This window comes from Gracilinanus agilis, chromosome 6 (assembly GCF_016433145.1).
Source record: "Gracilinanus agilis isolate LMUSP501 chromosome 6, AgileGrace, whole genome shotgun sequence".
Lineage (NCBI taxonomy): Eukaryota > Metazoa > Chordata > Mammalia > Didelphimorphia > Didelphidae > Gracilinanus > Gracilinanus agilis.
This window is the reverse complement of record NC_058135.1, coordinates 103299505-103358622: the sequence shown is the minus strand read 5'-3', so window position 1 is coordinate 103358622 and position 59118 is coordinate 103299505. Positions and strand designations below refer to the sequence as shown.

The 59118-nt window shown below is 38.8% G+C and overlaps 1 protein-coding gene and 1 non-coding gene across 2 annotated transcripts; one reads left to right on the top strand and one right to left on the bottom strand.

Annotated features, from left to right (window-relative positions):
• Positions 1-21650: 21650 nt before the first annotated feature.
• Positions 21651-53533, bottom strand: TMEM192 (transmembrane protein 192). Its single transcript, XM_044682395.1, has 7 exons — positions 53455-53533; positions 49999-50145; positions 45893-46157; positions 38408-38542; positions 29072-29174; positions 23066-23353; positions 21651-21953 (listed from the first exon to the last, which is right to left on the bottom strand). Exons 1-6 carry the CDS (start codon positions 53479-53481, stop codon positions 23215-23217), a joined length of 816 nt encoding a protein of 271 aa, XP_044538330.1. The 5' UTR covers positions 53482-53533; the 3' UTR covers positions 21651-21953; positions 23066-23214.
• On the top strand, positions 29484-29623 carry LOC123253187. The gene has a single exon (XR_006506568.1). It is a non-coding gene; the product is annotated as a U4 spliceosomal RNA (small nuclear RNA).
• Positions 53534-59118: the final 5585 nt, after the last annotated feature.

Here is a 59118-nt window from a genome sequence, read left to right as displayed (position 1 = left end):
AAATGGGAAAAAGTAAAAGGAAAGAAAAGAAAAGGATAAAATCAAATGCCTTATAGTAGAGATAAAATTAAAATGAACAATGAAAAATTTTAGACTGATGGCTCACATTCCATGTGGAAATGTTTTTTAGTCAACCAAAAGTTTCTCACTCAAAATGAGATCAGTTTCCTTATCCAAATTCACAGTGTACAAGATTTTTCACCAGGTAAAAGCTTTTCAACAAAGGAAAGTACAACTGATGCATATACAAAAGTACAAATATTCCCAAATTATAACATGCTATTTGGTTACTAAATCATTATATCTCCCTTTCAATTAAAAGGTAGATTTTTTTTAGCAATTTCAATCCAAATTGGTTTTCATATAAGCCTAATTCTAGCAAAGACATATATATATATATATGTACACATATAAATATATATATTTTTTGCAAATATAGTGAACAGGTAAAGAGAATTAGCACATATATATATTTTGGGCAATAGAAACACTTTCTTTTGCAAGTGAACAGTATCCAATGTACTGTTATGACATTTCTAATTATAAAAATAGTTTTCAGGTCAACCTTGAGTAACATGGAATAATTCCAACAAAAATAATTGCAAGATCTACATTATACAATACAATTTAAATTTTTTGGGTACATGGAAAGAGTTGATCTTCAATAAATACCCATATACTTTTAGAATAAAATGTCTCTAAGCAAGTTAATAAGTCTTTTGCAGGTAAACTGTCTCTTAGTACAAAGTTCATCTGTGTGGATAGTTCCTTAGACCTCTTCTCAAATCAGTGGCTGTGCCTTGTCTGTTCTTCTGCTGTTTTTCTGGGATCTGGTGGCTGTGCTATCCTATGGTTGGTGCTGGACAGACATCTGCTTTCTCTACTCTCTGGGTTGGTCTTTTCTGTGAATGCTTGATGACTCTGGTTTTCTTCCATGCATTCCTGATATCTGTGAAAATAGAAGCAAAATGTTGACCCCAAATGAAAAACTCATTGGGTCTTTTTCTTGGAACTGGTTTGTTAGAAAGTGTCTGATAACATCCTTTTGGGTTTTGAATTTGGGTTTTTAAATTTCTTTTAGCTCTTTTTCCAATTGGTTGTCTTTTAGGATTTTCTGGGATACCAGCCTTAAGAGAAATGTTCCATGATTTGTCCAATTTTGTCCATCTCTTGCTGGTATAAACATTGTCATTCCGGTTTTTTAACTGTTTTAGAATGGCCAAATGTGCAAGATTATCTAAAAGATGTGCAATACAGCCACTTCCCAGCTGTGTGACCCTGGGCAAGTCACTTGACCCCCCATTGCCCACCCTTACCAATCTTCGACCTATGAGACAATACACCGAAGTACAAGGGTAAAAAAAAAAAAAAAAGATGTGCAATAGCATTGCATACTTCTTCATTTTGAGCTTTAGCCCATACAGCAATCACATATGCATTTTTTTATTTTTACAAAAGAGGCATATTGTAATGCATCCCTTTGCCACAATTGTGCAGGTCTTACAACTCTGCAGTCACCTCATTGAGGAGTGTCAGAATAAGGAACACAAGATTTGCCTTGCCAATCAATTTCATTGACTTATATAGAAAACTGAGGTTCACAAAATTTTGCACTCTGTTGTATTAGTTGTAGTAGTGAGTACAAATTACCCGCTTCCTGAAAAGCAGTGGCTACTAGGCCATTTACCTTTTTTTTTTAAACCCTTAATTTCTGTGTATTGTCTCATAGGTGGAAGAGTGGTAAGGGTAGGCAATGGGGGTCAAGTGACTTGCCCAGGGTCACACAGCTGGGAAGTGTCTGAGGCCGGGTTTGAACCTAGGACCTCCAGTCTCTAGGCCTGGCTCTCAATCCACTGAGCTACCTAGCTGCCCCTAGGCCATTTACCTTTGACATTCTCTCAGACCAGGGTCTAGGGAGATTGTGAGAGCAAATAAAATTTTCCTTTTGACTTTGCAAGATTGCATTCTGCGTAGTGTGAAACCACAGGACAATTTCTGTTTTTGCAGCCTTTAAACAAACAACCAGATAAACAACATATAAGTCGCATATGATATTACAAGTCTGTGCTATGATCTTACGAATGTGTCTAATTGCAGTCAATTCTGCTTTCTGAAAAAAACTATACTGTGTCTGCATTAACATGACATGTTTGTCTAATATAGCTTCTGATTTCTACTGATTTGATGTAGCAATGAAAGTATTCACAGCATCAGCAATAAGGTGTAATGATGTTATTTTTGAAAAACTGATCAGAGTTAAATCCATAATTTGCAAGATTTTGGTACTAGAAATATTAACAAAGTGCCTCTGCCAACATAGATACTGTACAAGTAACATTTGAGCTTGTTTTTGTGCCATTTTGATAGGAATAATATCAGTATCAGAACCAATTTTTGTAATCTGATTAAGCAATAACTCTGCCAGTTTTAAACAACTACTAAGTGACTTTGTCTGTTGGTTAAAAATTTGAATCCATCCAATAATGTGGTCCCTCTGATGCAATGCATCAATGAGAATGTGTCTCTTCTTTAACATTGAGTCTACAAAAGTTTGAACATGTTCAATTCTAAAGAATTTGCTTTTGGATAAAGCTGTTTCGGGTGTCTGCAATTTTTTCTCATCCTCAGGTGAAATTTCTCTCATTGAGGTGTAATGGAGCAGAGAAGACTAAAAAGTAACAGAGCCCCTCATGAGCCCCTCATGGGAGCCCAGCTGGGTTTTCACCCAACCTCTTATCTTACTTCCCTTCTGTCCACTTGCCTGACCCTCCCTTGTTGCTAACAGCACCACATTTTGCTTCTGAGAAACTGCTTGCTACCTTAAAGAATGTATATTTTTGTTTATTTTTTGTTTATTTTTTTAATTAGACATTTATTAATATTCGTTTTTAATCTGTTTACATACTTTATGCCCCTACTTTCCCCTTCACCCCCCCGCTCTCCCCCCACCCATGGCCGATGCATATTTCCACTGGTTGTAACATGTGTCCTTGTTCAGGGTCTATTTCCCATTCATGTCCGCCTCAGTCCATGCATTCAAGCAATTGTTTATCTTATATGTTTCCTCTACTGCAGTCCTTCCTCTGAATGTGGGTAGCATCTTTACCATAAATCCCTCAGAGCTGTCTTGTGTCATTGCAGTGCTGCTGGTACAGGAGCCCATTACATTGGATTTTACCACAGTATATCAGTCTCTGTGTACAATGTTCTTCTGGCTCTGCTCCTTTCGCTCTCCATCACTTCCTGGAGGTCTTTCCAGTTCACATGGAATTCCTCCAGTTTATTATTCCTTTGAGCACAATAGTATTCCATCACCAGCATATACCACAATTTGTTCAGCCATTCCCCAATTGAAGGACATACCCTCATTTTCCAGTTTTTTGCCACTACAAAAAGCACAGCTATAAATATTTTCGTACAAGTCTGTTTATCTATGATCTCTTTGGGGTACAAACCCAGCAATGGTATGGCTGGATCAAAGGGCAGGCAGTCTTTTATAGCCCTTTGGGCATAGTTCCAAATTGCCAGCCAGAATGGCCGGATCATTTCACAACTCCACCAGCAATGCATCAATGTCCCGATTTTGCCACATCCCCTCCAACATTCATTACTCTCCCCTTCTTTCATTTTAGCCAATCTGCTAGGTGTGAGGTGATACCTCAGAGTTGTTTTGATTTGCATTTCTCTAATTATTAGAGATTTAGAACATTTTCTCATGTGCTTTTTGATACTTTTGATTTCTTTATCTGAAAATTGCCTATTCATGTCTCTTGCCCATTTATCAATTGGGGAATGGCTTGATTTTTTATACAATTGCTTTAACTCCTTGTATATTTGAGTGATTAGACCCCTGTCAAGAGTTTTTCGTTATAAAGATTTTTTCCCAATTTGTTGTTTCCCTTCTGATTTTGACTACATTGTTTTTGTTTGTACAAAAGCTTTTTAGCTTAATATAATCAAAACCATTAAATTTGCATTTTGTAATTTTCTCTAACTCTTGCTTGGTTTTAAAATCTTTCCTTTCCCAGAGATCTGACAAGTATACTATTCTGTGTTCACTTAACTTCTTTATAGTTTCCCTCTTTATATTCAAGTCATTGACCCATTCTGAATTTATCTTGGTGTAGGGTGTGAGATGTTGATCTAAACCTAATCTCTCCCATATTGTTTTCCAAATTTCCCAGCAGTTTTTGTCAAATAGTGGGTTCATGTCCCAAAAGTTGGGCTCTTTGGGTTTATCATACACTGTCTTGCTGACATCATTAACCCCGAGTCTATTCCACTGATCCTCCCTTCTATCTCTTAGCCAGTACCATATTGATTTAATGACTGCTGCTTTATAGTATAGTTTGATATCTGGTACTGCTAGGCCCCCTTCCTTCACATTTTTTCCCATTATTTCCTTTGATATTCTTGATCTTTTGTTATTCCAAATGAAATTTGTTATAGTTTTTCCTAATTCAGTAAAGAAGTTTTTTGGTAATTTGATAGGTATGGCACTAAATAGGTAAATTAATTTGGGTAGGATGGTCATTTTTATTATGTTAGCTCGTCCTACCCATGAACAGTTAATGGCTTTCCAATTGTTGAGGTCCAGTTTTATTTGTTTGGAAAGTGTTTTGTAGTTGTTTTCGTATAATAGCTGTGTTTGTTTTGTTAGATTGATTCCCAAGTATTTTATATTGTCTAGGGTGATTTTAAATGGTGTTTCTCTTTCTACCTCTTGCTGTTCTAATGTGTTGGAAATGTATAGAAATGCTGATGATTTATGTGCATTTATTTTGTATCCTGCCACTTTGCTGAAGTTGTTGATTATTTCTACCAGCCTCTTAGTTGATTCTCTAGGATTTTTTAAGTAGACCATCATATCATCTGCAAAGAGTGATAGCTTAGTCTCCTCATTGCCTATTTTGATACCTTAAATTTCTTTTTCTTCTCTAATTGCTATTGCTAGTGTTTCTAGTACTATGTTGAATAATAGAGGTGATAATGGGCATCCTTGTTTCACTCCTGATCTTATTTGGAAGGCTTCTAATTTATCCCCTCTAAGCTATAGCTCTCTATCATTGCCCAGAGTAGGGAGGAGTCAGAAGGGAGGGCTGAAACTTATTCTAGAATTTAAATTTGGGATTTTTCAAATGAGATGTTCTTTTAATGTATGTGCTGTCAGAACTACCAACAAGTAATCATATGGCACACAAGAAGTTTTTAAAGTAGTTAATCTATGCATGGGTTTTAATAATACAGGTACTAAAACTTTGGTATTGTGCAAAAGATGGAATTTCTAAACTGCGTAGTATTTGATTAGGGTTGTATGAATTGTTTTCAAAAATGTGTACAATGTGTAAGAAGGAAGTCATGATCTAGAGATTAAAATGTATTCAGACACAAATTGCTAGAAAGTAATGATGAATGCATACAAAATATGTATGCATTTAGACTATAAAGAGAATTAAGTTTTCCACCTGAATAAATTAAGGATATATGATATGCAAACTGTATGAAATTACCAAGGAAAATTTAATCAGCCCAGGAATCTAATAAGCTTAGACCTGAGGATTACATGCAATTAAATATAGCACCTTTCCTCTTTTTGCAATAATGGTAAAGGGGAAGAAGCCAGAGGAAATAAGAGTAATGGATTAAAAAAATAATAATAATAGGTGTGAATTCTAGTGCAAAATAGATACAATAAATGGTAAATCAGAATAATATTGATGGAATTTAATCAGTTATGTAGCAATGTTTTGAGGCAAAAGGAAACTAAACTGGAGGTTCTATTCTGTTTTTGAACAGAGTTTTGAAAGGAATAAGAGTAAATGCTTTGAAATTCAGTTTGTTTACATACTGAAAGATTACTAAAGGACTTAAAGTTATTTGGGAGTTCAAACTAAAATCTGTTGAGAATAATTTATTGTGAAGATTGATACATGCAAAATTTTAAATTGTGGTGATCTCACTTGTTAAAGAGGGATAAGAGATAAGGTTGTTCAGTAAAAACCTAAATCAAGCCAGGCAGCCTTAGGATAAATTGCTCACAAGCTAAATTGTTCCACATTGATACTTAGGGACTGATATAGCAGCATAGTACATCAGTTTGACCTATATTTTAAAAGTTGATAGAAAAGCCACAGATCAGTTTTGTAAAACGGATTTTTTAGCAGTATAGTCTCAAGAAGACTGCTTTCCATCTTTATCTTTCCATCATAAGAATTTATCATAAATGGTTTTCATCTCAGTGTATTAAAAGTTGACTAACTTTACTATTACATTTGATTTCCCGGTCGAAAATAGATAAGCAGGCTGCTTGTCAAAAGGCTTGCTTTAAGGTTTACAGGACTTAAAAAGTTTCATCTCATAATTTTAAAATAGATCCTATAATACTACATGCTTTATGATATTCCTTTTAAATATGACTTTTATGTGAATTGCTGCTAAAACATGTATTTTAAGAATTGTTTGAATGTAAGCAGAAGCTCATTGTAAACCTGACTGTATCATAGATTCTGTTCAATCCTCAGTGTTTACCTCAGTTTACCAATTTGTACTATGAACTGAGACTTATAATTGATAAGTCCTATGATAAAGGTACAGTGTCTCAGGAGTTATTGCTTAACATTTGCAAGGATAACAAATGATATGTTCATTTTTAGGATGGTAACAGTGAATCAGAGAAAGGCGAAGAGGTATGTTGTATTTAAATACTGAAGAAAAAGAGACTTGATCTAATGTCCATAAAGCTTGAGTATGCAGATTTGTGACAGGTGAATGGAAGTAGTGTTCTGCTTTTTTTTTTAAGCAGAGGGTTTTGAGAGAAAAAGAGAGAGGGAGAGGGAGAGAGAAGGGGAGTTGGAAGAGAATAGATACGTGTTCTACTCATATACGTGTTCTACTCATATAATTTATAATTGGATCCTTGTCCTAGGGATAATTTCTAAAATTAATGTATATGGTGTTGGAAAAATCACAAATGATTCTTGAGTTTCTCTGGACAGTTATCCTGAAGTGATTCCTGTATAGCTTTGTCTTATTCCTTTATTCCTAGGTCCCGGAGATAATACAGCACTGATTTATATTTACTATGTAGCTATTCAATCCAGCGCTCCTGTTCCTTAATTCAGGTTTTGTGACTAAAGTGTAATATATTAATTATTACCAAAATATGTAAGAATAACTGAGTGATCTGCCTTGTAGGAATGTGAAAGGCTTGTTTGAGGGTATGGAAAATTGTTTTTAGACTGCTGCTTAGCAGAATTTCTCTGAGCTATAATGGGTAAGACTTGTCTTTTAAGGAAGGCTTCTGGGATCTAATGGTGATATAGAGAATGTTCTGTGATGGTTAGAGAGGCAATTCTAGGGCTCAACCTGGACTGGACCTCTTGTGACCATCTAAGCTACTAATCCTTGAGTGGCACAGTGATGGCATGAGCCAGTGACAACTTTGGCCTGTACATGGAGCCCCCTCACTATGTGTCCCTTGGGACGTGAGGAAATGTTTTCCTGTCTGCCTTTTCTTTTGTGACAAGTTCCCATAATCAGCACATGATACAAATTGGAAAATTAAAGTTTCCATTTCCCCAAACAACCTATTAAGTTAATAATTAAAAATTATCAAATTGTTAGGGAACATACTTGGAGAAGTAGGTGAAGTTTAGTAATAGATGACTTGTAGTTTGCAGTCTTAATTTACCATAACTGAAGTTTGGATCTTGAGCTTGGAAATATAACCCAAAGCTTTCTGGATTTCCTCCAGAAACTGGGATAAAGAAATTCATCTATAAAATATTGTTATTCAAGTATTTATTGATGCCATATTAATGTGAGCTTTGCAAAAGGATATTCTGTAGCAGAAACATCACATGTCAACTCTGCAAACAACTTAGGACTCAAACTTCCTAAAAGGATCAATTCCTGTCAGAGGATGACTTCTGGAGATAAAGGTAAGGTTTAATATCAGTTTCTATTGTACTAATTTTCTCTCTTTATATCCCACGTTCTAGTTTTTTGCCCCAGTCCTGGGTTCTATATTTCTGCCTTAGGGACTGACTCTCCACCTCGTGACCTGTCTGCCAGTCCAGCGAAAAAGTCTCTGGATACATCCTTCAAGTCTCCCAGCCTTCAGGCCCCTGACATTTGCTGCAGACACGCCCCTGAAGACCCTATGCCCACAGCTCCTCCTCCTCCTCTCAGGGATTCTGCACCCCTTATCAGTTATGAAGAAGCTACAGAAGATTGAAACTATCAGCCCTGTTCCCTTAGATTTTTGGAGGAGGGGGGAGACGGCATGGGACATTGTACCCCCATAGTGGAGAAGATTTTTAGGCAAACTATAGGCAGAAAAATTCCTTTGCTCCCACTATGTACCCTTACCTGACATCGAGTCAAAGGTTTGACTCAGTTACTAGAAGAGGGGGGAATTGAGGTGGGACAATGAGCCTCCTGGGAATGGGCTGGAGGGATCCTGCAGGCTCATACGGGGGCTGGTTGGTGGCACAAATTGGGGATTAATGTTGGTTGAAGTTCATTTCTATGCTTGTCTATAGGCAGGGCTGACCCCTTGTAATGTGCCTGATAAAGCTTGTCTTGCAGGACAAAACTGCTCAGCCCTGAAGGGGGCTGCATGGCCAGAGCAACTGTCCCACCTCCGAGCCTCTCCCCTTTGCCTGGTGCTCACCATCTCCAGCTTACCCAGCTCTGAGATTCAGCTCGGCCCCTCTGCCCTCAGCACAGGCCTCAAGAAAGCCAAAACCCCAGCAAGGAACTCAGCTGATGTAGGTTGGTTGCAGTGCAGGAGAAATGACCACCCTCGCCTGTTGGACCTAACAGAGACATTGTTGCTGGATGTAGAGATCTCTTTATCATCTCTGATAATCTGATAAGGACAGTTTAGTTGATAAGGAAATAACGGGACAGGAAGATCTTTTGCCTCATGCTTCCAGCTCTGTCTCCAGAAGCATGGAGTTTATTATATATATTTCAAGACTCATTTCACACAAAAGAACCCCCCTGAAACTTTGCAGATGCATAGAAGTTACAAATTATGTCACATCAAAACACAAAACATTGGCTTCAGAACAGACCAAGGCCAAGGCTGAATTTTGACTGGGTTCTTATCAGAAAGTCAAGTCAGGGAATATTTTTCTCAGGGTTGAATTGCCCCTGCTAAAGTTTTGGCCTTGGCTATAGCTGCATTCCTGGCCAAAGGGGAACAGTGTTAACCCTTTAAATTCAGGTTTGCTAGGAACTTAAATAAGGCCACAATACTTTTCAACAAGAAATCACAAGGATCACAAAAAGGGTCAAAAGAAGAGTCTCAGATTTTTATCTATTCTCTTATTAGCTTCCCATAGCTGGACCCAAACTGACTACTCCTACCCTGGCAATCCACTCCTGAGTACCTGAATGCCATAGCAGGGAGAGTGATCCCTTCTCAGTCTTCACTTCTTGAATGCCAGCAACCTCCAGACAATACCTGACTGTGGGCTCTGCTTGAACTCTCACTCTCCTTATTCCTTTGGTATTGGGGTCCCCCGGATTATGGGGAACCCAAACCCTACAAATGCTCTGTAGGTCCCCTCAATCACAGATGATGAGGCCAAAACCCAATGCAAATGGGGACATGATTTGATTCTTGCCCTGGGGGACCTACAGGCTAATGGCACTTGTTTTTCTGGAGTCTGAGGCAAATCTCAGCAGCTCATTTCTTGCTCCTCACTCTGTGTTTGGTACTGGAAAGCCCCTCCTCAGACATGGTTGGCCTGTACCAGGGCCTCAAGCCTTGTCTGTCCTCCCATACCTTAAGAACAAAGGATGCTGCATATGACCCTGTAATTTGCATCTGGTTCATATTATTCCCCAGGTTTGCTACTCTTCAGGGGAGGGCAGTAGAGAGCATTTGGATGGGATGCAGACTGGTAAACACCCGGCAGGCCTTGTCTGGCATCATAGAGTGCCCATCCTCGTCCCAATTTTGGTAGAGCTGGGTATAGGAGGAACTTCAGCCCTAAGCACTGCTGCCCTAGTTTAGGGAAACCAGAATTTGCAGTCTCTCTTACCAGACTGATTTAGACCATAGTGAACTAGAAACCTCTGTTAATTTCTTGGAAAAAATCACTGTCCTCTCTGGCAGAAATGGTTCTCCAAAATAGGCGAGGACTGGCCCACCTTTTCTTTAAGCAAGGAGGTCTCTAGGTGGCCCTGGGAGGAACCTGTTATGTCTATGCTAATCACTCCAGGGTTATCTGAGGGAGTCTGTCTCTTATTAGGAATAGATTAAAAAGAAAAGGAGGACCTGAGAAACAGTGGCCATAACTGGTATGAGAATTTGTTCTCTCTGTCTCCCTGATTACTAACTGCAATAGCTGGCCGCTCCTACTCCTACTCCTTGGGCTCTCATTGGGAACTTGTTATATGACCATCATAAATGACAGTGAGTCAAAGGTTTGACTTAGCCCCAACAGGAGTGGGGAATGGAATGGAGCAGAGAAGACTCAAAAGTAACAGAGCCCCTCATGGGCCCCTCACGGGAGCCTCACTGGGTTTTCCCCAAACTCTGTTATAAAAGGAATAATAATAATTTGCTTTTGCAAATGCAAGGGATTCTTGCAGCAACCCTGCATTACACCTCTTATCTCACTTCCCTTCTGTCCACTTGCCTGACCCTCCCTGGTTGCTAACAGCACCACATTTGATTCTGAGAAACTGCTTGCTTGCTTAAGGAATGTATATTTTTGAACACACCAATCCTATCCTTTGAAATGTGCGCCAAGGAAAGTTCCTGCCGACTTATTTTCCTACATATGTTCTGTGCTTACTTATGGGTGTTGCGATTCTCTCTCATGTGAGGAGGACGCCCTGGTCGGCCAGTTATTAAAGGTCCCTAAAACCTCTAAACCTGAGTATTTGGCATTTTTCAGTAGGTGTCCCACTTCAGAGGAGATTGCCCAATTTTTTCTTAAAGTATCAAATGAATTTGTCAGCTCTCTTGAGTATATTTTTAAAAAATGATTACGCCAATTGATCTCATCTGAAAGTTTCTGAGAGTCATTCAAGATTTTTAAACGGGGGCAGCTGGGTAGCTCAGTGGATTGAGAGTCAGGCCTGGAGATGGGAGGTCCTGGGTTCAAATCCAGCCTCAGACGCTTCCGAGCTGTGTGACCCTGGGCAAGTCACTTGACCCCCATTGCCCACCCTTACCACTCTTCCACTAAGGAGCCAATACACAGAAGTTAAGGGTTTAAAAAAATGTAAAAAAAAAAAAAAGATTTTTAAACATTTTCTACTAATTTCTAATTTTTGTGGCCTAATGGCCTATTGAAACATATTGTTCCTAAATATTTAAAAGTTGGATCAATTTGAATTTTCTCTGAAGTATTGACCAATTTAGGTTTTCTATGCAGACAGCTATACTGAGTTTTAAATTTTCTGTTGATTAATTCCAGCACTTGTACAAGCTTTTGACACAAGGAAAACATGCTATGCCATCCTGGTGGCAGGATTAATTTATCAGTCTGCTGGAGTAACTTTTCTTTTAAGATCCAAATAGATTTAAAAGCAAGCCACGTGGCTGGATCAGTGACTTTAGCTTTCTATGTCATTAAAAGCCCTAAAAAGTCTTTTTGTGCTGTAGTACTAGTAGTTAGACTAAAATTCACTTCAGGTAAAATATCTCTTTCCCAAAGAGACCGGGATATATGAAAAATACCAGAAAATGTCTTACTTTTCACATAGAACATAATCAATTTTTTCTTAGTCATTTGCTGTATCCAATATAAATGTGAAATGTTTGATTTTAAATTTGACTTCCCACTAACTTCTGCATTTAGCAAAGATTTGTTTGGAGATAGAATTGGTTGTGCAAGTTTTTTGTCATTTCCAATTGAAAAATTGTGAAATGCTTTGGTTCTGATTAGTATCTCTCCCTTACTATTTATACCAATGACCTCAGGGCAGGTTTTTAGGCCCTGAGAAGTGAGGCTTCTACTTTTAAAAAATAGATGGGTCCAATTCTTAGAATCTGGATCTGGGTGGTATGAATTTACAGCAGTCACCCACATCCCCTTTTCACATGCAATAATTTCCAATGATAACAGGAAGCCATTTGCCTTTTGTGTCAGAGTAAAATTTCTGCCTGGTTTAAATTTGGGGGGAATCAAAGACTTTTCTCTGGTGCCCTGAATTTTTAAGGGGCTCAAGGCTGGCCCCCCAAACAGTCTAAATGCTGTTCAGTTATGGCTGTCCTAGTCTGTGTTCTCGGGAGACATGGTGAGGCCTGATGCTGTACTTTGGGACACTCTGAAAAATTTACAAGACCACTTCAACTTTAATTTGGGACAGGGTCGTGTAAAATGTCCAGCTTTGTGCCAGGCAAAGCAGACATGTTTTGTCTTTTTAAATCGATCTGCCATCAGATTCTTGTGGTCTAAAGTTTTTATGTCTTGGCATGCTTTTATAGCCTCTTGGTGAGGAATTGTCTCCTCAAAGAAATCTGTAACCTTGCTTTTTGTAGTTACAATCTGCCATGCTCTTTGAGCAGCTAGTCCAATTGGATTAAAGGTTTGTTCTGAATATAACAATTGCCTATTAAGGCTTCTAAATTTACCTGTGCCAGTTCATTCATCATAGGCCATATTTACATGGTGGTTTTTGTTGATTCTAGCTTGTTCCTCTCATAATTCCTGAAACAATAACTTCCATATTGTGAAATCTTTGGCATTAAGCACAGATCCAGCTAATTCATACCAAAAATCTGGTGGTAGAGATTGCTGGCTAATCTCATCTATCAGCCACATGGTGTCATGAGCTGCATTACCATACTGAATTACAGGAATATTCCTGAGAGCTCTAAGAGTTTGGAATTCAACATCTTTTTGCTTTTCTAAGTTTGCTTCTGCATTCTCAGGATTATCTCTCATTTCTGTTGGAGAAGCTGATTTCTCTGCTTTCTCTTCTAGGGTTAGGCTGGTTGTAACCCTGCAGTTAGTACCAAGTGGAGGAGGAGGAGTGGGATGAGCACTAATCAGCTCATCAGAGTCAGGAGAAGTTGGGTAAGGTGGGGGAAGAATAAGCAAAGTGTCATTGAGCCTATGGGCTCTAAGAGACTCTGAGTAAGATGGTGGAGGGATAGAGTCAGCAGGAACAAATGAAAGTGGAGTGGTTAGAGTAGCTAGAGGATCAGTAAGCCTAAGTGTGGAAGCAGTAAGTGAAACTGGAGAATCAGCCTTTGAAGGCTGGAGCTCAGGAGATGGCTTGAGGGGAAGGTCAAGCTGAGAGTCAGCTTGATTCTGTGAAGGAAAAGAAGTCATCAGAGGGATGGGTGGAGCAAGATAGACAGAATTCAGGTTAGAAGGAAAGTCTAAGAGTGAGGCAGGTTGGAACAGTGAATCCTGAATGGTTTCTGCCTCTAATGCTGTCCTAATGAGCTTCCAAGTTAACCAAACTGATCTTGTGACTAAGTCCCTTTTCTTGCTCTTTTCTTAAAGTCTGTCCAATTTGGTCCCACTGTTGTAAATTGAGTACTTCTATTTCTGGGAACTCAGGATCACACCTCAAAATGACCTTAATCAAAGCCTGGAGTTTAGCTTCTGGTACTCTGTATCCTTGCCTGTGCACTAAAGATTTTAGCGATCATATATAACCAGTGTAAGAAGAAAGTTTCTGACCCATTTTCTAGTGGTCAGTGACTTACCCCAAAGGCCACTTGAGGTCCATTGACCACCCTGGGTCCTGCACTGCAGTCTTCCTCTCAGGTGCCAATCCACGTTGGGCGCCAAATGAGGCCATCCAGCAGCTCCATGAAAATTCCTAGTGGATAGGACACTCAGAAAGGGGAACCAAGGACTGAGTGAAAATGGGTTATGGGTTAAGGACTAATGGAGAGAGAACATAAGGGGAGAATGAAGACACACAGACAAAGAAAGTTCTGGCATAAAGTAGTCAGACAGTGAGTGAGCTCTGGTGGGCAAGAGCTTCCATGGTTAGGAGCTCTGATGGTCAAGAGCTTCCATGGTTCAGAGCTTCTTCCTCAACTGCCATAGAGTTACTTTTATTGGGGTTACAGCAGTATAGGGGGAAGGGGAGAGCCAAGTGGTCTGATACATTCACATTATGAGGTAATCATCAGGAGATACAAACTGCCTGATACTAAGACAATACCCAGATTAGGAGTTTGATATGGCCTAAGGAGTCTCTGGTTGTTTGATATGTATGTTCATTGATCCTTGTAGGTAAAATAAGGAGCTGAGATAGCTGACTTGTCTTGGGGATTGTAGTCTTAGGGAAGGGCTAGGAATTTGGCAAGGTTGAGGTTCAATTTAACTCAGGGTTACAGAAATCAATCATTAGCCATTCAAGAGTCAGTTTTTGAGCACTCTTAAAATAATATCACAATTGATGTATGCCTGGATTGCTACAATTGGGAATGTAGACTCTAAAGGATCTCCCTAGTGCAAATATCAATAGTATGGAAATAGGTCTTCATCAATGAGACATGTAAAACCCAGTGGAATTGTGCCTCAGCTACAGGAGGGGGTGGGAGGAGGGAAGGGAAAGAACATGATTCATGTAACCATGGGAGAATATTCCAAATAAACAAACAAAGAAACACACAAATAAATAAATTAACTTAATTTTAAAAAAAATCCTCTATTTCTAGGCTCAGGTTAAATGTCCCTTTCCCTTCCCCAGCACCCAAAAGTGATTTTCCCTCTCCTGAACTCAAGTATAATTCTATACCTGACCCTTGGGTGGGATCAGGAGTCTAGTTCTATTAGATCCCAGTTCTATTAGACTCCATGCTATGCTGTTATTTTGAAAGCTGAGTTTTCATGCAAAGTATTCAGGGTAGTTTAGTCCAACCCCAAGGGAATTTAGGGAGACTCATTTTTATAGAAAGAATAATAAAAAACACATGCTTGTTGGAAAGGTTACCTGAAGTCTTATGTGTTCCCCACCAAAGTTTACAAAATGCTTTTATATTCTTACTCAAAGAATTCACAGCTGTTTTCCAGATAAATAGTGGGGAGAGGGGCAAACCTAATCCCAAATGCTCCACATCTGCCTCACAGCTTCCTTAAGGCAAGGATTTATTATGCCCTTACTGTATGCCAGCAAGTTTAAATCTGGTCTCAGATCCTTCCTGACTGTGTTACTCTGGGCAAGTCACTTAATTCCTGTTTGCCTCAGTTTCTCCAAATGTAATAGTTGCTTTTATCTCCTAGGGTTGTGAATGTACAACGAGATAATAATTTTTAAGAGCTTAGCACAGTAACTAGCACATAGTAAATGCTATATAAATGCTAGCTATTATTATTATAATTATTATTTCTTTTGCTGATCACATATAAGTACAGAGAAAATATCCCCTGAGATTCCAAAAATGAGTTTCAGTATCTTTCACATAGGTGAGGAAAACAAGGTGCCTTTGATTTATAGGAAAAGCATGCTAAAAATAAATAAAAATTAATTATAGACATATATTATACAAATAAGTGAATATATTAATAAATATATGTATTATCTTTACAACATATATGCGAGGAGGTAGATTTTAGTGGAAGGAGAATGAAAGCCTCGAACTTGGAGAGGCTAATATAGCTCTAGAGCTATTCATATAATTGCTATTCAAAGCAGACTACTTAAAGCCAACAGGATCATAAAGAAAGTAAGCGATTAACAGATAATCAGAATTACACAGCAAAGCAAACACCAGTTTGAGGTTTGTGTGTTTCCCTTCTTTAAAATTCCTGGCTGCCACTTTCGGAGGAAGAACTGTGGGAGGAGAAACACAGAAGAAAAACAACTGCTTGAACACATGGGTTGATGAGGATATTAGTGGGGATGTAGACACTAAATGATAACTCCAGTCCAGCTCTCAATAATATGGAATTAGGTCTTAATCAATGATACGTGTAAAACCCAGTGGAATTGTATGTTGGCTAAGTGGGGCTAGGGGGGCTTGGGGGAGATGGAAAGAACATGAAACATGTAAATATGGGAAAATATTCTAAATAAACAAACAAATGAAATAAAACAAATTTCAAAAAAAAAAGTAAAAATAAAAATTATGGCTGCAATATCAAGTAACATGAGAATTTCTGCAACATAGAGCAGAAGAGCACTGTATATGAAATTGCAAATCCCTATTACATATAACTTTTTTTTAAGGGTATAATTCAACATGTTCCTTTTTAAAAGCTGTCGTATTTGTATGCATTTTCTACTGACTACTTGGAGACATGAGAGACGCACGAGTTAGCCTTCCATGCTCCCCAGTTCCAGCTGGGGATGTTTGTACCTAGTGTATAGTATTTGTTGTTCAGCCATTTTTCAATTCTGCCCAACTCTTCCTGACCCCATTTGGGATTTTCTTGGCAGACACTGGAGAGGTTTGCCATTTCTTTCTCCAGCTCATTTGACAGGGTGTTATAAAAATAAAGAGGAAGATCGTCTCTATACTGCTACTAATATTAATAAGGCTAGTTATTATAGTTGTTATTAATCTGTATATAATCTGAGGAAGCTTTGTTTGGTTCCCTAATGGCTGGTGCAGGGACACCTGAGTCCTGCCACTCAGCTATTTGTTATAATAATTGCCCTTCTTTATAACAGTGCCCAGGCAGGATCCCTAAATGTCAGTAGATGGTTTAACCCTTTCAGCTCCCACCTGGGTTGATTGATTATTGGTATTGGGCTCTATCAGCCTTGGATAACGTTCTTCTGACTGCGTTGCTCCCTCCCCAGAGTGGTGATGGAATAACTACTCCAGGAAGGTACTTAGTAACTTTTATTTATATTGTTAATAAGGGAAAGGAATGATCAGGAACAGGTTGGGGAATAGGTGACCCTATCGCTAAATCTATGACAATAATCCCTCAGGACTGTAGGCTGTTCAGTAATGCTGGGCTTGTTCTTCACCTCCTCTGGCTCAGCCTGGCCACAGCCAAACCAGAGTAAGCAAACTGTTTGGATGATGTAAATATCGATGATGGTTTCTCTCAGCTTCTTACTGCTAGTTGTTTTGCCAGTCCTATAGCCTTCAGGAAATTCCACCCTTTACCACCCTCTTCTTCTCCTATCCACTTCCCGGATTCCCTCCCCCCAGGCTCCGAGATACCTAAATATCTAGAGATGGTTTAGGTGCCTAAATATCTAGGGATTCAGAGAGAATCAGAGGATCCACGGTCTGACCACAGGTCAATCAATGCTCAAGATCAAATGTCCAAGGCAAGAGTTTAGGCAAAGCTCAGCCAAGGCAAAGTCAAAGCCAAGGGTCCCCAAAGGCCAAGGGCCCTTCTCAGGGGGCTGCCAGGGTATTTCTATCCTTTCTGGCCAACTGCCTTTCCTCCTGTCCTCATGGCCTCTGGGAACATTCTGATGTCTCCATCTTCACCCGTCAATCAAGGTGTGACTCTCAGTTCCCAGAGTCTAATTATGACAAGGGTCACAGCTCCTTAAGTGTCTGAGGCCAGATTTGAATATGCTTTGGCTATGCCAATAGCCAAGGATCACTAGTTATTCCATTAATACTTGCTGTATTCCTTTTTTTTTTCCCTAACCCTTAACTTCTGTCTTAGATTCAATACTGGGTATTGGTTCCAAGGCAGAAGAGCAATAAGGGGTAGGCAATTGGGTTTAAGTGACTTGCCCAGAGTCACACAGCTAGGAAGTATCTGAGGTCAAATTTGAACCTAGGACCTCTCATCTCTGGGCCTGGCTCTCAGTCCACTGAGCTACCCAGGTGCCCTCTGATTAAATTTCTTTTTTAGGGATTATGATCCATGAAGACACCAAAGAGGACTTTCCATGACTTAATAGACTCTTTGTATCTTGCTGAGGCAAAACAAAACAAAAACAGTTCAATTCCTTTACCACCCAGTGGCTGGCTTTTTTTCAGTGATGAGCATCTCCAGCTTTAGCTAGGATGACAACCATTCAATGATGGCTTACGAGAGTGACCCCAGTGCACTCCTGGCAGCACCCAGGGCACCTCACAGGACACTGGGCATCTCACTCACTGCAGGCAGCGTGTCCGGTAACTAACTGAAATCCAGGAAGAGGAGCTAAAGAAAGGGGGGGACAGTGGAGGGAGTCTTCCACAAAAGAACTTATTACAAGATAAAAAAACGAGTCCTACAGTAAGGAAGGTAAGTAGAGGCTGGCTGAAGTTGGCTCTGTCGAAGGAATAATTATTACAAAAGTGTCCCTTACAGTAGGAGCTGAAGATTTTAGAGACTGTCTTTTTATTTAAAAAACAAAAAACAAGTCTTTTTCCTTATGATCTCTTTGGGGTATAAATCCAGCAGTAGTATGGCTGGATCAAAGGGTAGGCACTCATTTAAAGCACTTTGGGCATAGTTCCAAATTGCCATCCTGAATGGTTGGATCAGTTCACAACTCCACCAGTAATGCATTAATGTCCCAATTTGGCCACATCCCCTCCAACATTCATTACTCTCCCATTGTCATTTTAGCCAATCTGCTAGGTGTGAGGTGGTACCTCAAAGTTGTTTTAATTTGCATTTCTCTAATAATTAGAGATTTGGAACACTTTTTCATGTGCTTATTGATAGTTTTGATTTCTTTATCTGAAAATTGCCTATTCATGTCCCTTGCCCATTTATCGATTGGAGAATGGCTTAATTTTTTGTACAATTGATCTGGCTCCTTATAAATTTGTACAAAAATATTTATAGCTGTGCTCTTTGTGGTGGCAAAAAACTGGAAAACAAAGGTATACCCTTCAATTGGGGAATGGCTGAACAAATTGTGGTTTCTGTTGGTGATGGAATACTATTGTGCTCAAAGGAATAATGAACTGGAGGAATTCCATGTGTAATAATAAAGGAGTCAGTCCTGGATGTTTGATAGAGGGGGAGAGAGAGAGAGAGAGAGAGAGAGAGAGAGAGAGAGAGAGAGAGAGTGAGTCTGTATTTGGTGAGTCTCTCTTCCAGCTCTTCCCTGGACCCAAATATACACTGGGAGACTTTAAGTCTCCCCGAAACTGGGTGACCTAGATGGTCGTGCTGTCCCACAGGAGTTGGGGGCAAGGCTTTTCTATAAGATGAGGTATGTTGTACCCCAATCCAATTCTGAATAAGGATGTGGTTCACATAACCCTCCCCCCTCCCCCATCAGTTAAATTCACAGTGGGTGGTCTGGCTTCAAGATGGAGGCAGGCAGACCAAGCTGTGATTGCCTTCTCCCTTGTGGTCTCACAGGCACTCTGGAACATTATCTTACTGTAGAATTGCTTTTTATTATTCGCAGATCAGGGATTGGGGAAAGGAGTAAAGGACAGAGGGATTTGGGGGTGCCCTCTTCTCTATTTCTATGGGGTCCGTCACTTAGGTAGGAAACTCAATGGTTCCCACTTCTAAGCTTCACCCCTCATCCCTTCTCCTTCTATTTCTATTCCTGTTTCTATCCTTTTCTATAATTATAAGTTTTGACTGAAAAGGGTCTCTCAGCAAGGTTGGGAATGGGTGAAGGGGAGTAAAAGATCACTCCCAAAATGGAGTCCAAACTTAGCTGACTTGATGTGAAGCCTTGATGGGTGAGATTCGATGGAATGGCTTTGACCAGGGAATCAGGGTTTCAATGTCCAAAGAAAGATCCTCAGGAAGCCCTCAGGACTGGATCCGAGCTGGGTTGTCCTCCTCCTCCCTCTTCCCAGTCCTTCGCTCAATCAACTCCCTTCTCTTCCCCCTCCCTGAAATTCCCAGCATTCTCTCTGGTCTCAACTGTCAGTAACTGTCACCAACTGCCTTCTTCTGGCTCCTTTTGTCCCATCCCCCTTGCACAAATCCCATCCTTACTCATGTGAACTGGAAAGACCTCCAGGAACTGATGCAGAGTGAAAGGAGCAGAACCAGGAGAACCTTATACACGGAGACCAATACACTGTGGTACAATCAAATATAATGGACTTCTCTCCTAGCAGCAATGCAATGACCCAGGCCAACTCTGAGGGAATTATGAGAAAGAACGTTATTCACTTTCAGAGGAAGAATTGTGGAAATAGAAACACAGAAGAAAAACAACTGCCTGATCACATGGGTGGATGGGGATATAATTAGGGATATTGACTCAAAATGAACACCCTAATGCAAATATCAATAATATGGAAATTGGTCTTGATCAATGACACATGTAAAACCCAGTGGAATTGTGTGTAGGCTATGGGAGGGGGGGTGGGAGAGAGGAGGGATAGAACATGAATCCTATAACCATGGAGAAGTGTTACAAATTAATAAATTAAATTAAAAATAAACAAAATAAAATAAAAAAACAAAAGACAAGTACTTATTTTCTTACCCTTTCCCTCTCATTTTCCCTTCCCCACTCAAGTAAAAGGGAAAAATCCTTGTAACCAATAACCAAAGCAAAACTAACATGCCCACTGATCACACCCCACAGTGTACAGCTTGTATATGACACCTGTGAGGCAGTGACATCATCAGCGTTGGACAGGTGTGTTGTTGGTATCAATCTGAGTTCTCACATCTTTAGAGCTATCCGTAATAAAATGTTCCTGGGTTGTTCTGAAACAGTCTTCTTCAGCATGTCTTTGAACACAGCAACATTCCATTTGTGTACCAGAATTGATTCTTCTTTTCACTTTATGACATAGAGCTACTATATTTTATATATACATATGTATTTAATATTATATATAAATTTAAAATATGTATATATTTTAAATAAAGTTTATATATTTTTAAATATAGCATATATTTATATATAATATATAATTTAAAAAATATGTTTTAATAGATGAGGGTCCTTTCCTTGGATCTTTTTGGGGAATAGGCCTAGAAGTGGTATTGCTGGGTCAAAGGGTAGATGCATAGTTGACTGACTTTTCTGGGAATAGTCTTAGAGGTTCTGTAATCCTCTCATTTTGTGGATAAAGACACAGGCCTAGAAGGCTGTGACATCCACATTCCAGTAGCAGGTGGCAGGGCCAGGATACTATGCTTCTAAATCCAAGTTTTTCACTGAGCTACTCTGCCCTATCATGAGGTCTTAATTAAGGAACAGCCTTCACTCTACTTCATGCAATGCAAATTGCAGGGTCTGGTAACTAGTGTTTGATGATGGGTATGTCACTAAGCTGTGTAACTTTTAGAAATGTTCCATGAAATCTCTGTGACTCAGTCTCTTGGCCTGTAAAATTAGATACATCAAAATTTGTTGGGATAGAGCGAAATAGATATGAGAACCCTCTCAAAGATTATTGCTTAATTTGACAGATACAGTAGTGGTAAAAGGTTGTCAGAACCAGGGAACAGGTTTATTTTAAGGACCATAAAAAAATGAGGATGTGTTTAAGTACAGAAGAAGTAGAAAAACAGAGTGTCAAAGGCAGGAAGAATGGCATATATAAGGATTCAGGTGGGTTTTAGATGGCTACGGTTAGCATAGAGCTAGAAAGGTTAAAATCTGACAGTTTCAGAGATAGTTTGTGCTCAGTTACTTTAATCTAATTCCAACTGAACAGCTACCATTCAATGCTTCCTTCTCAGTCCTTATGAGACATCTTACGAATCTATTTAGACTTGTCTATTACTCGGGCACAATCCTTTGAAAAGCATTTTAGAGTTTCAAACATAAAATACAACCAATTTGTAATAAAAACAAAGAGTGCCAGCTTTTTCAGTAGTATTTATTGTTTGGACAATTAAAAATATTTATTATTCAATTTAGAAACTAAGTACAAATGGGCATCCACACACACATCAAAACCTGAGGATCCTAAAAGAATTTCCAGAACATACCTGTTATTTAAACCAAAACATATTCCATAATTCTTACAAAGTGATTAAAATGGAATTGCAGACATCAAACTGAGTTGCAAAAAAAATCTGTCTTCTTCCATATATTTTAAAGAATGGTGGGAAAGTTGAAGGCAGACTGTAAGAGCTTTTTCTTAGAATGAAGGAGAAGGAGGCTTCCTAGAAATGGCATGGCATTAAAGTTACAAACTGATGAAAACAAAGCAGGAAACCCAGATAAAATCTAGAGTTTAAAAACGAGCCCAGACATACTTAAACAAGTCAGAAGCTACACAAAGTATATTTTTCCATCCTAAAACAGACAGACAGATACATACACACATACACACACACACTCACTCTGAACTGTGTGCAGGTGACACAATCACCTTCATAGGATATATCACTCCATTCACCAATTAGGAAGTAGTAATGAAAAGTGATAAGCTTAATACTGCACATCTTGCAAAGGTTGTAAAATTGGATTGAGTCTTCAAATAAAGATAAATATACATGTATACATAATATATTATATTATATATAGAAGTTTCTATAAATATATTCTGGCACTGAAGAAATCCATTCTTCCATCAAAAACCAAAACTAACCCCCACCAAAATCAGGTTTTTCTAAGGAAACTTTTAATATACTGATGGAAAATGTCAACTAAAATTATATCAGGTAGAGGGGAAATCACTTCTGAACAAGTTAGAGATCTATAGAATCTGACTGTATCAGGTTGGCAATTTGGCTTTATCTTTAAATTTCCAGTTAAGATGAGACTGGAGAAACAAACTCTGTTTACTTTTTGTCAGCTGTACAAGGTCCCTTTTCAAAAAATAACATTTCTAATGACTGCCTTAGTATGAGTGAACTGAGTTTCTGCCCAGCACCACAAGGCAGGTATGTAGAAATGACTCCAGGGTCCTTTTTTTGGGGGGGTGGGGGCAGGGGAAGCAATATACAATCATAATTGCTTCTGCCACCTAAATGTATTTGTATTAAGCTCCTTCATTTAGAAACTTCTCTGAAAGGATTAACTACCTCGCTAAAGGGCCAGGCTATTAAGAAACAGAGGATTTACATTCATTTGGATGTGTTAACTTGGAAGAAACCAAAACTAAACCTTTAAAGAAACAGGATTTAAATTAATTCAAACCTATTATGTTGAGGGATGGGGGGAAAATGAGTATCTGTAAACCTATGTTTCAAAATGCTGATTACAGAAATGGATTTTTCAACTACAGAAGAAGCCTTATAGCTGTAGCAAGAAAAGAAACAGTCCAACATACCTGAAAACAAAATTCAAGTTTTCAACACAAATTATTTCTTAAAAACTATTCAGCAAAAGCTCTAATTGAATTCTGGCAGCTTGTCCAAAGGTCCAACGTGAATGGTTTTATTTTGGATTATTCCAGAAATGCAGAAACTTTGGGAGCCTTCATTCTCTCCTTGGCCGAGAAGCTAAATCTGGGGATGTGAAGGCCAGCAGTCGCTTGCTTAACAGGGCATTGTGTCGTTTCAGGTATTCAATTATATCTCCTTGCTTTTCGACTACTTCTTCTAGACAGGAACTAGTCCTGTAAGTAAAAAAGGCATAATAGGTTACTAAATATAAAAGGAAAGACCACCTGATACAAGGTACTTGCTGACAGCCTATTAGCAGGGTCCATTATGCAGAATACTTTTCTCTCACATGGAATAAGTTTTTTTTTTTAATTTACTAAATTCTATATATGGTTAATGTGTAAATAGAATTAGCTCGAGCCCATTAATAGTCAAAAATCCACTCAACCTAGGCGTGCTAATGATGTCACTCTCACCTCCCTTAGTGGGGAGGGGAGACGAGTTACCCACACGTGACAATAAGTAACAAATCAAGAATAAGGGACTGCCCTTTGGGCAGTCCAAATCAATGTAGAAACTGCCATTTGTCCATTTGAATTAGAGGTGGACCACAGGAAGTGATGAAAGACAGGATCTCTTTAAGTAAGTGAGTGAACTTCCTGTGGGGGCAGTTGCCTTCTCGAACTGGAAGAAGCATCTCCTGAGACCACAGACAGCTTACGCTCTATATTGTCACGTGGGTAAGTTAGGCTGACTTCCTTGGCCTTGCTGGGCCAATTCTAAACTCTGCCTATCTGGCTGTTGGGCCTTGTGGCTTACAGCTTCATTTATTAAGCTTTATAACCTTCTTCTCTCTCCGTCCAGGCAAAGGCCTGGACTAGCCTCTCCCTTTCTATTTATTCCTACTTTTTACCTACCAGATTGTAAATAAACTCCTCAACCCGATGCTGACTTGGGTCTGATTTAATTACGGAATCAACCTGAATTGTTGATTCCTGGTGGCGACATATTTTAATATATATCTATAAATACCTAAATTTTCTTTCTTACATTAAGAGCTGGAGGTTTTCTAGGCAACAATTTCCACTAGTACAAATGCTTATTAACAAATATTTTGGAGGTTCTCAACTCTGCCCTTTTCTATTTCATGTATCAACTTGGAAATTTTTTTTAAACCTCTAATTCTTGGAAATAAAGTTTATTATTTCTTCCCTTGAGTGGCACTGTAAAAATTTGCTGCAGATACAATAGAACTGTCCTAACTAATCAAGATAAGGGATATTTGTAGTTAATGATGAGCAAAATGAGAAAAAGCTGTCTTGAACTCTAAGCTAGATAGCCTAAAAGCATAAAAGAAGATTCTGATCTCATTTAGCAATTTTAAAAAATTCAATAACCAGGATGAACTCTTTGGGGCATATGACTAGTAAGAAGGTATATAGTTTGGTAACTTTTCAGTTCTACTTATAAATTGCTTTCCAGAAGGGTGGGATCAATTCACAGCTTTTCCAACAGTGCTTTAACACACCTTTTCCCTATCTAGTGTTCCCCTTTTGAGTTTAACTTTGCTCATCTGAAAGTCTGAGGGGAAACCAGGGAGCTGCTTTAAAATAGGAACTTTTCTAGTTATAAATGATTTGTAGCACGTTTTCATATAGGTATTGATAGCTTGCGTTTGTTTCTTCCTTAGAAAACTATTTATTCATATCTGCTGACCAGTTAGCAATTGGAGAAGTGGTCATTTGGAGCCAGTTTCTAAAGAAAATTTAGGCTGTATCCAAAAAGATCAAAGAAACAGGATTCCTGACCCACACATAAAAAATATTTTCATAATAGTTCTTGCTGTAGTGGCAAAGAACTGGAAAACCGAGGAGGTGCCCTTCAGCTGGGGAATGGCTGAACAAATTCTGGTCTTCAAATATAATGGAATGTGATTGTGCCATAAGAAATGATGGAAGGGGTGATTTTCAGAGAAACCCAGGAAGACTGGTAAGAACTGATGCAAAATGAATTGAGGAGAACCTGGAGGACAATTCACACAGAAAACAATATTGTAAAGAAAAACAACTTGGGACACTTAACTGTTCAAAATGAGAGGTAGCCACAATTCCAGAGGACAATAATAAAGCATGCTGCCCATCTAACAGAAGTGATGGACTTGAGATGCAGTATGACATAGAGTTTTTGGTCATGGTCAATGTAGGGATTTATTCTGCTTGATTATGCCAATTCATTAAAAGGCTCTTGTTCTTTTTTTCCTAGTGGAAATGGGGTAGGTGCTAGTACTAGAGTAGCCCAAAAAGAAAACTAAATTAAAGCATCTTTATTTATTTATTTTTTATTTTTATTTTTATTTTTTAACCCTTACCTTGTCTTAGAATCAACATTAAATATTAGTTCCAAAGCAAAACAGTAGTAGGGTCTAGATCAGTGATGATCAAACTTTTTAAAGAGGAGGCCAAAGGAAAGGAAATGCTCGTCTGTCAGTCTGTTTCTAAGGCAACTCTTTCCAAGTTTCATTGTATTGTATCCTACTCATTGTATTCGTCAGATTAGGAATAATTTCAGTGGCCCAATAGACATTTCAGGGGCCCTCCATCTGGCCCGGAGGTAGTAATTTGCCCATTACTGGTCTAGACAATTGGGGTCACAAGGTTATGAAGTATTTGAGACCAAATTTGAATCTAGGGCCTCCTGTCTCCAGACATGATTATCTAATCACTGAGCTGTTTCAGTCTCTTTCTCTCTACTCTGTCCCTTTCTTTAAAAAAAAATGCTGCTTCTTAAAGAAAAAACATTTTTTTTTTAGTTAATCAGGGCCAGGTATTCCTAACTTTAGGCCTAGTGCTTTATTCAATTGAAGCATCTTTAAAAATGCACAGAATGGCAGTCGCTAGGTAACAAAGTGGATAAAATGTTAAGCCTGAAAGTAGAAGGACTTGGGTTCAAATCTGACCTCAGACACTTCTAACTGTACAATCCTGGGCAAGTCACTTAACCCCAAATGCTTAGCCCTTGCCACTTTTTTGTCTTAGAATTGATACTAAGAGGAGAGACAGGTGGTGCAGCAGCTAGGTGCTGGGTCTGGAGTCAGGAAGATTCATTTTCCTGAGTTCAAATCTAGCCTCAGCCAACTTACTAGCTGTGTGTCCCTCAGCAAGTCACTTAACCCTATTTGCCTTAAAAAAAAAAAAAAAAAAAAAGGTACCAAGAAACAAGGTATGGGTTTAAAAAAATGTACAGAAGAGAAGGCAGGACAAAAACAATCACAGATGAGGAGGACAGCTTTGCAAATTAGGTCAACTTTATATTATGGAAAATGCTAATTACCTTTCATTAAGCAACATAGGAATACTGCTATTTTAATAAACTTACTATGTTATGGTTTAAGTCCCTTTAAAAAATAGATGCCTATTGCTACAGTATATATTACTGGTACCATGTTTATTTTTTCCCTTCGTTAAAAGAAATGCTCCATATACATTTTATCTACAAACCATCAAGAAAGACTTTTTTTAAAAATAAAATTTGCCTTATTTTTAATAGTGACAAAGCAAGGGAATAAATCATCTTGATTCTATTTGTACTTTTTGCAGTAACCACATTTGAGATAAAAAGAGAATTCTGAGAATTAATGTATTTTTAAAAAAAACTTTGTTTCAGAGATTGTTTAGAATTTATATGTTTAAAATCAGGGGCCTTCAGGGAGATGCCAGAAGGCTGTTAATACTGGGTTCAAGACCTAGAACAAGCTTCTCAAGTGCCAGGTATCAAGAGAATGCTAAAAAAAAAAACAAAACAAAAAACTGAAGAGCTAACTTTTCTCTATAAGAATGACCACATCCATGCCAAACTTGTGGTATGACAGTAGAGAATAAGTCAGTAATCCTTAATAGTTTGTGTACGGTTTAGGGATAACCACATCCCAGTACTCCAAACCACAATGCATACATACAAAATCCCCTCAAACCATCACTAATGCAGTAATTTGGATGTGCCAAATTTTAGCAAGATAAATATCATGGTATATAAACATTAGACTAAAAGTATTCAATGGATTACTAACTAGACAGTAACATGACAAATGCTATACAGAATTTCTCTTTTTACAGAATTTCTTATGTATCCATATCAGTGAAATCCACTCTCTTGGACTGTCTCCTGAAGCACGTTAACTAGCCTTGTTACATTAAGTCTCTACCTAGACCACTACCTAGAACCCAAAGAGAAATCTGCCATCCAGGAATTACACTTGAGAAAAGTGCAATGGCTATTTTACATAAAGATTTGCTGTGTTAACTGGCTAAGAGGGAAAGCAAATTCAAAAGACAGAACTCCAAGAATAAGTTTGCACATGTGCAAACTCCTCTATCCAGCTTATGGCTTAGTTTTATGTAAACTTTTTCTATACATGACTCCCCAAGATCAAACACTTTAAAAAGTTTATCAAGTGCTTTGTCAAAGCATCATCCCAAAGGAATGTCTGCAAAGACACGTAAAACCAAGGTCAAACGGTTTTTCTGGCTCCCAATCCATCAATGAGCTATCATACTGGTGGAGCCCCATGCTTAATTAAATTCATTCTAAGGAGCACCACTGATAGGCCACTATATAGGCCTGCCACAGGATCATCAGTCATTTTAGTCATGTCTAACTCTTCATGACCCCACTTGAGGTTTTCTTAGCAAAGATACTGGAGTGGTTTGTCATTTTTTTCTGCAGCTCATTTTACAAAGGAGGAAACTGAGGCAAGCAGGGTTCAGTGACTTGCCCAGAGTCCCACAGCTGTGTCTGAGGCCAGATTTGAATTCGGGAAGATCCTGACTCCAGGCCCAGAACTCTATGTGCCAGCTAGCTGCCCAAGGATGTACTTTTTATGAGTTCTTCTTAGAATCAGAGAGGTTTCTTCTCCTTTCCTCCTCTAATGACTAGTACCTTCATGCTCTCTCCTTCCTTCATCATATTTTAAAAAAATACTGAAGAGAAGAGCTGGGAAAACCACAATCTCACTAAGGTTTTGCTTTTGTTGTTCTGGTCCAGGCTTTTGTTTTCTTTAGTATAGGGGAATCTGGGTTAGAAATTCCCTCTGTTGATGCCAATCAGACACTGATGCAGAATAACAAGTTGGCAAGGAAAGGAGAGTCCTAGAGAGCTGCCTAGAGTATGGAAAGGTCTAACAGTTGGCCCATGGTCACAGAGCTAGCAAGGGTCAGAGACAGAACACGAACCCCAACTTGTGACCAGCCCTATCACCTGTCTGGACCAAGTCTAGAGCTTCTTCTGTAAAGTGAGTGGCTGGCTCAGAGTAGCGGGATCAAATGCAAACAAAAACAAAGATCCCTACATGCCACAGAAGGACTTAGAAAACCACATATTAGCTTTCTGTTTTACTGTATTTTTATTTTTGTTAAACCTTTCCCATTTGCATGTTAGTCTGCTTCTGGCAGCATGCAAAGCTGGGAGTCTTTGATACTGGTGGAATACACAACCTCAAAGAGCACTTCTACTTTAAATATCTGATTGTTGGGGAAGGAATGTCTTATCTGCAATGACAGTGCTAGACCAGATCTCAAAAATACAGCTATATAAACATTCATAAGACTAAGTATTCAAATGTTCTTCCTAGGTAAAAAAAATTTCTTAATTTTAAAAAATCCTTACCTTCTGTCTTGGAATTTGTACTAAGTATTGGTTCCAAGGCAGAACCGTAAGGTTAGACAATGGGAATAAATGACTTGCCCAGGGTCACACAGCTAGGAAGTGTCTGAGGCCAAATTTGAACCTAGGACCTCCCATCTCTAGGCCTGGTTCTCTATCCCAAGTCACTTAGTTGCCCTCTCTTTCTAGACTTTTAAGAAAAGAGTTCAAATTCTCAAAGAAAATACCTCCCCGTCCCTTGCCCCCAAACACTCACTCCATTCTCCTCCCCCCCTTCCCCATTCCTTTATTACCTGAATCCAGTCTCTGAGGTACTATTATTGGTATATGCATACATCTTCTCTTCTTCAATTATATCAGGTCTTGGTTTGGCTTTATTAAATTTTCTTACTTTCACTAAAATGACACAGCAATAATTAGTTATTTTTTCTAGATAAGAGGACTCTACATTTTTTCTTAGTTTGGTAATGTTTTTATTTTTTCCCAGTTACATGTAAAAATACATTTTAACATTCATTTTCTAATATTTTGAGTTCCAAATTCCCTCCCATCCCTCCTCTCTGATAAGCAATTTGATATGTTATATATGTGCTAGCAATCAGAGCATATTTCCATATTTGTCATGTTGTGGAAGAACAAAAAACAAGAAAACAAAATAAGAAAACAAAACCCATGAAGAAAATAAATTTTAAAATGGTATATGCTAGCTTTGTGCAGTGGCAGTATCATAGCCAATGAGGTCTAACCGAGGCACGATTATTGCTAATTGAAAAATGGTATATGCTTCCACCTGCAAGGAATGTAGTTTTTAAAAATAAATTTCATGACTATCTTTTGTCTTTTTAATCACATCTATATCCCTCTTCTTATAACCAAGATTTGCATTTTAAAATAATTTAAAAATACCCAACACATGACCTTTTGATTTAAAAAAAATCAAGTGCCTCTTATAGACAAGTAACAGTGCTTGGTACAGATAAGTAAGACATCATCCCTGCCCTGAAGAAGCTTGCAGTCTAACAGGGGAGATGAGACCCAGAAGTCAGTAATTATAAGAGTGAAAACTTGCAAAATACAGGATGAAGGTCATTTGCTAAGGCTAAGGGGGCTAGAAACTGGGTGAAGGGCAGTCAGGTGATGTGGTGAGCAGTGTTGTATCTGGAATCAGTTAGAAATGAATTTAAATCCAGCCTCAGAGGCTTAGCTCTGCCCTAGGGAAGTCACTTAACCTCTGGCTGCCTGAGTTTCCTCATTGGTACAATGAGGATAATAATAGCCCCACCTCCTAACACTGTTGTGAGGATCAAAGATATTTCTAAAGTGTTTTGCCAACCTTAAAGAACTATAAAAATGTTACCCGTTATGAGGAGGAGTATGGAAATGGTTTAGAAGTTATGTTGTAGGAGAAACACAGCAGATATAGGAGGCAGGAATTGGGGGACCATGGCTTTTTGCTGTGGTGAATTGGGTAAAAGCAGGGAAGGGGAAGCCTCAGGAGGGACTTGGAAGGAAGGGCCTGGAAGGGCAGAAACAAAGGAGGAGGGCATCCCAGAGAAGCAGGACAGCAGGAGCAGAAAAAGAGGGAAGAAATCATGAAGGGCCTACAGAAGCCATCAAGGAAGCCCAGGAAATGGAGCTTCTTTCAGGGGATGAGAGAGATATGGTTGAAAAACGTCAGAGGCACCAGGTTTGGCCATCATGCTCGCTGCCTGGGAGGCTGAGGCCTGTAGGTCTCTGGAGCTCCAGGGTTCTGAGATGTAGTGGGCCAAAAATGGGGTGTCTATCCTCAAGTCCCCATGAATATAGTGATCTGGGGAGGAAGAGGAGGACCTAGCAAATAGGTTGTAAAAAAACAACTGTCATTTGGTGTTAAGTTTGGGCCTGTAAATGAGTGGTTCCTACCCTTTAAGTTCAGGCAAGAGAAGGAAAGTTAGTCTCTTAAATAGAAAAGAAAAAAGATAATTAAGTCATGGTCAGAAAGGAGGCAATATAAAGAAGCCTGATTCTTAGTGGGAGAGAACCTGGGTTCAAAACTATTTAAGTTAAATGAAAAACTCCTGGTTCTTAGTTTCCATAGAGTTTATTAATATTTACTTGAAATAGAAAAAGCAGGTAGAGATTAAAGCCTATTTCTAATCTAATTCTAATATTGCCACATGGTGCTCTGCCTCATGGCTCCCAGCCAGCATCCTGCAATGCCACTGTCCAAGGAAATAGAGAGAGCTCGCCCCACCCCCCCACACCCCTTCTTTCTTTTACCCGGTACCCATAACCTTTAGTTCGGGGCTGTGTCCCTAGGACTTTTCACCCGTGACCTATGTTTGGAGCGTTCACGTGACGTCCAGTCATGTGACATAAAGCTAGCTAGCAGTCGGGGGGCCCAGGTAGAATGACCCCAGTATGTGGTACTGGGGGAGGGGAGTTCCCTTCACACAAATCCTACCTGACACTTGCTCCCTGTGGGACCCCACCAAAGGTCTTAGTGTCCTTAAAGCAGAATGAGGTCAGACTAGAAGGCCCAGCTGGTAAGCTGGGATCTAGGCAGGCCAAGCTGGAAGGCTGTGGCACTGGGCTCTCGAGAGCAGGCAGTGACATATAGTAACTCCCTTGAATTCCCCTTTTGCCAGGCCCTTAGAAATGGCTTTTTCAATACATAGGATCATGGTGGGCCAGACAGCTTTGACTTACTGCAGAACCCTCCCTGCCACTGAATAGTTCTCTATTTTAGGTCCTTTCTCAAGGAAAGGCTAGGCTTTTTTCTTCTGAACATTTTAGAGAGCAGCAAAGACAAACAAGAACTTTAAAAATAAGGCTGTATAGGACTATCTGCCTACCCCACAACCACCCCAACACACACTGAGGGAAAGGTGAATCTCTACACATCTAACAAACTGATGTCATGATTTATGTCCTCCAAGTATGAAGAATGAGTCACAGGGAAAACAAGTGTGGTGCTTGGAAGCACGAGCCACATGATACAGCCGAGGACTAGCAGGGAGCCTAAAAGCCTGGCTTCTAGGCTCAGTCCTACCATTGCATGACTGGGCAAATCGTTTAACCACTTACAACTTTATTTTCTTCGTCTGTAAAATGGGAACAATCATATTTGTACCAATCCAAGCATTCTTTAACCTTTAGAGTGCTATAAAAGCATGAAATCAGGCACAAATAGAAGTGTTTGACTAAAAGGATTTTGCTCATTTCTTCTGGTGCCACACTTCTAAGGACTTCTTATATTAGTCACTAGATAGTATCATTCTCTAAAAAAGTACAATTCATTAGCAACATACAGCTCAGAGCCTCTAAAATAGATAAAATAAAAAACAAACCAAAAGACTGTTACTTTTAAATAATACGACTATTGTAACTTACAATGCAGATCAACTGTAACTGTCCTTAGTCACAGGCTTTTCCAAACTAAATTACCAATTTACTGTGAATTAGTCCACTGAACATTAAGTAGATGGAGGGCCAGTCCCAGTCAGGAAATCCTGGGTTCTGACACCCCCAGCTATTTGTCCCTGAGCAAGTCACAATCTCTCAGGACCCCAGGGAGTTGCGTATACATCAAAGACGGGAGTATGAGGTTTCTGGATTCCAAGGTAATTTAAACTAAAAATAGTTGACTGAAAAGTTGTACCTTTTGGACACCATATTTCCACCACTCTTACCTTCCTCCCTCCTCACTAACACCTGAATGGACTAAGAGCAGGGTTTTTCTTTTTCTTTTTTTTTTTTAATCGTAGACCCCTCTGATAATCTGGTGAAGCCTAAGCCTATGGACCCCTTCTCAGAATAATGTTTTTATAATAATTGGAAAGCCAAATTTCAGTTAAGTTATTGAAAATAAAGACATATAATTTTTCCCCATCCAAGTTCATAGAGCCCCCCCTGAAATCTATCCAGACCCCATGCACTCCAGGGAAAAAAACTAGAAAGCTTAGAAAAGACATTAACAGGTGTTTGTCTTTAAGGCAGAAAGGAAAAAAAAAACCACAACCTACTGTAAACAGAGGGGTACAGCTTTCACATCTGACAACCACTCTAAGAAATTGTATATTTTCTGTCTGAAATGAGTTTTAGACACCCCAAAGTAAGAGGGTCAACAATTAGACCTCATTTTCCTCAAGAAAGGAACACCTGCCAGAGGGGCAGTTTTTACTCCTCATTATGATAAATATCCCTGATTTTCTGTAGTACATAACTAGAATAGACATGTCAGAGCCAATGGAAACCCTGGAAAATGAAAAGACAGAAATGATTATGTTCAGCTTTTACAATAAAATGAGGCACTTTCTTGGTAGAACCCATCACAACTGTTCCTTCTGAAAAGATAGGGATCATTTTGAAGCACAGGACAAACCTGGCCAAAAAGTGATATTCCTAAACTTCAGGCAAGTTTTCTTAGAATGAGGGTCTTAGACATTACTATGGCAAGAGCAGGAAGCAAAGGGAAGTTAGAAGGCCTAGGGTCCTTGTCACTGGGGGATCAAAGATGAGGAAAAGTAGAGAATAAAGTTCTAAGATACCACTGATAGATAAGACCTCCTCAGGGCAGTTCTCTCAAGCCCAATCCTTGGAGAGAGGTAAAGGGATAGCAGATAAGGGGAAACCAACTTTTAAAAAATCCATATTTTTATATTAGTGTCTGTTCTATCATCTAGTTCAAAGTAAAGTATTTAGGAAAACTATACTAGTTCTCTACTGGAGGGCAATTTTAGGTTACATTCCTGCTGTGTGAAAAGTAACTCTTCTAATAAGTTACTGGTTAAAAAAAAAAAAAAAAAAAAGACAGGACCAGGCAGGTAAAAGGAAGAAAGGGCCATGTCTCTAAAGAAAGCTCCTTGGGAGTTCCTGTCCTTTGTCTTTATAGAAAGTTTTAAATTAACGTAAGAGAAGAAATGGGGTGGATTGTGCAAAAGGGCCAGACTGAGATCAGGCCTGTGTTAAGGTATGATGTGCTGACCGTGGGTATGTCTAGAATAAGAAAGATGTTCTTTGAGAGTTATTAGTTCTTTGAGAATTATTAGCTCACCCTACCATATTTGCCATAATCCATTTTTGTATGGTTTAGTTTGTGGGAAAAGTTCCTCCTTCTGAATGCCCATAAGTTATCTGGTTTTGCTTTCAAATTTGCATCTATTTTAGAAGAGGCATTCAATCCAGTTCCTGCATTTGATTCCCAAGACTTTTCTTTTATCTTTTTTTTTCCCCACCAGTTGTTCAGTGGGTCCCAAAGCTATAAAGGTATTATAAAAAGCTCTCCTACTCTAAACAGGTGTAAAGTTTCAAAATTTAAAAGAGGAACACTTGCATTTAGTCAGCAGGATGGAAAGGATGCACCTTGGCTTCAAAGACAACATGACTTTCCTTTCCATTGGCTGTCAGCCCAGCCCAGCTAAAATTAAAAGGATAGATGAAAAAGGAACACACTGTACTCCCTTCTTCCTTTCAAATACTCATAAGAGAAATACAGAATGCAGGGGGAAATAACTAAGGTCCTCAATTTGTTGAAACTGGAAGGCTTAGTAAAGTTGTTCTAACAAAGCTCAAACTCGTCTTTAAGAGACGCTCAACAAGGCACATATGTTTTCTAAGTGAAGAAAGACTGATTCCTAAATTAGACCCCCCATGTTAAGAACTTAAGTAAAATGATAACCAGGCAGAAGGATGCTTATCTCTGAGTAAGAAAGTGCTTATGTTTTAGGACAGCAACACTTGATCATGAACTCCTTTTACTAAGCAGCAGTAATTTGATTAATGCCAAAATGGGGTGGGGGAGTGGGAAGAGAGATATTCCTCTAGTAGCCAAGCTTGCACTATGGAAATGACCTACCTTCAGCCATGGCAGTTGCTAAACCTGGGCTTAAGATTTCAGAGGGTCCATGAACTTGGATGGGAAAAGAAAATACTACATTTTTATTTCTGCTAACCCCCAAATGAAATTTCCTTCAATCATTTACAAACATTATTCCAAGAAGGGGTCCATGGGCTTTCCCAGACTGCCAGACAGGTCCATCACTCACACACACACACACACACACACACACACACAATTAAGACACACCTGCACTAGTGTTTCTAACACCAAATCATATGGATTCAGAGTTTTGTAATTCAAAGACATCATGTAATTACAACGATACTGGTGTCAAATTAGACCACCCAGAATGTGTTTTCCACTATTCTTTTAGATCATTAGCCAAAAGAGGAGTGTGTTCTGAAGAGTTGGGTGGCCTTATGTGCCATGTAAATCTTCTTTCATTTCATTAGGAAGCTAGGACGACTACAAAGCATCTTTACTAGATGCTGAAACTGGGGAGATTTAATTTTAAGAGAACATGGGACACTGGTCAAACTGAGTATGACAGAACTTCTGGTAGTATAAATAATCTCACCCGTTCTAGCGATCCGAATGGTGATTTTCCTGGGTGCCATGGCAGGGGCAATGAAATTTGCACAGACCTCCCCCCTCTCCTTCCCTCGAGTTAAGCTGGGCAAGACCCAACAACAGTTAAAATGAGACCAATCCAAAACTATTCTCCTAATGAAGAAGTGATAAGCCCAGAAAGCAGTTACTGACTTCACCAAAGAGGAAGGCTGCTCTGAAAGCTGACAGAAAATGAAAATGTTAAGCCTGGGTTTCAATTTTCCCAGTGACTGGGGCCATTTGCCTCTGGGGCCATGAAAAGTGCCTCAGAGCCTGACAGGCCCCCAAATAAAAGAAGTCTGCATTCAAGCTCAGACAATAACCTTTAGTTACTTCAGGTAACAGGTCAGATATGGAACAGAACTGACCCAGCAACAAGTGAATTCAGTATTTCTCCTGAGATCCTGAGACCAGGATCATTTTATTGACATAGACTTGGTCATTTGAATGACAGATTAATGACAGCTAGCATTTACATGGTGTTTACTATATGCCAGGTACTGTGCTAAACACAGTTATTATTTCATAATATTCTCCCAACAACCATGGGAAGCAGGTGTTATTATTATCCCTATTTTACAGCTGAGGAAACTGAGACAGACACAGGGTAAGAGACTTGCCCAGGGGCACCTAGCTTGTAAGTTCCGAGGTGATATATGATCTCAGGTCTTCCTGACCCCAGGCCCAGTGCTCAATCCATTCCACCTTACTGCTCCCAAGCTAGTTGGGTTTTCTCCTCCCCCTTAATTTTTTCCAAGATCCAGTAAGCTATAAATTTATTATTATGCACCTATTTTTGCTTTTTTGCTGCATAGAAACTAGTGTTTTTCCATGAGTATGAATTAAGACTACCATCTATTAGTTTCCTTAGTATTGGGGATATCCCAATTGGATAATCTCCCATAAATGTAACATATACCACTGAGAGTGTTCCTTAGCAGAGGTAGTGTAGCAGCTGGACTTGGGATCAGGAAAACTTCAATTTAAATCCAGTCTCCTCCAACCCTTACTAACTAACCTCAGTTTTCTCAACTGTAAAATGGAAATAATGATATCCGTGGGACCTGACAGAGTTGTGAAATTCAGATGAGAATGCATGTAATAAAATGCTTTGCAGAATCAAAAGCACCCTGTTATTACCCAAAGAATATACTTCAAAAGTAGTACGCTGAATTATAAATTGAATCTAAATGGGATTCCACATTGATGGCCAAATGACCACATTCCACAGCAAGAAGCTAACAATGTTCTTCCCTTTTCCACTTTAATTAGAAGTGATCTTTCTTTGGACCTTGCATAAAATTTTGTTCTTTCACTGTGATTTTCCTGGATTTAGTTTTCATTCAGGTCACTCATCTATGTCATATCCTCCCCTCACCAGATTGTAAACTCGGAGAATAGAGAATATTCTTATTCCTCTACCCACTCCCCAGTGGTCAGCATAGTGAGCACCCAGAAGAGGCCCCAAGAAAATGTCTGCCAACTTGATGAATGCCCATCTTGCTTAGATCTCTCCTTGTGTCAATTAGATCAATATACAGGTGTTCAGTGATTTACATGATAGGCATATTGCTGAAGGAGTAGGTAAAGATAATATTTTTCAAATAAAAATTCTAATTGTACAAAGAAATTTGTGATTTACAAGAAGTTTACAATCAGTTATTGAGTATAAACAAAGAATTAATTACTACTCTTACCCATTTAAATCAGTGCAAAATTAATTTTAAGGTGAAAACTGAAGTTCTTCATAGTCTATTTTTAAAATTTAATAATCTGCAGGGCCTATGTGGTGGTAGTTTATCTTTACTTCCATTACCATTATCTACATTATTAAAGGATTTGTTAGAGGCAGCTAGTTGGTACAGTAGATATTTGGAGACAGGAAAACTTGACAGTTCAAATCCTGCCTCAGTCACTTAGGACTTGTGTGTCCCTGGACAAGTCATTTAACTTCTGTCTCAGCTTCTGCATCTGTAAAATGGAGATAACAATAGCACTGATCTGACAAAATTGTTGTGAGGATCAAATGAGTTTAGAATTAAGTATTTTATAAACCCTCACGTGCTAAATAAATGCTTATTGTTAATAATATCATATACTTATGGAGAATATCATAATGTATGTTAAAGAAAAAATTTTTTTAAATTGAACATGGTCACCATGTATGCAAGTCACTAGAAGTGGACTTTTAAAATGTCAAAAATATGTAACCTGCTATAACACCTCTCATCTAAATATACAAAACTTCCTTAATCACAATTTCAGTACTGATTCAAAGAAGAGATCAAACCCAAAACTGAATTAATTGCAAGGTTCTAAAAATCTCAACCAATAGTAAGCTAGTATTAAATGCTAATTTTTAAGTGAAACTATTTCTCTTTGTCCTTTTCTACTTGAACATTTGGTGAATACAATATTTGGTTTAATAAAAAGTTTCTTCAAGTAAATAAGAGCTTATGTTTATGGCTAATTCAGAATCATGGCCGCTGATCACAGTAATGTCCTTCCTGTTGATTTTAAAATAAGAGTATCAGAGGCTTATGCTATGAACCAATTCGAGGTCACAGTTGCAGGGACATAATTCCTTGTTATGTTTTACTTTCTGTTGTTGTTTTTTTCTCAGAATATGAATTAAATTGATTACTTATAACAACTGTTATAAATGACCCCACTAAACAAAAGAGTAGAGGAGGGATCAATAAGCGAAATAAAATTATTATGATGTTTATAGATTATACATTTATTTCAGTGAATTATAGCTAAATTATATATAGCTATTGTTTCTTTGGTATGAATTTTCAGATATTCAGTGATACTTGTACTATGCATGAAAATTTCTCATACCAATTACATTTCTGAATTCCTTCCACGATGAATTTTCAGGTGTTTAACAAGCATTCAGTGTTATTTGAACAGTACCCACGTGTGGTTCATTTACAAGGCCTCTTTCTAATATGAATCTTTTGTTGCTAAAGAAGGTATAAGTTATGAGGGAATACTTTCTGACATTCTTTACATTTTAAAAGCTTCTTTCTAGTGTGAATCATCTGGTGTAAAATAAGGCCTAATACCTAAATGAATTGGATTTATGGAACTGGATCAGAAAAGTAATGGGCTTTACAGACTGAACTGGAGACAGTACTTGAAGGCCATTGTAAGCTAGGCAGACTGGTAGAGGGACAAAATGAGGAATTCTCACCTGTGTAAATGACCAGACATATCAGTGAACAGATCAGCTCCAAGGCCAGGACTGCCAGGATGAAGTCGAGATAGAGGGTACTATGATTGGGGAAAGAGTGCTGTATACACAAGATGAGGAGCAGTGCTGCATTGCCTGGCAAAAGAAACACAAGCTCAGCATTAGTCAAAGCATCTGATCTGCTGTCAAAAGAGAAACAACAGTCTAGTCAAAATGGTAGCATCTAACAAAGCTGAAGACAAAATCCAAAGTGAGTAGTGCCAACCATTTGGGGTTAAGGGCAGAATAAGTTTCTTAACAAAGCCCCGGGGACATTCCAGTGCTATCATTACAAGTTATAACCACAAGTAAGATTGTGTAAGTGTCATTGTCTAGGTGATCTGATCAAGCCCACTGATTCCAAGAAAAACTAAAAGAGGAGAGAAGCCACGGATATGTGGTAAGAGTGAGGGATTTGGTTGGGAGGTTAGGAGTGTGTTAATTAAAATCACCTGGGGTTCTATTTGGAAGGATTGAACCTCAATATAGTGTTTGACAAACTTCTGTGGACCTGTGGGGGTCCTTAAAACTACATTTCCCGTGGTCCAATGGGTTTCCTGTTTTGGATGATGTATTGAAGGTGAGGGACTGTTTTAAAAGAGGGGGAAGTGACTTTGAACTTCCTTTTTAGCTACCTGCCTCTCTAGCTACTTTTTTTTTAGCTACCTGCCTCTTTAGCTACTTCTTTTTTAGCTACCTGCCTCTTTAGCTACCTGCCTCTTTAGCTACCTTCCTCTTTAGCTACCTGCTCTTTAGCTACCTGCTCTTTAGCTACCTGAGCGCTCGGAGAGAGGAAAGGAAATGGCGGAGGTGAGGTTGAATAGGTTTCTTACAGGCGCGTGGTCAGTTTATCTCTATCAGCATGGCTTTTATTAAAATACTATTCTTCCTTCTGATCTCAGCCCTCATCATTTTTAATCATAACAGGAGCAACTAGTTCAAATTCCACTTTGGGATACCGGCTGTGTGAGCACAGAAAAGTCAATTTAAACTTTTTGGGCCCTGTTTCCTCACCTTTAAAATGAGGATAACACCTTACCTCATAGTACCGGTAGTAAGTATCACATGAGATAATGAATAGAAAGTGGTTTACAATATTTAAAATGTTATGTGAAAGTCAGCTATTATTATTAGAAGCTTAAAGATATTAATTAAAGATAATAAAACTCATAGCACATTGTACAATGTATCACAATGAAAGTAAATCCAATTTGGATAAATCCAAACATAAAAAAATAAGTCAGAGAGTGATTCTTTGTTTTAAAAAAGGCTTTAAAATGGGATTCCCATAAACAGTAAGACTCCTTTTTACATTTAAAGTGGCCCAATAAAAATCACATTAATACTCGATGTTTTTTAAGAAGGCCCCATTTCACAAAGAGAGATATGCTTGTACAAAGCAGACCTATCTAGGATGCTAATGGCTTATGTGGCTTATTTAGGTGAATGGCATTTCCCTCTTAATCATCCTACCATCATGATAGTCTCCCAATAAGCCTATGGCTTATTTCTCAATGCTGTTTTTAAACTTGCTTTTTGCATTGCTAATTTAATGTACTTGGCAAACACTGAAAGTGTATAAAGAGGAAATGATTTCCAAGTTCTTTCTTTTCTTAGTATTTTTCACTCACATTTTTCTAGGTCTGGAAAATGTTTGCTTAGTTCGAGTAAAAGAGATCTCATACTTGTTGGTGCAAGCAGAATGACTACGAACCAGTAAGCCAAGTTTAAATTACATATGAAAGTCACTTTGCACTTCAGCTCTGTTCAAACAAGTCCCATCCCCCCACCCCCAATCATATTAGCATGCAGTTATGCTCCTAGTAAATCAGCTTTGGGGAGACCTAATTGGCATTTGGTCTCAAAACAATTATACTTTTAAAAATTGAAGGAGGAAATCTTTTAAAAAGGAGAGAAGCTATTCTGCATAGATAATGTGACTGTATCATCACAGATGCTAGACTACGTGTGATTTTCAGAGAATTTTTAGTTTTTAAGATGTTCTATAATAGACATTCTTTTTATGGTAAGATGGCAATCTTCAATGGGGAAATACTAAAAAATTATGATATGTGAATATAATGGAATATTAGAAGAATAGACTAAACAATAAATTGGAAGGATTTAGAGAAGCAAGGGAAGATTTCTGTGAACTGATGAAGAGAAAAATAAGTACAACCTAGAAAGCAATTTATTCAATGATGGCAACAATTGAAAGGACAAAAAAGGGACTTAACAAGGTGTAAATATAATGACCAAATTTAGCCATAGAAAAGAGTTAATGTACCTTCCCTTCTTCTTTGAATAGAATGGCAACTGTGGTTGTGGAATATTGCATGTACTGTCAGATATGGTGAACATGTTGATGAAACTTTGTTGACCTACCTTTTTTCTCTTTTCAAAATCTATTACAAAAGCTAGCTCATTGGGGAAGTTAGTGGGGAGGGATTTATTTGCAAATGGAAGGTGATGAAAAAACCCTAAGACATAAACAAAAGAATAAAAATGTTCTATAGCAAATTCAATTTTACTACACAAGATTATATATAGTACTCAAGAGTAGAGACCTGGATAGAAGATGTAAATATATTCTACAAAGACATGAGATCATAGCTCTACCTAGTGGCCATTTTCATAGCTCTCCGTTAATCCAGAGATGTCTGGTTTTATTCCATTTGACTAACTAAAATGCACTTAAAACATGAAGGCATACTCTAAAAAGAAAAGGACTTAAAAACCAATAACAATAAATCTTAAATGATTATTTCATGGGATATAGTCAGGTATTGAGCCAAAAGTACACCCTGTTACTCCTAGCAACTAGGAATCTCTGAAACTCATCAATACAGTTCACTTTACTACAATAAAGAGTTACAGACTCACTTTTCTTTATTTTGCTCAACAGCAACAGGCACAATTAAATGTTTCTGCTTCCAATCCATGCCCCAGTATGGCTGAAAGAAATTAATCTGAAATTCCCACCAGGGACATTCAAAAAAGTTCTGTTCCAGGTGGTTCCCACTCAACTAAGTTGCCTGTGTCTCTCAAAAGTATAGGCTATGTGACACTTGGACATCCTGTAATTCCTGGTTGGAAGGCAGCAAGGTGTAGTATTTAGTTATAGTGCTGGTCTTAAGAGTCAAGAAGACTTGAGTGCAAATCCAAACCCAAATAATTACTAGCTATATGACCCATGCAAGTCACTCAACTTCCATTTCCTTTCTTCTCTCCTTCTATCACTCACAGCTGTTAGTAAAGAGATTGGATTTGCTTCTAAATAAGTCAGTTTTTATATAAAAGTTCACAGATGGCATCTCTCCATATTTTTGTTATAAGGTTTCAATGACTATAACATCAAATAGTTTTGTGGATGGTCTGAGAGAATATCAATACTAGATAGTTTTGAAGGATGTGAGGACGTGATCAATGCAATGACCAACTACAATTTTAGAGGGTTCTGAAACATACCTCCCCCTTGACAGAGAAGTAATGGACCCAGGATAGAATAAGATATATATTTTTCTAACATAGCCAAAGTGGGAATTTGCTGGGTTTTTTTACTATGTAGATTTGTTGAAAAGGCTTTGTTTAAAAAGAAAAAAATCTTGGCCACAGAGCAAATATATGGGAAGACACTTTCCTATGCAGAGGACATAGTTCATGGGTATGGGAAATTTATGAATGATGAAAAAAATTATTGATTTGTTTTGTGAATTTTCTCTCATTTCTTCTTTTTTTTTTCTTTTAAAAATTATTTATTGGGTCATCTGGGTGGCTCAGTGGATTGAGAACCAGGTCTAGAGATGGGAGGTCCTGAGTTCAAATCTGACCTAAGATACTTCCTAGCTATGTGTCCTTGGGCAAGTCACTTAACCCCCATTACCTGGCTCTTACCACTCTTGTGCCTTGGAAGCAATGCATAGTATTGATTCCAAGATGGAAGGTAAAGGTTAAAATATATATATATATTTATACACACACACATTTATATGGGATGGTTTTCTGGGAAGAGGGAAAAAATAGAGGGAATAAAAATGGATTTCTAAAAATGAGAGTAAAATACTTGTTCATTTTTTAAAAAGTCATGTAAAAATAAAAGTTAAGTAAAAATATCATTATTAAAAATATCATTATTGGACCAATACTTAAAAAAATGCATATTCTGCTTTGGTTAGTAGAATCCTGTTCACTGTTCTTCAGTATTAACATGGAATTTCTACTCCTACGGTGCAGGACACAGCGACCTCTTATGGCCAAAGGATGAGGTGCAAGAATCAATGTGGCCTAGAAACCAATCCTTGTGAAGGAGGCTGAATGCAGAGACTACATCATTTCCTATGTAGACTGGATAATGGAATGTTTTTGTTTTTTTTTCCAAACTGCCCACTCTCATCCTTATGGAGAGATCTGACTCTGGCCCTTCTCTTTGCCATCCACAGGTCAGGGTTGGTTCTGACACTCTTTACCTCTCAAGGAGAGTGTCTTCATATAACTTTTTCCCCCTGTAATTTACTTTGCTTTATTAATTTCTGTGATTCCAATGTTCTCAGATGCTCTAAGATAGCAATTTTAATCAAGACGCAAAATACTTCAGGGTGGCCTATGAAAGAAAGGTTGACAAACTAAAAAAAGAAAAAACAAGCCACGGAATTCTCATAGAATATAAGACTTTGAACAACCTAAATTAGGTCAATTTTTAATTTCATTTCTACCTATAAAATATTTTAGGTCCAGATATAAATCATAAATGTAAATTATGCTCAGACCAATGAAGAAAAGCTGGTTCTCATTTACATGAAATCCTTTGTTAAGATCCTAAAATCCAAAATACAGGCCCAAAGAATTACATATATATTTTAAAATCCTTACCATCTGTCTTAGAATTGATGTTAAGTATTGACTTTAAGGCAGAGGAGCTATAAGGGCGGGGCAATTGGCATGAAGTGATTTGCCTGGGGGTCACATATCTAGGAAGTGTCTGAAGCCAGATTTGCATCTAGGTCCTCCTGACTCCAGGCCTGGTGCTCTATCCACTGAGCCACCCAGCTGCCCGGGCAAAGAAATATTATTCAACAAACATCTATTAAGCACCAACCATGTGCTAGGGACTGGGTACTCATGGGCAAAAATGAAAATAGTCCTTGGCCTCAAGAAGCTTATGTTTTATCATGGATGACAACAGGTGTACATATACAAGTATTCAAGATAAATTCAGAAAGGAGGAGGCAGGAAATCAGGAAAGGTCTCATGTGGGAGTAGCTTTTGAGCTGAGTTTTCAAGGAAACTAAGAATTCTAAGAGGCAGATGGAGGGAAGGAGTGCCTGGGTTCAGCCTCAATCTTATCCCTTTAGAAGGATCTAGAAGACATTTCAGGGAATCTGTGAATTTGTATTGGGAAAAAAATAAATATCTTCCTTTTCACTAACTTCTAACTGAAAGGTAATGTATTTCCTACCATTGTTTTTATTTTATTTTATTTTTTATTTTATTTTATTTTTAAACCCTTAACTTCTGTGTATTGGCTCCTTGGTGGAAGAGTGGTAAGGGTGGGCAATGGGGGTCAAGTGACTTGCCCAGGAACACAGCTGGGAAGTGTCTGAGGCTGGATTTGAACATAGGACCTCCCATCTCTAGGCCTGATTCTCAATCCACTGAGCTATCCAGCTGCTCCCCCTTCCATTGTTTTTAAAACAGTTTCTGAGAAGAGTCCAAAAGCTTCTCCAGATTGCCAAAGGGATCCAGGAAACAAAAAAGGTGAAGAACCTCTGATCTTGATCATAGTTCATTCTCCTCATTTCTAGAGAGCCTGTTCTAGCCCTCACAGCATATGAATGTTTTACCAGATCTGCCTTAATACTGTCACTTCCTGAAGAAGTATCAGTTTCTTAAAAACAAGTTTTCTCTACTTATTACTTCCAAAGAATAGTCAAACAGCAACAATTTATTTCCCCCAACTCATATCTTTTCTTCAGTGGAAGGCATAGCATCAATCCCAAAAAAAGCAATTATTAGGTTTTGCTAGTTATTCCAAGAGAGATTTTCTAAGCTCTACTTTTGTATGTATACTGGGATTATCCAACTTCCAAAAATTAGCACTATGCCTAGCACAAGTAGGCACCTTATAAATTCTTGTTGAACGAATGAATGTTGAATCATGTGAACACATAAATAGGTCTGGAGGTATTTCAACTGCTCCTAAGGTTTAGTCATTGAGCAAGGCATTTCAACTATTCAGGGTTTTGCTGACAGGCCAAAAACTAGCCCCTAAAAGAGTTCAGAGGGCCATCAGACTATTTCTTTTTTGTTTTTTGATTTAATTTTTTCCAGTCAATAAAAATCCACTTTCTCTCACTCCCACCTTCTCCTTGCCATAATAATTGAAAAGGAGATAATACATGTACCCATCCTAATGGATTATTATAATAAAACCATCTCCTAACCCAGTGATGGGCAAACTTTTTAAAGAGGGGGCCAAAGGAAAGGAAATGCTCATCTGTCAGACTGTTTCTAAGGCAACTCTTTTGAAGTTTCATTGTATTGTATCCTACTCATTGTATTCGTCAGATTAGGAATAATGTTGTGGGGCCAGACAGAACATTTCAGGGGGCTGCATCTGGCCTGGGGGCTGTCATTTGCCCATCATATAAAGTACAACATTGATAGACATCCCCGCAACCAGAATGATTTGGGAAGAAGTATAGCACTCTAACCTCATCCATCTGACAGGTGAGGAAAATCCAATAATCTGATGTCATTTTCACAAGTTCCACCAGAAATTTACAAAAACAAATAAAAGGTTTTTGTTGTTGTATATAGTTCAGTTTTTGACAATCATCTGACATTTCCAGCAGTAGATGGGGCCAAAAAGTTAGATTCTTACAAAACAAATTTAGAGTCTGAAATCCTCACACTAGTCCTACCTAAATTAGGAGGCAGACTTCTGAAAAGACAACCAAAGAAAACCCAACAACAACAATAAAAAAGTTGAAAGAGTGGAAAAAATTGTTCTATCTGACTGTGATGGAAACATTACTACACCCCAAAAAATGCCGTATATGAAAATGTAGAGGCATGGGAGGACTTCCATGAACTGAGCTTAAAAGAGGAATAAAAAAATAGATCCAAGACAGCAGGCAGAATGATTATAATAATAGAAATAAAAATATTATGAAAAAGCAGTTCATCTCAGATTTCAAAAAAATTAACGTGGGCTCCGAAGGACAAGTGTTGAAACACTTGTCTCTTTCCAGTACAGACCTGAGACATTCCAGATGCAAAATGTTACAAATCTTGTCTTTTGCTACTCTCTAGCTGTTTTTCTTTTTCACTAAGAAAAGGACAAAGGAGAATAATAATACACATAAAAAGAATTGTGGTTTAAAAAACCTACGGCATCACAACCACATTTTTTAAATACAAAAAGCTAAGAGAGATAGGCAAGCTCACCAGTTGAGTGGATCATTAATGACAGTCTTTTAAGATGTCTAGTGGATCTGTACATCATGATGTAGCCTTGATTTCTCACTTGACTATGGTGGTACTGGATGTAACGTTCAAGAAGCACATGGAAGACCCATAAAATCACTTTTCCAAGGATGATTACAGTCTGAACTTTAAACGGGTTGATGTAGTTTCCTGGGCATTTGTCCTCATTTGGATTAGGATAAGAACAAAGCAAACCTGTTAAAAATGCTAAAACAACGAATACAACCTAGAGGGGAAAAAAGTACCAAGATGGTTTTAGGACTTTTGAGGTTAAATACACATGTCACTTTTTCTGTCCTACATTCAGCCTAAGCTTTCAATTTTTAGAAAGCAAGAATAGGAGCTGAAGTATTGGACTGAATTTTATATTCCTATATCCATATGATTATGGTCACAAGACTATTAAATAAATGCAATATAATTCTAAATTACGTGACTTGCTTGCAATGCACTTAAAGGCTGTGGTACTCTAAGTCACCTAGATAGGATAGCTTATTCCCAGACAACGATAATTTTTTAATTTAAAAAAATTTGTATTTTAAAAGTATTTTTCCATTTTACATCTTTCATTTTCTTTCTCTCTTCTCTTTCCTACCCCCTCCTAGATCCAATAAGCACTTCCACTGGGTTATTCAAAAGTTATCACTTATATCTATTTTCATATTCATTTTTGCCATAGAGCAATCTTTTAAAACCCAAGCCCCTAATCATGTATCCATATAAACAAATGATTGGTCATTTGTTTTTCTTCTCCCACAGTTCTTTATTTGGTCAGCATTCTTTCTCATAAGTCCCTTGGGATTGTTTTGTATTAGCAAAGCCCATTACATTGGATTGTTCCACAATGTTTCACTTTCTGTGTATAAGGTTCTCCTGGTCCTGCTCCTTTCACTCTGCATCAATTCCTGGAGGTCATTCCAGTTCACATGGAATTTCTCCAGTTAATTATTCCTTTTAGCACAATAGTATTCCATCACCAACAGATACCACAATTTGTTCAGGCATTCCCCAATCGATTGACACCCCATCATTTTCCAATTTTTTGCCACCACAAAGAGCGTGGCTATAAATATTTTTGTACAAATATTTTTCATTATTATCTCTTTAGGGTAACAAATCTAGTAGTGGTATTGCTGGATCAAAGGGTATGCATTCTTTTAAAACTTTTGGGCATAGTTCCAAATTGTCCTCCAGAATGGTTGGGTCAATTCACAACTCCACCAGCAATGCATTAAGTGTCCCAATTTTGCCACAACCCCTCCAACACTCATTATTTTCCTTTACTGTCATATTGGCCAATCTGCTAGCGTAAGGTGGCACCTCAGTGTTGTTTGATTTGCATTTCTCTAATTATGAGATATTTAGAACACTTTTTCATGTATTTATTGATAGTTTTGATTTCTTCATCTGAAAACTGCCCTATTCATGTTCCTTCACCATTTGTTAATTGGGGAATGGCTTGATTTTTTTTGTATAATTGACTTAGCTCCATATAAATTTGTCAGAGGTTTTTGTTATAAAATTTCCACCCCAATTTGTTGCTTCCCTTCTAATTTTGGATGCACTGGTTTTGTTTGTACAAAACCTTTTTAATTTAATGTAATAATTAAGAATTATTCATTTTATATTTTGTAAGATTCCCTCTCTCTTACTTGGTCTTAAATTCTTTCCTTTTCCATAGATCTGACAGGTACCAAATTGTGATAATTAAAACAAAAATAACTTTATACTCGACACTATTTTGCATAGCTTCAAGTCAACGATCTCCAGAAAAAGTAGGGTCCAAATCTGGTCTCAGACAGCAGCTGATCCAAGCATCATCAGTTTCTATAGGGGGTTGGACCCTAACCTCCGAGAGTTGTTCTAGTTCTAAATCCATGAATATGATCACCCAAAGTACAGGAAAGAGGGTGCAAGCTAGATACGAACAAGCTGCAACACATGACAAATAAGGAACTCTGTAGGAAAGGAGGTCTAAAGAATGCCAGTAGAAAAATGTCAGGGGGAAGGGGACAGTATTAAAATCCAGAAATGACTCACAGGCCCTGCAATGCTAAAAGAATTCATCAAGGAAGGTCCCCAATATGTTGGATAAGCCTTTAGGGGTGAATCTGTGAGAAGTCATGGACTATGGTCATAGTAGATGAGTTGGGAAAATACATCATTGGAAGGAATGCCCACTTTGATAAGATCACAGATGTATCAGAATATTTAAGTGACAATATTAGTTATTTGTCCCTATAAAAAAAAATCTGGGGGGCAGCTAGGTAGCTCAGTGGACTGAGAGTCAGGCCTAGAGATGGGAGGTCCTAGGTTCAAATCTGACCTCAGACACTTCCCAGCCGTGTGACCCTGGGCAAGTCACTTGACTCCCATTGCGTAGCCCTTACCACTCTTCTGCCTTGGAGCCAATACACAGTATTGACTCCAAGACAGAAGGCAAGAGCTTAAAATAAATAAATGAATGAATGAATGAATAAATAAATAAATAAATAATTTTAAAGATACAAACAAAATCTGTAAGATGCATAGTTCAAATAATCAAAAATCCTCAAGAAATAGATAATATAGGACTGTAACTTTTAAAAATTAAGACACGTATAATAAACTGCTTTTCCACATGAGTTCATAGGACTACAAATTTATAGTTGGAAAGACCCTTAGATGCCATCAAGTCAAATCTCCTTCTATTAGAGATGAGGAAACTGAGGTTTGTGGACATTAAATTTATTCTGAGCAATTAATAAAAGAAAAAAACATCCTAATTGAAAAGCAGCATACTATAAGGATATTCCTCTTTGGCTCAGCAACAAACCCAGTGTGATTATGACGATATAGTTTAATCTCTATTCTAGTTTCCAAATGAATAAAAGGAGAGATTTGGCCTACGTGATGTTAAAAGTCCTTCCTAGTTTCTTAATTCTAACATCCAAATAAATACTTCTCTAGTAATACCTAGACTAATCTAGCTCTCATCACCTGGTCCCAGAGTTCTTAATCCATTTTAAAAGTCTGACAAAAAATGAATTTCAGTATAATTGACTCTCTTTCATAATCCTTTGTATTTTACTTTAAAAACATGATTCTGAGAAGAGGTCTAACTTTCATTTGACTGAGAAATAGGTTAATGACACACAAAAAAATTAAGAACCCCTCACTTGATCTATACAAGGAAAAATCCTTTGAAAAATCGAAGTAACTGATTAGCTACTCTGAATACACTTAAGCAGCAATAGGTTGTGTAGGTAAGTTGCTATTTTTCTTTTGAATCCTTACCATCTGTCTTAGAATCAATACTGAGTATAAGATCCAAAGCAGCAGAGCAGTAATGCCTAGGCAATAGGGATTAAGTGATCAGCGCAGGGTCACTTGCCTTGGCAGAGTCTGGGGCCACATTTGAACCCAGAATCTCCCATCTCCAGGCCTGGCTCTCTATCCACTGAACCATTTTGCTGCTCCAGGAACAGTTACTCTTATGACCCGTGGAAGTACAATAATTTTTGGCTCTATTATGACAAGTGACTAGTGGTGTTTATTATAAGAACAAAACTTCCCATCACTCAGTGGCTACTTCTAAGCATCTATTATTACCTGGAGTGCTTTTGTTCACACTCCATGGTCCAGGCAGAACTTGCTCCATCTGGGACAGACATAAGAGTAATGGAGAGGGTAACAGCTAACCCTGAGGGGGATTGAGTGTTATGCATATATATATATATACACACACACACACATATATATACACATATACATATGTATATATGTATGTTTTACCAGACTTATGATTTCACTGCTATAAAGAACTTCCCAGACTGGAGCCCGTTCTGCACCTTCTACTCTTCAAGAGTCGCCTAACATCCTGGGACTTGCGTAGGATCAGCTTGAGTATGCATCAAAGGTAGCACCTGAACCCAGGTCTGGTCTCCAAAGTGGCTCTCTATCCACGAGGCTAAACTTATTCTAATTCATATTCCCCAGGGTTCACATGTTAAAGCAAGAAAAGTTACTGCTTTGCCTCTGACATGCTCTTCAATGCACCTTGCACCCTTCCTTCCCCACAGACTTACATGTATTAACAAGAGAAGATTTGCTATGATGACTGTGGGAAGGGCATGGAATCTAGGTCTGAAATGAACGTGCAGTGAATGCTGTGGCAGAAGTTGACCATCTAGAAGGGGATCATCTTCCATACTCTGTGTGAGATCCAGCGAACCCTAGAGGGAACAAAATCCAAAATTAATATATTCTTAGACTATGTGCACAAAACATGAAGCTTGAATCAGTATTAGAGTATTTCATATATATATATATATATAGAAAATATATACATATTTTTAATATTCATTCTAAGAATATTTTTTCCAGAAAAAAATACTTAAGTTTCAACTACTGGAGACATACATACTAAGAAGAAGAAGAAACCATCTCCTACCCTCAAAAGGGTTACACCATCTACCTAGCAGGTGAGGAATAAATAAATGAAAAGTTCAATAATGGCAAGTTCAACAGAGAATTAGAATGGTTTAATAAAGGACAGGCTATGGACTAAGAGCTAGGCTCAAGGTTTGTTTCTAACAGACATTAGGTACATGAGTATGGCGAGATCCCTAACTTTTAGGTCCCCAGGCAACTTTCTTTTTTTAAGAGGACCTTCCTTCAGTTATCCCAGGCAACTTTCTAAAACTCTAAGTTACAGGTGAGGGCTTATTTGCATCTGTGTAAGAAGATTCCACACCAGAAGTTTCCAATGGTGATGAAATCAACCTTCCAACCCCTGCAAAAAGTTAAACAGGGACAGTGGCTCAATGATAGAGAGCCAGGCCTGGAGATGGGAGGACCTGAATTTAAATTTGGCCTCAGATACTTCCTAGCTATGTGCCCGTAGGCAAGTTATTCAAACCTAACTGCCTAGCACTTACCACTCTTTTGCTCAGAATCAATACTTAGTTATCAATTCTAAGAAAGGTATGGGTCTAAAAAAAATTTAAATAATGAGATAATATTTCAAGTAAAACAGGACAAGGCTAACTTCCAAACCCAAGATCCAGGTAGAAATAATAGTTAAAGAGGACAGAGGTGCAAAACAACTGACCTGTATATTATCTCATTTGGTTTCAGTCTCTCAGCAACCCTGTAAGGTATATAATTCTTGCTGTCCTCCCTACATCACTTAGACCTCCAGAAACAAGAGCATCACTATTTCATTTGGAAAATTGTTCCTAGCGTGCCAACTCTCCATTTAACAGTAGGGCAAACTGAAGCAATGATGGGCATGACACAGTAGACAGAATTCTGGCCTTAGAGCCAAAATGATCATAATTCAAAGATGTAGACTCAAAGACCACATGTCCCAACTCTCTAATTTTACAGATGGGGAGACCAAGGCCCAGAGAGGTCCCATGACTTGTTTAGAATCACAAAGGAGACAGATGGGGACTGGAACCTAGAACTACTGATTTCAGGACTCTTCCCCTGTGCCACAGTATTTTCTGGGTTCAGTTCCTACTTCAGATATCTTCTAGTTGCCTCAGTCAGTCAAGTCAAGGATTTATTAAGTGCTTTCTATGTGCCAGGCGCTGAGCTAAGTGCTGATACAGCAAGATACAAAGAAAAGGCAGTGTTCCCAAGAGGATCACATTCTAATGGTGACCTTGGACAAGTCACAACTTTTTGGAATCTTACTTTTTTCCTCTTTAATGTAGAGCTAATGCTATTAACACTTTCTACTTAACAGAGTTGCAGTAAAGATAGGGCTTTCAATCTTCAAAGCCCTTACATAAATGGGAGCTGTTGGCCAGGAGCAGCATGTAAGCAAAATTTCCTACTGGAAAAGAACCATGCTGTTGCCGAGTCATTTTTCAGTTGTGTCTGAATCCTCATGACGCCTTTTCTGGGTTTTATTGACACAGATGCTAGAGTAGTTTGCCATTTTCTTCTTTAGATCACTTTACAGATGATGGAACTGAGCAAACAGCCCAGGGTCACACACCTAGGAAGTGCCTAAGTCATATTTGAACTCAGGAGGATGAGTCTTCCTGACTCCAGGCCTGACACTCTATCCACTATACCACCTAGCTGCAAAGGATCATATTATGGATGAAAAGAGCATTCAGGTTGGCAAGGATCATAAAGCTATGGAACAATTAGAATTCAGGAATATATAGAAGGCAATGGTATTTTTACCCAACCAGAAAAAAAAGTCAGGAGACCAGAGTTCTAGCTCTGATACTAATTAGGTATGAGATTTTATGTAATATCATCTCTCTGAGTTTCAGTTTATGAACATGCAAAAAGTGGTCTTATAGACCTAAACAAGTAGGGTGGCCTGGACAAGACCAGACCTAAAATCAGGAAGAACAAGGTTCAAATTTCACCTCTGATATTTACTAGTGTGGGCAATTCATCTACTTCCAATCTTTGGTGTTCAATTTCTACATTTATAAAAGAGAGAATGACTGATAATAATTATCCCACAGGGTGTGAGGTGCAAATGCATGAATCCCTTCAACTTGGAGTTTTACTTTCAGTTTTAACAGCAACTCTAAAGACAAAAGGGCAAGGGCTGGGCAGACGGGGTTAAGTGACTTGCCCAGGGTCACATTGCTAGGAAGTGTCTGAGGCAAGATTTCGCTTAAAGGGCTAGTTACTAGTAGTGCAGAGTAACCGTTTAATAAATGTTTGACGACTGCCGTATACCGTATCCCCCAAACTTTACTAGTTTAAAATTATCCTAAATTATTTTAAAACTTTGGGGACACCCTATATAATGCAATCTAGCTTGGTGTCTTTTAGGCATCTGGTTGGAGCCCTACTGGGGTGCCATTCCAGTTTCCTCTGCCCTTCCAACATCGCTCATTCCTTCCAAAGCAGAAGGGTTTCCTAGCGCTGACAATGACCTGGCTTCACACAGCTGCTCCGCTGGGCTCAGCGGGAGCCTGGCAGAAGCAACAGGGGTGAGAACCCCAGAAGTGCCCCCATTCCCTTCCCCGTGCCCTGGCCCAGCGTAGAGTCGGCAGGTCAGCCGCACAGTCACGTGACAAAGCCGAGTTCCGGGACCAGAAGCTGAGCCGCTTCCAGAGCAGTAGTGCGGGACTGGCAGTGCATAAGACGAAGCCCGGGGAACTCCCAGCCGCGTGAGCGCGCCCCTCGCCCACCGGCACCGGGCCGCCCAGCTCGGGACCACGGCACTGCCTCTCGGGGACAGCCCTCATCCCTTTCCCAGAGCGCGCCACCACCCCTCCTGGCGTCCCTTCCCAGGATGCAAAACCCTTGCAGGTGGTTCGTCCCCTGGGCGCCTCTCCCGGCAGGTGGGCCGCCACAAGGGCGTAGCTTCTGTCCTCTCCGCCTTCCTTCTCCTGCGCACAGCGTTCAGCGGCGACCCGAGCCACCTTTCGGGGTCCCCGCGCGGGGTGAGGCGCTCAGAGGCGGTGGGGCAGGATGGCCAGGAAGACTGCTTGGCTGCTCCAGGCCCCGCCCCGCAACGCCTGGAGCCCCCCAGCCGCGCCAGCCCCGCGAGCACTCACATCCTCCAGCCGTGTCCCCGCCGCCATCTCCCGGGCTCCCGAGGCCGAAGCCCCGCCGCCGGGCCGCGCTGTCTGCACCTGCGCGTCTCCGCGGCTGCTCCAGGAAAGTGGGTAAAAAAATTAAATTTAAAAAAAAGAAAAAAAAAAAGAACACCGTCAGTGCCCCGCCTCCGCCCGCCTTCCTCTCGAGCTCCTTCGCACTCTGGCTCCGCCCACGCGGGCACAGACCCCGCCCCCGTGGGTAGCGTTCGGTTCCTCCTCCCAGGCCCTCATTGGTGGAGCCCGAGAGGCTTCCCCCCGACGCTGCCGGCCCCCGGAGGGAGGGGGGGGACGTTCGCAGCGGAGCTGCTGCGGGTCTCCCTTCTCTCCTACCTTGACCCATTGCTTTGGCACCCTGCTTTCTCCTTTCCGAGGTTTTGGACCCCGAAAGGCTCGAGCATCGAAGGCTGCTTTGCCAAGCCTTCGGTGGCCTGACATCCAAGCCGTCCCACCTGTTATTTATGTGCCTTTCAGAGAGGTTTGCTTTGGGCGTGATTTCCTGTGTGTCTCCCAGCCCTGGCTGTGTGCGCACTAGCTAGGGGGCTGCGGGATGATCGCTCCAGAGCTAAGCCTCGGAAGCCAGCCCGGCTCCCCTCTCCTTTTACAGATGGGGAAACCAAGGCTCAGGGACCCAGGGCGGAGAATCGCCCAAGGTCGGACCGGTGCAAGCACCAGAGCTGGAGGTGAATCTAAGTTCTTTGATTCCAAATCAAAGGCTGTTTTCACTGCACCTGACTAGGTCCAGCTGGTAATTGTTTTTTTACCCAATTGCATAATCTTTCAGAGACAGTGTTCTCATTGGTATAAGGAGGGTTTTTAGCCTAGATTAGGGGTTGTTAACCTGGGGTCTCATTAATATTTTTTAAAATGTTTTGATGACGTCCATGATACAAAGAATCCCAAAATGTCCCTTCTAATTGAGGCAGTTGGGGTTCACTTAGAGTCAGGAAACCCAAATTCAAATTCTAGTACTATTAGCTTTGCAAACTTGAACAAGCCCCATAATCTTTGTGTTTCAGTTTTATCACTTGTTTAAAAAAGGATAACAATATTTGGCAATAACCATCCCACTAATCTCAGAACCTGTTATGTGTTATCACCTGTTAAATAAGAACTATTCAATAAATAACAAATGTACAAGTACAAATATAAATATGAAAATCTAATAAATAACTATCTCATGCACAAAATCAAAGGACAGTCTATCAGAAATTGGGACCTTAGAGACTAGCTGGTTCAATTATAAGGAAAATGTTAGAAGGAACAAGTAGATAGAAGGCGGAACTTAAGAGGAAGGAAGAACTGAGTTCTAAACTTGTTTCAGATACTTATTACCTATATGACCCTAGGAAGTCCTCTCACATCTCTTTAGCTTTCTTTTCCTCATCTGGAAAATGGGGTGATGTGTCACTTGCCTCACAGTGTTGTTGTGAGGATCAAATGAGATAATCTATTTAAAGGGCTATATAGAGACTTTCTAAGTGTGTTATTCTAGCTCTCGTAGGCTGTGATTCAGAAATGCAACTTTAAGAAGAAAAAAAGTAGAGTCTCCATCATTTTGAACATGTTGCTGAGGATTACTTAAAGGCCTAGTCTCTGCTGGTGGGGCAGGACAAACATTTCGGAGCAAAACACTTGTAGTCCTAACCTTAAGCCATGCAACAATAACCTAATGATTTACTAAATGCTTTCAGAGCATCCACTTCTGAACAGGTATTATTAATCCTTTTTCTAATGAGAACTAGACAGAGAAAATTATACCTACTAGAAAATATCACCTACTAGTGATAAAATGATAAATTCTGTGACTTCCACTAAATATTTTTAAATGTAGATTTTTTTGAAGACTAATATTTAATATTGTGTCTCTATGGCAAAATATTTAAAAACCCTCAGTGACTTCATTGCTGCTTTTTTCATGTGCCACCAAGATAATTATATTTAAATTAGCTGTGTTTTACAAAATGGTACCCAACACAAAGTGTTTTTTAATTAGAAAAGCTAGTTTGTCTAAAGTTTTACATTTGCATTTTGACTCTTTTTTTGTAAGGATGTATACTGAGTTTTTAACCTTTTAACTAATGTTAAAACTATGATGGGTGTGTGGGAAAAATACATATGCAGGTTCATATTTAAAGAATGGTTGTTAATGATAAAATAAAAATCAGCTTTCGTTAAAAAAAATAAAAAGGGTAGAAGGAGTCAATGGAATCTTACCTAATGAGTTTCCAGAGGCCAGCCCTTGTGCTAGAAATTACCTCTGCTGGAATTTCTTCTCAATAAACTTCTAGAAATATTTGCTTTTTAACTGGGTTATAATATTAAAAATAACATTTGTGTAGCTCTTCATACATATTATCTAATTTGATCCCTACAATGACCCCACAAAGTAGACATTGTTATCCCCATTTTACAGACAACGAAAGGAAAGCCGAGACAGACATAGTCAGGTGTCCAAACTAGTGATTCTCAACAATAGGATTTGCATTTAGGTTACCCTTATTCCAAGTCCAGCCCTCTAAGCACTAGGTGGTTGTTACTGTGAATGAATTAGCTGCCTGGTAACACAGAATCAGGAAATAGCAAACCACTCCAGTATCTTTGCCAAGAGAATCCCAAAAGGGATCATGAGGTTTGCCACCACTGAAATAGCTGAACAACAATAGCAAATATGGAATCACAAATTTTTCCTTGTGATGAACCCATCACTATCCAGTATCACCTAGAAGACAGCAGAGCTCAAAGGAACTGGAGTGCACATCAAGTTTGATTATAAGGAATATATAATTAAAATACAGGACATTCTTAGGCCTAAGGGGGGTGGGGGTGACCTTGGATGGAGTCTAATAACCAGAAAACAGTATAAGGAAACCAGGTGGGAATTAACAGTTCTCTGAAAAGGACAAATGAAGTAGATGTTCTAGAAGGATGGGGACAAGAAACTTCTGATTGATTTTATCTTGGACTGGCCTTGCAGGATAGTAAAGTGAGGTAAATTAAGTCATTGCCCAGAAAACCTGTTTTTCCCTGGGGGAAAAGTAGAAATCAAGAATAACCCTTCCTGTGAAGGCCAAACAGCTCAAAAATAACATTCACATGAGAAAACTCTCTACAGCTATCTCACAGTCTAGGATAAGAGATACAGTGGAAAGTCCCGAGCTACTAACTTCCAGATGATAAAAAGTTTGCTACAAGGCTATGTAGAACCCCATTAAAACTGCATTTTAATTTCAGTGCAGGGCAGCCTTCACTAGAAAGGTTGCCTTGGCCAGCTGGGTATGTTTATTAATCAATAGATTCATAAATAAATATTGGTTCCACTAATTTGAACTTCTGAGTGTCTGGACTCGTTTTCTGAGGTACGCCATTTCAATTGGCAGATAGTAAGTTGATTACCTTAGATACAAATCAAAGGTAATATTTTAGCAGTAAGACTTAAAGGTAAATATATAAATTAAGTTTAGCTAGGTGGTGAAGTACATAGAGCACAGGGCCTGAAGTCAGGAAGACTAGAATTCAAATTCAGCCTCAGACACTAGCTATGTGATTCTGAGCAAATCTCTGAACCCTGTTTGCCTCAATTTCCTCATCTGTCAAATGAGCTGGAGAAGAATATGACAAACCACTTTAGTATCTTTGTCAAGAAAACTCCAAATGGGGTCACAAAGAATTGGACAATTGAATAACAAATTGTAGGAATAACATGTAGAAATCATGGGCACTGGTTAAAGGAATCAACTATCCATGCTTATTAGAGTGAAATAATTATGAAGATGTAGAACTATAATGATGATGGTGGTTCCTACTTTTAAGTGACATAAAATTTAGCTCACAAGAATATAAAAGGTTTTTTTAATAGACTTAATTTTGCTTTTTCCAATTAATAAAAATCTCTGTCTCTTCCTTCTACCACTCCACCCACTACCCACAATAAAAAGAAAAGAAAGACCTTGTATATCCAAGTAAAACAAATTCCAGCAATGCCCCATGTCCCAAGAATATTTGTTTCAATCTACCCTGAGTCTATCACCTCTCTGTCATGAAGTGGATAATATGTTCTGTTACTGGACTGGACTGACATTAAAAGTCCAGTAGAGAGAAACTGGCCTTAGATATTTCCTAGTAGAATGACCCTAAGCAAGTCACATAACCCTTGATTATCTAGCCCTTATCCTTTTTCTGTCTTAGAATTGATATTAATACAGAAGGTATGAGTTTAAAAAAAAAAGAGGGGGTGGCAGAGAAGAGACAGACTATATTTTCTTGGAAATGAAATGAACAGCTTTTAGTCTTACAAAATGTTAATTGTCTTTTGCTTTATACTGTAGTCACTGCCCTATTTTTTGAAGGATTTTTATTAAAACTTAATTATCTTTGTCACTTCACTGGGATTCCTGCTCCCCACCCTAGTAGAAATTCTTCCTCTGGACAGACAAAAAATAACATGGAAAAAGCAATCAACACTTTGGCCATGTCTGAAAATAAAAGAGTTCACTCTCTACACCTTTCATTCCTACTTCTTAATCCAGAGGTGGAACACTTCCTTGTTTTCCTAAGCCAAATTAGACAGGCTGTCCCAAAAGTCTTAGTGTAGTTTTAAGTCTTAGTCTGAAACTGCCCAAATATTTCTGGAACACCCTTGTGGATTCATAAAATATAGAATTTTTCCACCATCAAATGCTATGTGCTTGGTTTCTACTCTGCTTACTCTCTGTAGCTTCCAGCACATTCCTCTTCTGTTCGGGAGTGGAATAGCAACCAGGCAGAAGGAATTGGGGGAGTGTTATTGTTGAGTAATTTGGGAGGATCTAGTCTTTTTAATCACACTCCTACTTTCTGTCTTGCTTCTTTTTAGGAATTCCCCATATCTGGAACCTTTTATTCTTGGATGCTTTTGGGCTAGAAACTTTCTTAGCTGATCAAGACTTCCTACCTGTAATCTCATAAGTGGGAAACCAATCAGATCTCTCTGAGAAGAACCTTATTCCTCCCTTTAAAACACCTGGGCTGCCATGATACAGGTGTTGCCCTGATGTATACTGTATATAGATACATGGAATGAAGATGGATTCACCAGGGCCAAGGAGAATTTAAGCAACTTCCAAGACCCCCTGGTTAAATAACTCATTCTTTAGAGTGAAAAATGCTGCCAGAAGCAGATCACCAATAAACTGACTATCCTGGGGGCAATCTAGCTTCTTCATAAGAAAGTTGGGTGAATTTTATAGATTATGTGTGGTTTGCAGAGTAATTTCCCTTTCTCCCATTCTTTTGTGAGGATCTGTGTTTCCTCAGGTCTGATTTATTTGGATTCCGTAGTTATTACCTGCTTGCTTAAGTATATCAAAAGACCCCTCCTTTTCAACCCCCATCTTGCTCCAACTTCCCTTCCAAAAACACTTCTTTGCCTTTTATGAACAAAAATCAATTTTCTTTCCTGCCTATTGGAAAAAAATTAAAATCAGGACAACCATTTTGGAAATCAATTTGGAATTTTGTATTTAGTAAAGTGTCTAAAAAGTACATGCCTTTGATCTAAAGATTTTATTTATAGGCTTATATGCCAAGTAAGCCATTGATGAGTCCATGCATATTTTTATATATATATATATATATATATATATA

What these genes read in the sequence shown, in the direction of transcription:
- TMEM192 (XM_044682395.1), bottom strand. Translation starts at nt 53,481, where the DNA reads ATGGCGGCGGGGACACGGCTGGAGGAT. An exon ending in ATCTTCTCTTGTTAATACAT is followed by an intron (nt 46,158 to 49,998) that starts GTAAGTCTGTGG and finishes TTTCCCCTCTAG; the next exon opens with GTTGTATTCGTTGTTTTAGC. An exon ending in ATGTCTGGTCATTTACACAG is followed by an intron (nt 29,175 to 38,407) that starts GTGAGAATTCCT and finishes GTGTCATTTTAG; the next exon opens with TGAAAGTAAGAAAATTTAAT.